Source organism: Onychostoma macrolepis, chromosome 25, assembly GCF_012432095.1.
Source record: "Onychostoma macrolepis isolate SWU-2019 chromosome 25, ASM1243209v1, whole genome shotgun sequence".
Taxonomy (NCBI): Eukaryota; Metazoa; Chordata; class Actinopteri; order Cypriniformes; family Cyprinidae; genus Onychostoma; species Onychostoma macrolepis.
In genome coordinates this window covers 844,388-916,476 of record NC_081179.1, presented here as the reverse complement: position 1 = coordinate 916,476, position 72,089 = coordinate 844,388, and the positions used below count along the sequence as shown (strand labels likewise).

The 72,089-nt window shown below is 36.8% G+C and overlaps 3 protein-coding genes across 6 annotated transcripts; 2 read left to right on the top strand and 1 right to left on the bottom strand.

Annotated features, from left to right (window-relative positions):
* Positions 1 to 17,769: 17,769 nt before the first annotated feature.
* LOC131534707 (verrucotoxin subunit beta-like) lies at positions 17,770 to 59,173 on the top strand. The gene is made up of 15 exons (XM_058767737.1): positions 17,770 to 17,821; positions 17,983 to 18,031; positions 18,399 to 18,493; positions 51,232 to 52,913; positions 53,017 to 53,038; positions 55,236 to 55,332; positions 55,408 to 55,541; positions 55,628 to 55,695; positions 56,167 to 56,280; positions 56,436 to 56,522; positions 56,806 to 56,895; positions 57,316 to 57,447; positions 58,691 to 58,776; positions 58,863 to 58,903; positions 59,041 to 59,173. Exons 3-15 carry the CDS (start codon positions 18,400 to 18,402, stop codon positions 59,055 to 59,057), a joined length of 2,664 nt encoding a protein of 887 aa, XP_058623720.1. The 5' UTR covers positions 17,770 to 17,821; positions 17,983 to 18,031; position 18,399; the 3' UTR covers positions 59,058 to 59,173.
* Positions 23,987 to 30,043, top strand: LOC131534708 (protein NLRC3-like). 3 transcript variants are annotated; one of them, XM_058767739.1, is made up of 7 exons: positions 23,987 to 24,046; positions 24,893 to 24,979; positions 25,635 to 25,757; positions 26,175 to 26,253; positions 26,922 to 26,973; positions 27,127 to 27,175; positions 27,511 to 30,043. In XM_058767739.1, the coding sequence occupies exons 1-7, from the start codon at positions 24,022 to 24,024 to the stop codon at positions 28,746 to 28,748; spliced, it is 1,653 nt and encodes a 550-aa protein (XP_058623722.1). In that variant the 5' UTR covers positions 23,987 to 24,021; the 3' UTR covers positions 28,749 to 30,043. The 3 variants fall into 3 exon arrangements, with proteins under 3 accessions (XP_058623722.1, XP_058623721.1, XP_058623723.1); XM_058767738.1 differs by having other exon boundaries at positions 25,593 to 25,757; XM_058767740.1 differs by having other exon boundaries at positions 24,037 to 24,143.
* LOC131534709 (putative surface protein SACOL0050) lies at positions 40,452 to 50,803 on the bottom strand. 2 transcript variants are annotated; one of them, XM_058767741.1, is made up of 3 exons: positions 50,738 to 50,803; positions 44,663 to 44,746; positions 40,452 to 43,737 (listed from the first exon to the last, which is right to left on the bottom strand). In XM_058767741.1, exon 3 carries the CDS (start codon positions 42,699 to 42,701, stop codon positions 41,784 to 41,786), a length of 918 nt encoding a protein of 305 aa, XP_058623724.1. In that variant the 5' UTR covers positions 42,702 to 43,737; positions 44,663 to 44,746; positions 50,738 to 50,803; the 3' UTR covers positions 40,452 to 41,783. Both variants share the same exon structure in this region, with proteins under 2 accessions (XP_058623724.1, XP_058623725.1).
* Positions 59,174 to 72,089: the final 12,916 nt, after the last annotated feature.

Here is a 72,089-nt window from a genome sequence, read left to right as displayed (position 1 = left end):
AACATGATCTCTAAGAAACATTAATTAATGCTGTCACGTAACAAATCTGTTTCAAATATAAAATTAAATGAATTGCTAATTACTACATTGAAATAAAAATATAAAGCCTGTACACATACTAGAAGTCATGAATATAAATAATTGGGAATCAATTAAAAACAATTAAAATAAAACAAAACATTTTTTATCTATTATAACATTTATGTAGTTTTGTTCGCTTGGATGTTTCCTTATAAAAGTCCAGAAATGTTTGTGAAAAATGAAAAAGTTTTTCGTCAGGTGTCTTTTTTAATGATATGATGTCATTATGTTTGAAGAACGAGCCCCTGTTTGGAGAGTTAACCTATAAGTTATGAACACAGTGACATTAACTGACTAAAATCACTCATAATTAGTTAATTACAATTACATTATGTATAGTGCTTTTGCTTGTTCTAACTATTTTGTCAAGTACACTATTGTGAAAAAGAAGTGTGCTTATTGAATGTGTACTTGAAATCTACTTCAAGTCTTAAAAGTATATTTTTAGAAGTATATTTATTTTGGTTTATTGACTAACATACCGAACTGGGGCCATTATCTCATAATTTTCTTGCAGTTATACACACGTTACGTCCAGTTTGTCTGAGCCGTGCATCAATTTGAGCTTTGATGCATCGCAGGAGATGAAGAGCACTTCTCAAATCTCAACATGCTTTTATCAGCCACAATTCATTTAAACACAGTCAGTTATGTCTTGAGATGGATCTAAACTTTTATTAATCCTGTCACTATAACAAACCCATTTCAAAATTAAATGAATTGCTTATTACAATACTCTTGACATTGACAAATACAAATTCTAGAAATGGTGAAAAATTGGAAATTATTTTTAAAAAATAATGTATTTATGTATTATAACTTTTATGTCATTTTGCTCACTAGGTGTTTCCTTGATCGGTCCCATTTTATATAAGGTGGCCTTAACTACTATGTACTTACATTTAAATTAATAATTTGATACAATGCACTTATTGTGTACATGCATATTGTTTTTACATTGTACTTATATATTTAAAAATACCTATATGTAATTACATCTGTAAATAATTCCTGTAATTACATTTATACTTACACTGTTGACCCATCCCTTACACCTTAACCCACCCTTAAACCTACCCAGACCACCAAACCTGTCCCTAACCTTACTGTCACGAATCCGATCTATGAACTTCCGTTCACTCACCACCAGAGGTCACTCGCTCACCACATTGACTCTCACAGCACACATCACACTGGACTCAATTTCCCATCATCCATTGCACTGATTGCACACACAGCTGATTGCACTGATCACACACCCTACTTAAGCCATGGACTTTCTTTCCCTCACGGCCGAGTATTGTATGCACTTATCCCTCTCCTAGCGATAGCTACTCTACGGAGCCCACTTAGTTGTCTTAGTCTTGCCTGTTTTCCCGTGTTTGTTTCTAGCCCGTGTTCCCTGGATTAACCCTTGCCTTGCCGTTTGGACACTGTTTGCACCTCTCTTGGATTATAGCTCATGTACCTGGATTATCTCTCTGCCTTGCCCCGTTGGATACTGTTCGCCGATCGCCGACCCACGCTTGCCCTAGGATTACTCTTCGTCTTGTCCCTGCCATACCTGTTTGCCATTGTTTCGACCCTGCCTGTATTTATGACCATGCCTTTAAATAAAAGCTTGCACATGGATCCGCACGTCTCACGTCTCGTCAGCCACATTACACTTACACGTATCCCCCTCAATAGCAGCAAAAGTGTTTTGTAATACAGTATGAATACAAAAAGTATATTGTACTTATTCTTTGGTGTAAGTACATAGTAGTTAAGGTCACCTAATATAAAGTGTGACCCCTTGATCTTAATGATTTTATGTCATTACGCCGCTGTATCACTGCCAGCTAATCACTGCACTGCTCATCATGGTTTCTAGTATCGATATATCTATCTGCACTTTATAATGAACATGACAACACAAGTAAACTCAGACGACTTCATCCAGATATTTTAATCAAATCCGTTCACTTGTTTGAAGAAGCGAACTATAGTCAGAGATCAGTGATCAGGTCAGAAGATCCAGTATCTGTCAGATCAGATGTATTAAACTAGGAACACAGAACGGACCCCTGGATCTTTCAATAATCTTAAACCTTATATTTTAAGACAGTTTGAAGAAATGTTTTTTTTATTGTTAATCATTATAGTAACATATAAAACATTACATATTGCATTTCATTAAAAGGTTTGAGTTGTACTTCCACAAAATGTATTATTAAATATTGTTTAAATTAGTTTTTAACATGACATATTTAAACATATCTAAACAAAAGCATTGCAAGTACAAATTTGATTTGATTTGTCTTGACTTAATTTTGTCTTAAATTAAAACTTATTTTTCAAACCTCAGAATGTGTTGGGAATGTTAAATTTAATTTAATTAGAACTGATATAATAATTATAGTTGAATTAATTAGAATACTGTAAGCACTACAAAAGCTACAGATAGAGTCACATCTGAACTTTTTCAGCTTGAGAAATCAAGCACATTTGTCTGTCAATATCAATGAATCACTAACAATAACTAATAACTAACTTGTAGAGTTGGCTTTAAACATATTTACATACATTAATGAAAGAGCAGAGCACAGGGCATGATTTTACTCCAGTGAAGTTTTTCTCTATTACAGACAGTTCATATAAGACACACTGACCCTAATGTTCAGAATCATCTGATAGACGATCATAACACTGATTTCACATTTCCATGTGTGGGGATCTACACAGGCAGACACATAACACAGCTGTATCACATTCACCCAATACCTGGGATCACATGATGTTCTGGGAGGTCACATGACTAATCAGGAAGTGATAAGTGTTTGCTGGCTGCAAGTCAGACTCTCTTTTGTGTTGATGCTAGGCACTGTTGTGTGAGTTGGGCTCCCTTTTCATGCAGGTATGATTTGTCATGGTAGAGCATGTTTAATCACTGCCATTTCCTTTTAATACTTATTTCATTTTTTATTAGGGTAATTCTAGAAGCACTTGTCTACTCTTCACGGAGGACACAGGCTTCTGCATGGAGGGTTAACATTTATGCGATCATCTCCAGTGTGACCCGAGCTGCTGGGCTGCACTGGTAAATGCCTCTATGTATACCTTCCATTGGATGTTTTATACCTGCATTGGGACATGTTTTAATGCTTTTCTCTGTCTGTGGCAACGGAACATTTACCTTTTTTTTTTTTTTTTTTGTGCTGTGTCAATGTGCTGTGGGACAGTTGAGCATATTGAAAAGTAGGCCTATATTTTCTAGTTATGGTTGAGTTGGCTATGCTATGCTGTTTAATGAGGTTGGCAACTAACATGTTTGGTTTCTATTGAAAGGGGACCAGGCCAGCCACTGTTTTTCTGTGATTAATATATTTTTCTTAATTGTTTTCTGTTGTTTGTTTTGTTTGATTATTTGTTTGGTTATCTGTGATTTTGCCCTTGGGCCTACCACTCATGTGCCGCATTCATAGTATTATTGTGTATTGTTTTCTTGACTAATTGTGGCCATTACTGCTGGTGGTTCTCCTCCTTAACTATGTTCTCTGCGTAGGCTATCCCTGTACAAGGCCGGATCCACACTGATGCTTTGCCCTTTTTCGTCGGGGAACCACACTGGGAGAGACACTGTATCGGTGTGTACTTGTAGCTACGACACGGTGTGATATTTTGTAGTGGTACCTAAAGATATTAAGTGTGTAGTGCTTGCTGTGTTGCATGCTTCGACTGGTGTGGGGTTGCTGTCTCCTGTTTCTGTCTCCCCAGGGGCCTCCTGAACAGGGGTTTTGCATTGGCTGATCCGACCTTTCTAGATTAAGGGAAAAAAAAGGTCATTTATCGCAGTATTTTTAAGATCCGTTCTTAATAACCTTTTACATTTTGTTGTGTACTAAAGTGTAATAAATTTTGGTGATACATTTATATATCTGCCTCTTGTTGACTGTCCCTGTGTGGGGAAAAACTGAGTTAGCCACACTGTATTCAGAGAAAGATTTGTGGTTCCTCCTGCCTATCATCAGGGAGTGGCGTAGTCAGACCAAAAAAAGAAGGTACTGCTTGGCAGGTACCACATTTTGGCGTAGTCGGCAGGGTTTAAAAATGAGGCATTGACTGTTATCTTGCTTGCATGGTTTTTGTTTGTGTATCTTTTTTGATTGTTAAAATAGAAACAGTGGCTGGCTCTGGACAACAGAGGACTACAACTGGACGGCCAAGACACCACGATGGGAACCAGAGGCCAGTGACTACTACTTCTCAACTGAAGTGTTTTTGTTTTTCATGTCTTTGGCATTGTTCTATGTTCTCTTCTGTGATAGTGAGGCTGTTAAACTGGTAAAATGAGTGAGGTGGAGGAACATGTGCCTGAGGAACTTTTGACTCTTCGGGAGGAAGTGCAAAGGTTACGAGTGGCTAATGAACAACTTCAGAGAGGAAGAGGTGCCAGCGCAAGTACCTCTGGTAATGGCACTACTGCTGGTGGGATAACCCCTAGTGGCGATTTGGGCTCGCCAAATTTTCCTGGTCCACAACCTAGACCTGAACATTTTGTTTATATTCAGAGAGAAAGGAAGTGCCCCCATTTCTCTGGCTCAAAATCTAAATCTAAAACGGATATATTGATTTATGATTGGATAGAAAATATTGAGTCATGCGTGAGGGATAGGAATATGAGCGCTAGAGAGAAGGCCCTCTTCCTTTATGATCATTTGGAAGGAGAAGCAAAAGCTGAAATTAGATTTCGCCCTTTGGCTGAGCGGGAGAATCTGGACACAATCCTAAAAATCTTAAAAGAGGTTTATGGTTCCTCCTCCTCCTTTGTCAGCCTGCAAAGACAATTCTTTGACAGAAAACAGAAAGATGGGGAGACTTTGAAAGAATTTTCTCACTCTCTGTGGGCTTTAATTGAAGAAATCAAGCGTGCTTACCCTAATAGGTTGATAGACCCAGATATATTAGTTCGAGATCAGTTTATGGAGCATGTACGTGATGTTTCATTAAGACGGGAGCTAAAGAGCATTGTGCGACAAAATCCGGCCGTTGCTTTTATAGCACTGCGGCATGAAGCAATTAGATGGATGGAGGAGGGTGAGCGCCCCTCCGGACAAACTCGAGCCGGGCTTTACCACGGTGGGGTGGATCTAAATGTTGAAGGGGCTTGTCATGCAGTGGGGGTGGGAAAAGGGTCAGAAGTTTCTGTTCTGCAGGAACAATTTAACCAACAGCAGTTACAGATTAATAAAATCCTTCAGAGTCTAAGATAGAATCTGTGTTAAACCAGTCTACTTCTCGTCCCCATAACCCCAATTACCAGTTTACCCCTGAAGGTCAACCCATCTGTCTCCGGTGTCGTAAGCCTGGGCACATCCGCCGTCAGTGTCGACAGGGACAGAGACCGCGAACAGCCAGTCTACCTAGTGTGCAGCCCGAGGAAAATTCTGCACTTACAGGACAGTCAGGTATGCATCATATTGATCCTAGCATTGTGATGAACAATCCTAGTCCCTCTAATCCGGTATTGCCCCCCTCAAATGAGTCAATCTCACTTGTAGGTAAATGCCCTGTTGTGGAGGTAAAGATGGGGGGTGTTAAAGTAAAGTGTTTATTGGACACTGGTTCTATGGTGACGACAATTACGGAGTCTCTTTTTAAGGAAGTCTTACAACATTGGGGTGCACCTAGGCTCAAATCATGTGGGTGGTTGGTTTTAAAAGCTGCAAATGGCTTAGACATCCCCTATGTTGGATATTTAGAGTTGGACATCCAGGTACTGGGTAGAACCCTTCCGGGACGAGGGGTTTTGGTAGTGCAGGATGCCCCTCGTACCTTACAACAACATTCTATTCCTGGGTTGTTAGGAATGAATGTCATTGCTCAGTGTTATAGGGAGTTATTTGCACAACAGGGTGAAGATTTATTTGCTTTATGTGCTGTTCAAGCAGAGGCCTGTTGGGAATCTGCTCTCCGCTACTGTCGTCGCCAAGATGTGTGCCATTTAACTCATGAGGGTCGGGTGCGGGTCCTAGAAAGGGGTGGGGAGTTCATACCAGCTGGGTCACTTAAGTTTATAAAGGTCACCTGCCCAAAAGTCCCACATACACCATCTGCCACAATGCTTTTGGAACCTGGAGGCTCAGATCTCGCCCCAGGTTTGCTTTTGTCCCCGTCGTTACTCAGTGTTACCAATGGTGTGACATATGTTCCTGTAGTTAATGTCGGAGCCACTGGTGCTACAGTTCACTCAAAGCAGGTGCTGGGGATGTTACACTCAGTGGTTGACATTCAGACAGAGCAGCTGAGGTTTGAGGGGGAGAATGGTGAGGTTGCCGTAGTTAATACACATACTGCTGAGGGGCCACCTGCCTCCATCTCAGAAGTCCTTGCCGCTTTACGCTGGCCAGAGCTTTCACCTGAAGAGGAGAGCCAAGCAAAACGGCTGTTAGAGAAGTATAGCGATGTCTTTGCTAAATATGAGGGAGATCTGGGTTGCACCGATGAAATAGTACATGAGATACCTCTTTTAGATGACACACCAGTCCGACAAAGATATAGGCGAATACCCCCTACACAGTGGCAGGCTGTGAAAGACCATATTAAACAGCTTATGGATAGCAAAGTGATCAGGGAGAGTAGCAGCCCTTACACATCACCCATTGTCCTGGTGCAAAAGAAAACTAGAGAGCTACGGATGTGTGTTGATTACCGCCAACTTAATGCCAAGACAAGAAAGTATGCATACCCATTACCTCATATTGAGTTGTCTTTGGACGCCTTGTCAGGTGCTCAGTGGTTTTCAACTCTGGACTTGGCTAGTGGCTATAATCAAGTCGCTGTTGTGGAGAGAGATAAGCCAAAGACTGCATTCTGTACCCCATTTGGCCTTTTTGAATTTGAAAGGATGCCATTTGGATTATGCAATGCTCCCGGGAACTTTTCAGAGGCTCATGGAGCGAATATTTGGTGATCAGGGCTTTCATTCCGTTCTTTTATATCTGGATGTCGTCATTTTCTCTTCTTCTGTGGTCCAGCACTTGCAGAGATTGGAGATGGTCCTCAGCCGGCTCCAACAGAAAGGGCTTAAGGCAAAGCTGAGTAAGTGCCACTTTTTCAGGAGGGAGGTGCAGTACTTGGGACATCGTGTGTCCAAAGAAGGTGTGGCCACTGATCCGGAAAAGAGATCTGCTGTGAGTAATTGGAGGAGACCTTGTGATGTGACTGAAGTCCGATCATTTCTTGGATTTTGCAGCTATTATTGTCGTTTCGTCAAGGGGTTTGCCCAGTTAGCGGCTCCACTTCAACTAGTGGCAGACGTGATTAAAGCTGCAAAGATGAGTAGGACCAGGCCAGCTGCAGTCCTACCCAGTATGTGGACTGAACAATGTGAGAGAAGTTTCACCGAGTTGAAGAGGATGTTTACAAGTGCTCCCATTTTAGCATTCGCCGATTTCACCAAGCCTTCTGTCTTGGAGATAGATGCTAGTCACCAAGGACTAGGTGCAGTCCTATCCCAGGAGAAGGAGGCCAGTGTCATATGCTAGTCGCTCATTGCGTGGTTCGGAGCGTAACATGGAGAATTACAGCTCCATGAAGCTGGAGTTCTTGGCACTAAAATGGGCAGTCTCAGAAAAATTCAGAGAGTATTTATTTGGCAGCAAATGTGCCGTTTATACGGACAATAACCCTTTGAGTCATTTTCAGACCCTGAAGCTGGGGGCCACTGAACAAAGATGGGTTGCCCAGTTGGCAGCTTTCGACTTCACCGTACATTACCGACCAGGTAAAAATAATGCAAATGCTGACTCTCTTTCTCGCCAATATAGCACTCAAGCAGAGACCACAGTCCTGGAGACTGACCAGCTGAGAGTTGGATCTTGCCAGCTGCTCATCCCTGACAGAGTTGGGGGAGCCATGTCTCATCAAACTGGAGTCCTTCCAAGTCGATCCAATACTGAACTAGCAGCGCTGCAGGGGGTGGACCCTGTTTTGAAAGACTTTCTGTCTCTTTGGAGACTAGGAAGGCCTCCTAGCAAGGAACAGCGGGCTAAACTTACCAAGGGTGTACAGCATCTCCTCCGGCAGTGGGATCGTATCCTGGAGAAGGACGGGCTGCTGTACCGGAAGACAATTGCCCCTTATGAAGAGCCATACACCCAGTTACTCCTGCCCCAGTGCCTCCACCAGGAGCTTCTCCGGGGTCTCCATGATCAACATGGACATCAGGGAGTACGGCGGACTACTGACCTGGTGAGGTAACGGTGTTACTGGCCAGGGATCGGAGCGGAAATTGAGAAGTACTGTCAGAACTGCCAACGCTGTGTGCTGTCTAAAGCCGTCCAGCCTAGAGTAAAGACTTACCAGGGGGTTCTGCTGGCCAGTCAGCCATTGGAGGTACTTGCTATAGACTTTACTCTGCTTGAGTCTGCAACAGATGGCAGGGAAAATGTCCTGGTCATGACAGATGTTTTCTCAAAGTACACACAGGCAATCCCAACTAAAGACCAAAGTGCCAGCACAGTGGCGAAGGTCTTAGTTGACTGTTGCTTCCATCGCTTTGGAGTGCCTCAACGGATACATTCCGACCAAGGGAGAAACTTTGAGAGTGCACTCATCGCACAGTTGTGTCAGCTATATGGGATTGAAAAGTCTAGAACAACAGCATACCATCCCCAAGGGAATGGTCAATGCGAGAGGTTTAACCGGACCCTTCATGACCTCCTCCGATCACTCACCACGGAAAAGAAAAGGGCGTGGCCAAAGTACATTTCCCAGTTGGTGTGGGCATACAACACCTCTACCCACCGCTCTACTGGTCATTCCCCTTATTCTTTGATGTTTGGCGTGTCACCTCGACTCCCCATGGATTTCCTCTTGGGGGTTACTGACATCGAGGAAACAAGCTGTTGGGATGAATGGGTCTTACAGCATCAGGAACAGCTTCAGGTAACCCGTGAACTGGCCCGCAAGAACATGGAGGCAGCAGATTACCGGCAGCGAAACCATAACCAACAGGTGTGTGATAAGGGTTTTACAGAGGGTCAATTGGTCTACTTAAAAGATCACCGTTGCCAAGGTCGCCGCAAGATTCAGGATGTCTGGTCACCAGCACTGTACAAAGTTGTCAGGGCACCGACTGACCCTGGTGGGCCGTACACAGTAACGTTGGCTGATGGAACTGGTAATGTCCATAGAACAGAGATTAGAGCATCACAGCTAGAGACTATACCATCAGTACCAAAGGTCCCCCAGCCATTCACAAAATCTACCTGCCCAGAAGGTAACTTGACAGACAACAACGAGGATGTCCTTACCTGGATAGAAGATGTAAGACCTATTCCAACCACGGTTGTCACTCCAGATCTGTCACCAACGGCTCCCAACGAATTGTCCGAAGCACCAGTTGAAGAGGATGAGGGTTGGGACGATGATGATGAGGAGGGGAACCCCCAACTTCAAGGTAAATCACCAGTCCTTAGACGCACCAGTCGGGCAACGGCTGGAAGACACCAGAATCCTTACAATCTGCCAAGGTCCACAGTATCCAGTGCCAATGTGGGGATGGTAGGGGCTGCTGCATTCCTTGGGGTTGAGATTTGATCGTCGGGGGCGACGACACCTTTTGGGAGGAGTGAGTGTGGGGATCTACACAGGCAGACACATAACACAGCTGTATCACATTCACCCAATACCTGGGATCACATGATGTTCTGGGAGGTCACATGACTAATCAGGAAGTTATAAGTGTTTGCTGGCTGCAAGTCAGACTCTCTTTTGTGTTGATGCTAGGCACTGTTGTGTGAGTTGGGCTCCCTTTTCATGCAGGTATGATTTGTCATGGTAGAGCATGTTTAATCACTGCCATTTCCTTTTAATACTTATTTCATTTTTTATTAGGGTAATTCTAGAAGCACTTGTCTACTCTTCACGGAGGACACAGGCTTCTGCATGGAGGGTTAACATTTATGCGATCATCTCCAGTGTGACCCGAGCTGCTGGGCTGCACTGGTAAATGCCTCTATGTATACCTTCCATTGGATGTTTTATACCTGCATTGGGACATGTTTTAATGCTTTTCTCTGTCTGTGGCAACGGAACATTTACCTTTTTTTTTTTTTTTTGTGCTGTGTCAATGTGCTGTGGGACAGTTGAGCATATTGAAAAGTAGGCCTATATTTTCTAGTTATGGTTGAGTTGGCTATGCTATGCTGTTTAATGAGGTTGGCAACTAACATGTTTGGTTTCTATTGAAAGGGGACCAGGCCAGCCACTGTTTTTCTGTGATTAATATATTTTTCTTAATTGTTTTCTGTTGTTTGTTTTGTTTGATTATTTGTTTGGTTATCTGTGATTTTGCCCTTGGGCTTACCACTCATGTGCCGCATTCATAGTATTATTGTGTATTGTTTTCTTGACTAATTGTGGCCATTACTGCTGGTGGTTCACCTCCTTAACTATGTTCTCTGCGTAGGCTATCCCTGTACAAGGCCGGATCCACACTGATGCTTTGCCCCTTTTCGTCGGGGAACCACACTGGGAGAGACACTGTATTGGTGTGTACTTGTAGCTACGACACGGTGTGATATTGTGTAGTGGTACCTAAAGATATTAAGTGTGTAGTGCTTGCTGTGTTGCATGCTTCGACTGGTGTGGGGTTGCTGTCTCCTGTTTCTGTCTCCCCAGGGGCCTCCTGAACAGGGGTTTTGCTTTGGCTGATCCGACCTTTCTAGATTGAGGGAAAACTCCACCAGTCATTTATTGCAGTATTTTTAAGATCCGTTCTTAACCTTTTACATTTTGTTGTGTAATAAATTTTGGTGATACATTTATATATCTGCCTCTTGTTGACTGTCCCTGTGTGGGGAAAAACTGAGTTAGCCACACTGTATTCAGAGAAAGATTTGTGGTTCCTCCTGCCTATCATCAGGGAGTGGCGTAGTCAGACCAAAAAAAAGAAGGTACTGCTTGGCAGGTACCACACATGTTAGACAATCAGTTCAAGAGTCAGAATGGCTTCCAGATCCGCTACATGTAGGATTCATATACTCACAAAGAAAAACCCATGGCGACTATTTATGACGCTTTTCAGAAAACCACCATTAGAGAGATAAAGGAAAAAATAAAGAAGGAAATTCTCTGGAAAATCTCAGCTATGCACTGCTGATAGAGTATGTTGCGTGTGGGGAATAATATCCAAAGGAATTTGTGGATTCAACAAGTGAAACCCCATCAGCAACATGTATGTCATGATATCAGTCACCACAGAAACAAATGTCAACTTATTTATATGCACAATTTCAGTAGTATTGCCATAAGGCTTTATCGTTATGTAAATATCAACTGCTGATTTTGCCTGTGTACATTTACAATTACAAGTGTTTGTTTGTTTGAGTTTCTGAGAGCTAAACATCTACTGAACCAGGAACATCACTTTAAATATGAGTAACGATTTACCGGAATTACTTTTTATCTGAAGCAATAAAAAAATCAAGGACAAAAAGCAGTAAATCAGGACACTATAAAAGACCACAAGAGGCTGTGGGGCTGGCAGAGCAAGAGCTGGACGCAAACATCTGTGAAGAATGAAGGGTTTATTATGTGCACTGCTATTGTTGGAAAGCTTTGTGTTTGTGGTACAGCAGCAGGTAGATGGAGGACGTGTTGAGAATGAGATCAGTCAAGAGGACAGAAGACAGAATCCACCTCAAACAGACTCTCTGAGAGCTGAAGCTTTGACTGACAGCCAACAATGCTGCTATCTGTGCTTCCCTGACATCCACGCGGCACTGAGAGAACTGACCGCCACCGTCACAGAGCAGAAAGCCAACATCAGAGATTTAGAGACACGACTGAGAGAAGAGCTGAACAAGAAAGCTGATGGTATCTTACCAGAACATCCACTCTTTTATCAATGATCCATGTGTGATACACTGCATAGTGTAAAACTGAGTGTATACCGTGTTATCTGTCTATTAACATAAGCATTATAAACATCATTTAACACAATGATTATTCCTTCACAGAAATTTCAGCTCTTACTCAGAGTCAAGTGGAGGAGTTGAAAAGGAATTTAGAGGTGAATGTGTGTTTGAACTATGTCTCGGTGTAAAACAGTAATATATCACACAATATAAGAGACAGGGAGCGCATTACCAGCTGCACTGATGCAGTCTGAGAGTTAGTGTACAATTGAGTGTATTCTGTGTAAACTGTGTTATCTATCTATTATGATAATCATAATGATAATCATTTAACACAATGATTATTCCTTCACAGAAATTTCAGCTCTTACTCAGAGTCAAGTGGAGGAGTTGAAAAGGAATTTAGAGGTGAATGTGTGTTTGAATTGTTAAAATATTCTCAGTGTAATACAGTAATAAATCACAATATTGCTTATGTTTTTCAATTACAGACAGAGAGATAGCTTTTTCATCTGGACTGCTGCAATCTAGCCATGGAGATATTGGTCCTTTTACCACAGATATCACAATAATCTACAGGAACGTCTTCACAAACATAGGGAACGCCTACAGCCCAATTACAGGTAATTATTAATGAAATAGAGCCACAAATCTCAGTTATAATGAGATTTTTTCTGCTTTGTTCAAATCTCTCTGCAACTGTGTAACATGAGTAAGAGAATGAAATGATCTGTTGTGTTTCAAAACTGTTACACTGAGCTAAAGAACCTATCATACAGCAAGCAGCTGATTCTTTATCTCTTTTTGTTTGATTTAGGTATTTTCACAGCCCCACTGAAATTCGCTGTCTTTAGTTTTGGTCAGTCGTATCCATCAACTGTCACCATTATGAAGAATGGACAGAAGATGGTTGTAGCACATGCTAATCAGGCTCAGGGTGTGTTAAACTCCTCAAAAGGAGTTGTGTTGATCCTGGAGGTTGGAGATGTTGTCTATGTGAGACTTTGGGCTAACACCAGGATTCAGGATAATGGTCTTAATCACAACGCTTTCAGTGGTTACCTACTGTTTCCGTTAGGATAGGAGCTTTGCAGAATGTGATTCCAATCATTCTGAACACATTCATGAGTATGTAGTACTTTCTGTTGTTTGACTTGAATTATTCACCTGAATTATTACATTGTTATTTTACTTCTCTTTTTTGCTTCTCTTTTTGCAGCACGTTTCTGTTTTTGGTTGTGTTGTGAGTATTTGCAGCACGTGTGTTATCAAATTGATGGTTTTCTTAATTTTCAGGTGTTGTTTTTTCTTTTTTTTCTCATTTGCAGCGCGTTGAGCTCTCTCGGCCACCTTATATTCAGTTATATTATTGATCTGACTGCATTAACACTATTATAGGAGACCTGAAATGAGCAGGTCAATGACATCATTGTTTTCTCCAGAGCTACCGTATAGATGAAATTAACCAAATTACTGCTGAACAATGACAAAATTGACATTAACAATGCATAATTCCTGATACCACTGTAAAGCTGCTTTGAAACAATCTGTACTGTAAAAAGTGCTTTATAAATAAAGGTGACTTGACGTTAATAAACCCAGCTGTTCTAAAATAATGTGCAAGTGTTTTCTGACAAAGAGCGTGCCTAAACTGGACTTGAGGCTGGATCTCTGCAAGTTTAAGACAAATCACAGCGTGTCGCTGTGCCAAAACACTGTATGTACAGTAGCCTCAGGTTATGGTCAGGAGATATGAAAAATTGCTATTTTTGCTGTCTTCTGAATGGTTTTTTTAATTAATTTTTTTAAATGGAAAAATCTCCTTTTTTTTTTTAATTCAGTGCAGCATATAAACTTGAGCAATATCCCATTTTTCCATTATTTTGATTAATTTAGCCTATTTTAATGAAACTTGTCAGTAACGCTTTAGATTATAGCCCGTAATTTACAGCGTAAGTAAACAGATTTCACCGCGTAAAGTTTTTGTAATTATAGTGTACCTATACAGTACCTCTGTGTAGGTGTAAGGGAATAATATGCTAAGTTTGGGGAATTAAGGGCTAACAACCTGGAAAATTACGTATATATGTATGTATGTATATGTATGTATATGTATATATGTATATATATATATATATATATATATATATATACATACTGTAAGTATTTTGAAACCATTTTATGGTATGTATGACCTATTATGCTAAACGACAATCTTATGTTTGGGAGTGAATTAGCAAGAAGATACACTTTTGAAAATAATACATTGGTAGTCTATTATATTATAGGCCTAGGTATTTTTTAACCACAGGGTACATATTCTATTAAAGGATAGATAACGGAGAACAACAAAACTAAAAAGATGGAAATCTAGTGAAATGAGTTAATGAGTTACTGCTATGATTTATAATTCACCATGTGGTCTACTTACCTTATGAAAGTGTATTGTATTCATCGATCTCAGCTGAGTCACACAGCAACTCTCAAACACCACTGTAACTTCTTCTGATGTTCAGTTTGCATGACTTTATCAGATTTGACTATTTAACAAAGGTAAATCTCATACCATGGTCTCTGGTACAAAGCTTATGTTTAAATTAAAATATAATAATATAAAAATAACGTGTAATGGTGGCACTTGCACAGATTGGATCAAATATCTGGGTTTATGGCTGGATCCTGAACTTTCTTTTAAAGCTCACATTGATTATATACTTTGTAAGATTAAGTTTGGAACTGGTGTACTGTATTGATCAAAAAAATAGTTTTTCTTTTAATGTTCAGAAAAAAAAAAAAACTTGCTTTGCAACTTATATTACTGTTTTTTGACTATGCTGGTGTAGTTTATCAGAATACAACTAAAAGTATTTGCCTCTTACTACAGCCTATAATAAATAGTGCAGATTTGTTATTGGATGTTCATATGATACACACCACTGTATTATGCATGATTTACTTGGTTTCCTCTCAATATCAGAAGGCATATTCACTGGTTGCAATTGAATTTCAAATGTATACATTTTAATTATCCTAATTATTTGCGCCAGTATTTGATATTTTCACTGTGTCGCTTGGATTTATAAAAGATAGACACAATATAGATTGGTGGTCATAACTAATTTTAATAATATTAAACCTGCAGGGGTATGTGCCATCACTAATTGACGTTTCATAGCATTGTTATGTAGCATGAAAATGCCACAAACCATTATAAAGTGACAGCTATGATTCAGAAAAGCCTCTATGAAAACTGTCAGAAGTGTGCTGGAGCTCGACACTGGCTCTTCACAATACAGAGTCATGTAGATACTGTAGGTGCAGTGTAATATCATATCTACAGTAAGCCCAAAACATTCAGCTGTCTCCAGAACAAATTAATTTTCACACTGCTAGAAAATGGTTTCTTATTGGGTAATTCTACAAAATTATATAAAATCTTTTATTTGTTTAAATATTAAATCCATAGATGGGAACACATACCACATATTAAACTGTATCTATATTAAACTGAATTGTTAGTTATTGTAAATGAATCCCCAGTGTTAGTCAATGGTAGCATATACAATATTTGTCAGCAAGCTCAAACAGAAAAGAGATTGAACAAATGTAAAAGTTAAAGCAATGGCTTTTCTCTTTAATGGATAGCTGCATCTGCAGAACTCATTTCAGTCAAACTTCACTGTATTCACTACCAAATATTCTCCAGACTTTGAACAAGTCGTAATGTGTCGTAAGTGAAGCGGCTCCTATAGAAATCTACAAGTGCCGCTGACCATTTGGACTCTTTCAGTCCTTCTCTCTTCTTCTCCAGCAGCGACCCTTTTCTTTCCAGCTCATCAGATCTGCTTTGGTCGCTGCCTCTTTCGCGCTCTTCTTGCTCCAGTCGCTCTCCTCCGGGAACATCTCCTCCAGATCTTCAGCTGGACTGTGAATCTAACAGAGAGAAAGATGAAGAAGAAAGACGTGAGCTGCTTTCTCGTCTCAATCATTTCAGTCACAGATGATAAAATCTGGCGAATCATCATGTGTTCAGGAGGGTTGTTAATGGAAATATGGCACCGTGTCTTCAGCAAAGGGCTGATTTGGTTCTTCCATGTTGAAAATGTCAGCATTTGCTGATTAGGTATGTTTCGGAACATGGCTGCTGGTTTGAGCTGGTTTAAGCTGGTCCTTAACTGGTCCTAAGCAACTAGCTCCTGCTCATGATCAGCCAAGGACCAGTTCAAACCAGCAGCCGTGCTTCGAAACATACCTAACCAGTATATGCTGGTGTTTTCAACAGCATATAATAACAATGCATTTTATTTGTAATGTGCTTTTCTTAAACCCAGTGCATGACAATTAAAACAAAAACAACAAGAACAAAACAACAGTTAATTGAAAACAACTTTAATTCAATGCATCTTAACCAGCTTTTTAAAAAGTGTCCCAAAGTTGAAGCATTTCTGATGGTAGAAGGAAACACAGTCCATAGCTTGGGGGCTTTGAATGAAGGAGCTCTTTCTCCATGACATGAAGGTTGATGAAGTAAAAGAGAGAGAGCAGCATGGACTCCGTCAGCCAAGTGTAAAAGTTGTGCCACATAGATGCTAGCACCCCGCTAGCAGTTAGCTCAGTAACAGTCTAGTAGCCTAGTTTAGCTCCAGACATCCCCACGTTCTGTTGAACAACCACCAGTTGTTACAATATTCATTACACACAGTACAGTTAAGCAATATCAGAGGAAGAAGAATGTTGATTATCAGTTATCAAATGTGATTTTTAATTTCATAGCATTCAGGTTAAAAAGTTAATATTTAGTGACTAACATATTTTTGAACACAGTGTTTTTGCTCTGTATCGGCAATGACGTTATATTTAAAACATCAGTGCCATAACATTGCATTACAAGCAATTGCTTTAAGTGCATTCATGCCACCCCTGATCTGCATTAAACAGTCTGTGTAAATGCATCTAATGCCACTTCGGATGCATCTTCTATGTCACTTCTGCATTGCAAGCACGGATTGTGTTGATACTGATTTCATTTTCTTGGTAACAGCCCTAGAGTGTCTTATGTATCAAATGTATCAAAGAATTTAATAATGTATGGACATGGAAAACAATGTTGGGGGAAACAATCCAGAAAAAGTACAAAAAATCAGACAGCAAAGTCAATGTAGGTTTTAGTCCAATGCAATAACATTGACTATCACGTTCAGAATGAAGTGATTCTGGTGTCTACATGTAAACATCTCTAACATCTGTGTATTTAACACCTACTGTATTTTTGACACGTACTTTTTGCCATTCATATTACAATCAATGACCAAAAATAGTCCTCAAATTTACATATGAAAACATGATGATATAACAATTTGTTGAACAGATATGCAACAACAGAACAAAATACATTAAAAAAATCGAGTTTTTATTTTATTTTATTAGGCTATTATTATTATTTATTTATTGCAGAACTTGTAAAAACGTAAAAGAACAGGGAAAAAATAATGGATGTATTCTTACAAAGAACAGTCCTAAAAAAAAAAAAGAGTTTGCACATATCAAGTTATATTAAATAATATAATTCGTTTGCAAAAAAATAAAGCAAAAGCCGCGTCACTACGGCAAACGTGTGTGATGGGACACTCGCGAAGCTCAGACGCACATTAACGAAAAAAAAGTGAAAGCGGAGGTAAAACAGACACGAGAGGAGAAAACACACGGAAACAGCTCGAAGACGGATTATTTACTTTCCTCTTGAATGTGCAGAATGTCATTAAACTCAAGTGTGTGTTGATTAATGAACTCCAGGATTTCCAGCGGTGTGAATCAATCCTGATACAGCTTCACAAACGGTAATGAGATGCCTTCATTTAGCAAATTCTTCTCATTTTTCTAATAATAATGTGATGAATGTCAAACTGAATAATATGATAACTTATGTGATATCTTTCAAAAGAAGTAAACGTGTGGTAAATGCAGCTAAAGGGCTCTGGCTCTGTTTCTAACCTGACAGATTCCTGATGAGAAGTTCTTCATCTACACGACACAGAAAAATATTAAAGGTGCGACAGATATATTACTTATAATAAAAGATCTGAACTGTGCTAAAACTGAAGTCTTGTTGCTCCACAATAGGTTATTGGGTTCTTTCTGGCAACAGACAAGTGGGAAATTTTTATGGCATAACTTATATAAGAACAACTTTCTGTAGATGTATAGCATAAAACAGGCCTGTCTATGAAACCTCCAAATGTTGACTTTCAAACCCAAGCAGGATTCACTAAATGTGTTTTAGAACAGGATATAATCAATCAGGCTGATAATGATTTAATTTTCTTATTTTTGAGTAAATCCCGTTTAGCCGTTGTAGTCTGAAAAGCACCACTAAAGCAGTGTGTGAGATGAGTAAGTGGTGTGTGGTGTGTTCAGTATGGCTGCAGCAGGAGTGATTGAAACAGCAGCTCTAGGGAGACCCTTCCAGCTGGGGATGCTGTACGACTGCAGGAAAGATGCTCTCATACCAGGTACCACAACATTACTGCAGCACTTCATCTCAGACCAGGTCTCATCAACGTTTTCAGACTCCTGAAGCATGAAAAATCAAAACCTTTCATAATGAAAATGTTGGCAAAATATTGAAACAACTGAATTTGGTATTTCCAAATTCATAGGTATTTCCAAGAAAAAAACATCGTCTTATATTCGGGTCAATACGGTATATACTTTTGACGCATTCTAGGATTGTCTTGTTTGTGGCCTTGTTTCCAACTTCTTGAGTGTCCAAATTTCACATACATACATGGAGATCTGGAAAAGGATTGTTTATTGCAATTTTTATTCAAATCTTTGTCATCGCGTCTTAACTTCATTGCAGTCACTGATGCTCATTTCACTGGATCTGGTTATTGTTTCATAACTTTATGTGTGAATTGATCTAAAGTGGAATCATTCAAACTTCTTATACACATAAATATTGATTACACTGAATTAAAAGTATAGTTCACCCAAAAATTAAAATGAAATTACTTACCCTCATGTCGTTCCAAACCCCTAAGACCTTCATTAATCTTCAGAACACAAATTAAGATGTTTTGGATGAAATCTGAGAGCTTTCTGATCCTCCGTAGACAGCAAGGGTCCTACCACGTTCAAGGCCCAGAAAGGTACCAAAAACATCAACAATGTAGTCCATGTGACATCAGTGGTTCAAATGCAATTTTATGAAGTTATGAGAATACTTTTTGTCCGCAAAGAAAACAAATATAGCAAATTTATTAAAAATGTTCTTCTCTCACACGTCAGTTTTGGAGGCGCCTTCACGAGAGCACCACGATGCATGCGTGAGGCACTGCTGATGTGAGCCGGGATCCTCAGTTAGACAGCGTGACAGATGTCGTCTCATCGACTGAATATTCCAAACTTGCCAGCTGTGGCATGGCTATTTCCCAGATGATGCAGCACACGCTCTCCAGTTCTGTAGGCATCACTTGGCATTGACGACAAGAAATTTGTATAAAACTTAAGCAACAAAACTTACGCCTTTGTAACGGAAGCAAGCTAGTAAAGAGTTGTGTGTGTAAACCTCACTCCCCTGATCTCAAAAGAGGTGTGCTGGTGACAGGCTGTTGTCTTTAGCATTCACGTTAGTGTGCCCGCCTCCCATGCTGTAATCTTCGGTTAGAATCCTGCTCTGAGTGGGTCAGAGAACCACAGGGAACCTTTCATTTATTTATTTATTTATATTTACATTCAGCTCACCATGAGCAAATGATAACCTTTAACAACCATTGTTTAAAATCCAATGAATAATTTGTGAGGCAGAGAGGCTCTTGAATTTCAAAAGCACTTTTGATTGGTTTAAATTAATGGCGCATATCTAGCGTTTTTCCATGGGTGCTCGAGCCCCAGAGCACCCACGTGATCGGCGACTATGCTGTTTCTGGACATGGTACTTATAAAAAATAGTTCTATCATGACAACTCTCGGAGGGATTGGCATGGTAATGTACATGGCAATGTTAATGTATCTGGTCTTTATGGATTAGATCTGCTGCTGCTGCTGCTGCTGCTGCTGCTGCTGTGGCAGAACAAGTACTGAGACTTGCTAGTGGTAATACATCCAAAACAAGCTGCTGTAAGAAAAACTGCTGCTGCACATATAACATATATGAATAGCCCCCCAACAAAGCAAGAGACACAGAATGGACAACACAATTACAAGCAGGATAGACAAGACACCCCCCTAGAGCAGATCTATCGCCAAGACATATGTACAGCTGCTGCTCCGAAGAGCCATGTGAACCGCATGTATTACTATCTATGTGTGTGCCTGGGCTACCACGCCGACCAGACTAACTCTAATCAGACGTGCACTATTTGTAATATTCACAAGTGTTAACAAGAATATGCATTGCAAACTGATAGATAAGACCCCAGCACCCACCTAATATCACAAATTAGTCATTGATAACTGTCATTAATATAACAATATCTATAATAGTATAGAGGCATTAGTATTAATAAGCGCATGCTTTGAGTTACTATCGGCGTGTCCTCTTAGCGATTGCATGCTCTAGTCTAGACTGTGTTTGCTTCAGCTGAAGAAATGTTGATGCGTAATTGCTGCTGCTAATATGCTTGATATTTCGCTACCGCTTCAGGCCGCCATGTTTGCATCATCTCAAAGTTCCTGCCTCCCGCGTGCAATTAGTTCAGGGCAATATTAGCCATTATTGTTGTGCATTGTTCTGCACTTCGAATTTCTACCGGAATTAGTAGGCCATACGGAAATCTTTGGCATACTCGTTTCAACATCCTATGCTTTGGGACACACTTATTCTAATCTCACATACTATTTAGGATGGATAGTATGAACATTGGGATGCAGGGTTTTTGGTACCTTTCTGGGCCTTGAACGTGGTAGGACCCTTGCTGTCTATGGAAGATCAGAAAGTGCTCAGATTTCATCTAAAATATCTTAAATTGTGTTCGGAAGACTAACTAAGGTCTTAGGGGTTTGGAATGACAAGAGGGTGGGTAATTAATGACATAATTTTCATTGTTGGATGAACTATCCCTTTAAACACTTTTTCCTATTGCAGGAATCACGCTGTGGGATCCAGAAAAGCTCCAGCAGAGTTTACGAACCCGTCCCCAAATTAACACTGATTTCAAAGTCACGGCTTCAGACTCCATTGAGGAGAAGTCCAGCTTACTGGACATCGACGGATCTCTGAAACTCAGTCTTTTAGGTGGACTGGTCAATGTGACAGGAGCAGCCAAATATCTCAATGACACCAAGAAGTCTTTCAGACAGCAGAGACTGACTCTGCATTATCACTCAACCAGCAGGTTTGAAGAACTGACCATGAACCACTTGGCACCTGAAAATATAGTTCATCAGGATGTGTTTGATAATGATGCAGCGACACACGTGGTGACAGCAGTGCTGTATGGAGCAGACGCCTGCTTCGTGTTTGACAGAGAAGTGTCAGCAGATGAGGAAATAAACAAAGTAGAAGGAGAAGCAAAAGTGGCCCTTGAGAAACTCAAATACATTTCAGGAGATGCGAACGTCAGTCTGAAGATGAGTGACGCCCAGAAGAATGCAGTCCAGAAATTCACATGCACGTTTTATGGTGATTTCCAGTTACAGTTTAACCCAACCTCTTTTGAAGATGCACTGAAGGTTTTCACTGATCTTCCAAAACTGCTGGGAGAAAACAAAGAGCTGGCGGTTCCTGTGAGAGTTTGGCTTTATCCTCTGGACAAACTTCACTCTAGAGCTTCAAAACTTCAGAAGGACATCGCCATCAATCTAATCCAAGAAACTGAATCGGTGATTGAGAGTCTAAACACAGCTGAGATGAGATGCAGTGATCTTCTGAAAGACTCACCTGCTTCAACTTTTACTGTATTTTATAAAAGAATTCTGCAAATGAAGCAAAACTGCTATAAGTACAAACTGAGGCTCATGAAGAGACTCGGCTCTCTGCTGCCAAACATCCGTGGAGACGTGATTAAGGAAACAGCATTGAATGAACATGAGGAATCTCCTTTCAGTGTAAATGACCTGGCAGAATGGCTGAAAGAGAGAGAAAGAGAGTCTGACATCATTAAACCAGTCCTCAGACAGCTGAAAGATGCTAAGGCACAGGTGGAAGTCAACCTAGATGCTGTCTTGATGGATCTCGAAGTTGGAAATCTGGTCTGTTTCACATTCACATCATTGGACTGGACAGACGTGCTGCTGCTTCAACAAAAGGCCTATTTGAGTCCTTCAGCAAAAGGAAAATATGATGAGTACTGTCTTGATACAAAGCAAAAGTCTTGGCTCAGTCCTGAGATCCAAAAGACCATGAAGAGCAACTTGAAGACATTTAAGAACCTGATCGATTCAAAAGATCGTAAACCAGCCAAATTCATTGTGTCCTCGAGAGAAATGGAGAATAATCCAGGTTCCTGTATTCTGCTGTATGAAAGTGAATGTGATGAAGCTGTTTGCTTTATTCCTCCATCTAAACCAGTCTGTCCAGTCACTGAAGAGGTCACAGAAAACACTGTGGTTCTGAAGGTTCCTCCAGCGTGTCCTGATACAGTGGAGCTCAGATTACTGTATAAACCGAAGCAGGACTCAGTCTGGTCATCTAAACCTGTGATGAAGGATCAACACACAGTTACTCTGATTAATCTGAGAGCAGAGACTGAGTATGAGATCAGATGTGCAGCGCTGGGGAAACTCAACTACACCGTATACAGTGACGTCACTAAAGTTTTCACAGAGGTATGATGATCTTTCAACAAAAATCAGTTGAGAATGTGTACCTTATCTTGGATATTTGCAACATGTTAATTTGTATCAAATGGTTCTTTTAGGGAAGGAGCGGTATCAGTACTGGTGAGTCATATATTTCCTACCTATAAGTAGTTGTTAAACATGGTTAATTTAAGCTTGGAAGTGAACTTAAAGCTGTAACATGTAGTGGCAGTAGTGAAGCGCACGATGAAAAAGATTCCAAAAAAAGCCTTTAATGACAAATCCACACAATAAACAGGAGACCAACGGAGAGAAGCACAACCGCATAGCAATTACAAGAACGGACAAAGGAACAAATGAAAACACAGAGCTTGAATACAAACTCAGTAATCAGGGAGAACAGAAACACATGTGTAGGATTAATTAACAACCAAGGAGACTAATAGTGTGTTCAAGACTAATGTAAGTAGGAGGTGGGAATATCCGAGTTGAAATGTCCCACCTCCGACCTCAGTGTGTTCCTGTCAATCACACCGAAAGATGACGCTATGACTCAACAAAAACATTTGGTGTTCTGTCCATCATATCAAAATCTTAATTTTAAAAAAATTAAAGCAGTTCAAAAAGGTTCAGGCTCTCCCAAAATCGATTTATTGTCATTCGTTAACTATGTAACGTTAAAGACGTTAGCACAATATAGCTGTCTGTCTAGATTAGAAGTTATTGAACAAGCAAAAAAGTGAAAACAGGCATTCGCTGATACACAAATAACTCTTATAGTATATTTATTGTATATTGCACATTCGAACAATTTGTGCAGCAAAACACATAAAAGTTTCACATAAATCAGCTCCACACTATACTCGTTGGTTGCAGACACCTTGGAAATTCCGTCAAATGACGCATCTCGCTGAAGTCGAGGTTGATTGATCTGCCGGATGTCCGACTTGGAGCGGCATTCCAGATGTTATTTTCAAGTAGGAGGTGGGAACAATCCGAATTAGGAGGAGATGCCTGGAACTAGGGTTGGGTATCGTTTGTTTTTTTTTTCGATACCGGTGCCAAATCGATACTTTTAAAACGGTACCGGTGCCTAAACGGTGCCTGAACCGATACTTAAAAATAATAAAAAATAAAAATTACCAATTAATAATTGGATTGGCCATTAGAACTAAACACACGATGTCTTTTTTATTCATACTGGATGCCAGAGGGCGCACTCGCACAAAAAAACCACATATCCAGTCACAGAAGTAGCAGAACTCATGAAGCTCCAGGAGATCCCCAATATGGACAAATGCATTGCTATGGATGTAACGGAGGTAAACAAGATATAAACGTTTTGATTGATAAAACAAATACAATAAACACTCGACTACGACAATATATAGTTTATCTGTGTTATTCAAGCCATCTCAGGTATTTTCATAATTAAGTATATTTATAATTCATTGCCAATCGATGTATTAGTAGCTTATGGAACATATTTTCTGCCTCATTCTGTGACAAGAAGCTACATCAGATCACAAAAGGAAGCATTTAACTGGTGTTGTGGACTAAAAAGGTTATAATGTTCTCTTTTGTTGGACAACAGGTTTAAAAACGTGAATACAAGATCATTTTAGCTTTTGGCATTTTAATTTAAGAATGTTTAGCTTAGCTAGTTAATGGAGGGCTACCTGCTGCCGTCAGAGCAAGAGTAATTACTGCATTCACGCGCTCCTCGGATGCTCTCATTTCTCGAGTTTTTAAGTCGGAATGTGAAAACAGCACGCTCGCGTTACTACAAAGATTTGTTGGACTTGTATTATTAGAGCTTTCCGTGAGTTCACGTGCATTTTCTCAGTCAGGAAATTACAATTTCACGTGCGGTGCCGGTGATGATGCTTCTTACGTTCGTTTTGGAGAAACAAAGGACAAATATTTCAATCGATCGCTCAGGCATGGCACCGAAATCTCTGTTCTGATTCGGTTCTAGTACATACCAGTTACATAGGTACCGGTGCCTTATTGGTACCGGGTTTCGGTACCCAACCCTACCTGGAACACACCATAACTAAGGAACTTAGGCAGGCAAATGGAAACAGGCAGAAAACAAACCAAAACAGAACATGCCTGTGAGAAAAGTGAGATGTATTTACAAAGATAGATGTATTTGTGTGTTGCAGGCATTAACTTTGAAGGAGACGGTCACTCGACTATCTTTACCAGCACTGAGGGTCGTTCGTCTCCAGCAGTTTCTGAATCTTCTCAGTGTATGTGCCTATTTTTCCTAAAAAATGTCATTTTGAGGGTGAGATTACAGTTCTAGATCAATAAACTTATGTTGCAGACATAATTTCAGTGGCTTACTCATTCATTGTAAACATATGTCATGTATGTCATGTCCCTTTCCAATGTCTTTGCACATGTCAAAACACCACCATTTATCTGCATGTTAAGGCTTTGCATGATATTAGATGTAACTTTGCACAGACAAGTTCAGTGCGACAAGTCCTATGTCAATAGAGCTTAAACCAAACCAAAAATAATATTTTACTCATTGTTCCAAACCTGTATTACTTACTTTCTTCTGTGGAATATAGAAAATATTTGAAGAGCATTGGAAATCAATAACATTGGACATTGACATTCATTGCATGATATGAACGCTATTATGAGTGTTATTTCCAAATAACACTGAGGCATTTTTCTAAATATCTTTGTATTTCAAAGAAGAAAGTAAGTCATACAGGTTTTAATGACATGAGGGTGAGTAAATGAAGTCTGTTTATTTGCAGATCAAATATTAAAAACAATGACACTACATAGAAAAAGTGATAATTGGTTAAGAATATTGGCCAAACTGTCTTCTGTGTCTATCTCTAGTTTCGAAACCAACTGCAAAGCTCACAAAACATGCATTTCCAGGTTCTTGGAGGAGATCACCTGATGACCAAAACAGGCAATTTATACATGACTGGATGACTAACACCAGAGCAACGGACTCTCAAAAGCACACGAGCAACACTTCAGTCAGTGACTCTGGAATAGGTGAGAATGGTGGGACGCAAAAGGGGTATGAGACACATGCAATAAGGGATAAGGGATGCACTGCCCTTAAAAAAATAAGGGATGCACTACCCTTTACTGTATGTGGCTCAAAAATCATTTTAATGCATATCCTATTATTTCCAAAATAGCTTCTTATAATAGCAACTTTAAACCATAGTTTTTAATGTAGAATTGTTCAATAATGAAACCATTCCTAAACAGAAATATCTCTGACCACCTGTGCACTGTTAAAGACAAACATTAACATGCATTCAATTGCATTGCATTGCATGCCAATCAAATAATACTTAAACTTTTTTATATTTTATATCCCATGAACACATTTAAAAAAAAAAAAGAAAAACAAGACAAAAAAAAAAAAAAACGTTTTTATCTTCTTGTGCCCATTTGAAACAGAAGAATCTTCTACAAGACCAGATGAGAAGACCAGTGATCCTGCATGGAGACCACACACACATGCAAGTAAAGGCATAAGGTGGGAGAGTCCTGTTATATTTTACAGTTATATGTGTAAACATCCTGAAGACAGCCCTGTTTCACCAAATTAGGCATGCTTCCATAATTTGCTATTTATGTTCATCAAGTTTTATGAAGCTTTTGTGAAAGGCTTAAAATACACAGGTACATTTTGAAAGGGTGAATATGTGAGAATTTATAGACCAGATGCAGATCAGCGAAGAGATATTGAGGCGGCAAGAAATAAACATGAGGGATCAGGAAAGTTGGGTGATGTTTCCCTTCTCATTGGAAGTGTTACAAATGTTGCTTTCATGTTTCTTTTTGCTGGTGCCTTTAGAAAATATCAAAACTGAGGTGTGACCTCATTGTATATGTGAAGCATTTAAAAACTGAAAAGGAATTTTAACAAAATAGTCAACATAATAGCAAACTATAAGGTTATCAGCTAATAGTCAAAGTTATGTAGCTCCTTCAAACAGAGAAACACAAAATGTGTCTATATGAAAGTGCTGTGTATGCTATATATATATATATGTATATGTATGTATGTATGTATGTATGTATCATGTATCATATGTATTCATGGATAACAAGTAGTATATTTTGTCATTATAAATACTAATGTGACTTAAGAGCTACACATACTGCTGGATTCATCATTACAGAAATTATATTTACTTGTAGAAAGAGCTGCCCACAGTCAAGGAATCATGAACAAGATCATACCACTAACAAGGTATTGTACAGCATGTGTTTTTAGAGAGCTGTGTTTTAATAATGATAATTTAAAGCCTACTCCTGGATTTAACCTTAAAATAAGATATTTGATTGCCATTTAGTCTCTCATAGTGGAGTTTCTGTGTCTGTTTGATTATATTGTTTATTGTAGCAGAAATCCATGATCAGTCCAGAGAGCAGCAGACAGAGTCGCTCCGCAGGTAACCAATAACATGTGATTTATGTTAATACATGTGAACTGAGGTTTTGTTCATCTGTAGAGAGTCTAAATTAATTATTGAATCTTATTTCTTATATTCATCCACTTTATGAAAACACAAACATATTTGTCTTATTACTGTTCCAGTCATTTATTCAAACTCTTGTAGTTTAGAAATGTCCATCTAGTTCAATGAGAGTTTGTGTTTTACAGTATGTTCCCTAAATACTAGAAAAATCCTTAATGCATACTCATTATATATGTAAATGAAATGTTAATGATACACATGTAACAGAAAAGCAAGTGAAAGTTATTGAATTGTGTTTGTCTCAATAGAATCAGTGTCCTCAACAAAGATGTTCAAACTGAGACTGAAGGAGGAGTTTCAGTATCTGAATGAAGAAATATATTCTGGAGAAAGACAAAAACTGAATGATGTCTTCATTGAACAGCACGTCACCGAGGACCCTGATTCTCACATCAGTGATGACAGACAGATCATGCGCAGAAACATGTTTGAAGGCCAGCATATCAGGAGCGTGTTGATGAAGGGAGATGCTGGAACTGGAAAAACCGTGACTGTGCAGAAGTTCATCCTGGACTGGGCTGAAGAGAAATCAAACACTCATATCGATTATATATTTCCAATACCTTTTCAGAAGCTGAGCATTATCAGAGAGACGCTGAAGAAGTGCAGCTTCATGGAGCTTCTGCAGCAATGCTTTGAAAACACTGAAGATCTGAAACCTGACTCTGACAGAATCATGCTGGTCTTTGATGGACTCAATGAGTTTAATCTTCCTCTGGATTTCCAAAACACAAAGAAGATTACTGATATACATGATCCAGCCTCAGTCTCTGATCTACTGACAAACCTGATCATGAGAAATCTGCTTCCTAACGCTCAGATCTGGATCACCAGCAGACCAGCGGCAGCCAATCAGATTCCTGATGGATTCATTGATCGTGTGACAGAGATCCAGGGCTTTAATGATCAGCAGAAGGAGGAATATTTCAGAAAGAGCATCAGTGATCAGAGAATGAGTGATAAAGTCATCCGTCACATCCAGACGTCACCCCGCATCAGCAGCATGTGTTATTTACCAGATTACTGCAGAATCATCGCAGCGATTCCTGAGAAGATGTTCAGAACAGACAGTGATGATTTCCCCAAGACTCTCACTCAGATGTACAGCAGACTCCTGTTAGCTCAGACTGAACTGATGCGAGAGAGAAGAGAGAGCATCGTAGCTCTGGGGAGAATAGCGTTTCATCTGCTGGAGAACAGAAACTCTCTCTTCTGTTATGAACACTTAAAGAAATGTGGCATTAGAGATGAAAGTGATCTGATACGCTCATCAATCATAAAGAAGACTGAAGACAAAAGCAAGCGTAAATTACTCTGTTTTGTGAATCACAGAACACAGGAGTTTCTGGCAGCTTTATATGTGACTGAAGTCATTAATGTGAATAATAAGCTCCAGCTCAGAGATCTGTCCAGTCTGAAGCTTGACTACGGAGAGCGGTGCTTCACAGACTGCTATGAACACCAGAAAGTGATGAAAACACTTTAGAAAGACAGATGGATCTCTTCTTCTGCTTTTTACTGGGTTTGTCGCTGGAGTCCAGTCAGAGAGCTTTAAAAGACCTCCTGAAACAGAGAAGAAGCTCTTCATCCAGTCAAGAGGCAGTTAAACACATCAAAACACTGATCATGAAGTCTTCTGTAGAAAATACAGACAAACGCCGTCTCCTGTTTGATGCTCTGAAAGAGCTGGATGAACGAGATTTAATCCAGGAAATAAAAACACAGCTGAAATCTGGACTCAGACTCTCTCCTGATCAGATGTTAGCTCTGATGAACTCAGAAGAACAGCAGATTCAGTCACAACGATCAGAGGATCTGAGGCTGATGAAGGGGAATCAAGGATTGAGTGATTCGTGCATCACTGGCCGGTCATTCATTTGAAACTCAGATCATTTCACAGTGATTTTATAGATAATAATTAGTTGTTTGGTGAGCACATTTTCTCCCTCTATAAGTAATAAACATGATTCCCGATGTCTTAAGGTCACAAGTTGAGAGCGAGACTGCCATTAAATCATTGATTGAGATTATATATGAAAAATTCAGTGTGATTACATCAAGGTGTGAAACGTGAACTTTTAAAGATTTTGGATTTTTGCTTTAAGATGTGACATTTGAACTTGTGTTAAATATCTGTGTACTTTTTTATTTTGTGTGTATCAAGATAAACTTCAAAAGATAACAAAATGTCAATCATTTTTATATACTGAATAATAGCATAAACTGAAGAAATTCAACATTGTGATGGATCAGAGCTCAAAGGATTGAAGTCTGTCACCATTTTACACATTTTGTGTTTTAGATGTAAAAACAATCCTCGTATTCATATGTTTAGCAGTCTTTTAAAACAATTATAAAAGCTGATAATAATAATAAAATTAAAGGCCGAGTCAAATTTCTTAACCTAGATTTAAGGTTAAGTGAACACTTGAGGAGCCAAATGAGGACAAACTATTTCAAGACCCTTGTACATGACATTTGTTTCCCAGCTGAATGATTTAAATCAGTCTGATTTGACTGTAAACTCAGTCCATCAGTTTGCTCATGAGTAATGATGATTAGCTGGTGTAAACACACTCACCTGTATCACCTGTGTGCGGTTTAACAAATGAAATCATCAGAAACACATGATCAGCGCTCAATATGATGTTGAACTCATGAATGACCAGCAGATGGAGCTGTTGCTCAGAATAAAAACACACACATGGTCACGTGACATCAGATAAAACACATCAGGGGCCTGTTTCATAAAACAAGTTTACCAAATAAACCAGGCTTATTTCAGTGAGTCTGACTTATTTTGAATCAAATCAACTGACAGTAAGTCAGACTAACTGAAATAAACCTGGTTTAATCTTGATAATCTTGATTTATGAAACAGGCCCCCGGTCTGAGAAACAATCCTGAATGAACATGAGAAAATACAACACTCAACATAATAGCAAACTATATGGTTATCAGCTAATAGTCAAAGTTATGTAACTCCTTCAAACAGAGAAACACAAAATGAATCTATATGAAAGTGATGTGCATGATATATAGATAGAGAGGTATATATATATATATATATATATGAATATGTTTTATATCATTATATTCATGTATTCATTTTATTACTACAATTCTCAATATTCATACATGGTAATAGGAAACGTTGGTCTACTCATTAACCTTGTCATGTTTGATGATTCTCAGTGTTAGTAGAGATCTGAATATCACTGTCTAAAGTTTTATATGCACACACACATTCTTTTTTTTAATCATCCACATGTTAAATGGAGCTGAAAACTTCTTGAATGATCTGAAAGTCAATGTTTACACATGCGACAGAGTTTTAAAACAGGTGTTTTCAAACATTTTCCTTCAGTGAAAAAATGTACTAGGAAATTGTCTTGTTTTTCATGTTCTGTCTGCATATTTACTTTACCTGTGAAACTGATCTTTCATAATATGTATGCATTATCATCTCACAAAACAGAATAGAACCATATCCATACCTTTCTCATTTAACTGACTTAAACTGCTCAGACTACTCTTATAAATTCATCAAAATAAATTAATCTAAACAGCCACAGGTGAAGAACATTACCTGTCACTATTTTTGTTCTTAGTTTGAAGAAAAGTTTCTTCTTTTGACAGTGAGTGTATTCCTATTCCAACAAACAGATGTCAGATCAATCAAATGTAAGCTGGCTAATACAGCCATACTAGCTCAAATGAGTTAAATGTGTGTTCCTCTTATCAGTTAAAATGTAGTCTGATGTCTATTATTTATTTTATTTTTTAATTCAGTGATTTTAACTTTTGATTTAGTGTTTTTAATGCTTTAAAGAGCCATTTTAGATTGCAATGTTTTAATGTTCTAATAACCATAAAAGGTGCAGCTGTCATAAATGGTCATAAATGGCTGCATGGCTAGAAACTTCTGATCAACTAAACGCACAAGTAGCAACTATGTTAAAATGTCATTAGCCTATTTTGGGCACAATACATTAAATACAGTTGGTTGTAGCCTATTTTTTATTTATTTGATTATTTAAGGTGTATTTTCTGTATACTTTTATTTTTGGACTAATGATAAAGTCAACTAATTGTATGTGCGTTCCTATTGGTCAGTGTTAGAGGAGCTCAGCTTAGCCGGACAGTTAGCCTGCTCCTGACCAGGGGTGCGTTTCCCAAAAGCATCGTTAGCCAACTATGGTCGCAAGTTCCGTCGTTATCAGCATAGTTCAACGATTCGGTGTTTCCCGAAACCATGGTTCAAACGAACTTCGCAATCAGCGTCACAAACTTACGTGGTTGGAACTGCAGCTCTCGACCTGTGGTTAGAAGCATAGTTTCTTGTTAATAATATATACGGGCTTAAATAATATGCTCTTGGGCACAACAAGCAAGCTAACATGCAATACTATCTGTATCTTCCATTCTATCTAAATATAAAATGCATTTTAATTATGTATTTTTGCGCGTCCTTTGTAATCACCATTTTTTAAAAGTGCGCATGTGCATAAATGCCTAAGAAAACCCCGGAGTATGACATATGAGGGAACCTGCGATTAATCAAACATCAAATAAAGCACAATGACAGGGAACAAAAAATAGTAAATTAGTCAGTAGGTGCCATGCTCAATACAGCAGCATTTTAGAGAGCTCTAATCAGTTAAATAGCAGAAGTTATTCCTCCAACACATGCGTGTGACGTCTTAACAATGGTCCTATGTTGCTGAACCAATGTGGATCAAACGACGGAGATGCGACCATGTTCGGGAAACAGTCGTGACTAGCTAGTTCATTTCCAAAACAATGCATCGTACTATGGTGGTTAATCAGCGAGTTATGTCGTTGTTCGGGAAACGCACCCCAGGTTAGTTTGCCAGCATAAGTTGCCACAGTGACTGAGCTTGAGCTATGGTAATTTTGCTTTCAGAAACCAAATCAAGTCAGAATTACTGATATAAGCCTGGTTTATTTGGTAAACTTGTTTTATGGAACAGGCCCCAGGAATTGAACTTGAGACCAATGGGTTAAAACATTGTACTGACATTAAAATAAGTGATTCATTTTAACTGCAAAGCATTCCCAAAATATTTTTAAATATATTTCCAAAATTATTTGAAAAATAGGTAAGTGTTTTTGAAATAATGGTATCTGAAGATCTAAAGGATTTTTTTAGCCACAATTGTTTTGCATATTTGTTTATTTAGCCATATGGAGCCTATCGACCTTGCCAGTGAAAATAGGCAAAATCAGCCTATTTACATTTCTTTGGCATCATCGTCTCACATCACTTTTTTTTTTTGCTTTTTTTTTTTTTTTAATTGAATGGTGTTTCTTGACAAAAGTGTTTTTGCTAATTAAAGATGTAGTATTTATTATGTTGATTTGAGATTTTTCAATAACCAGTTTTGCCCTTGCATATCCAACAAGATGCAATAATACATTTTCAGTTGAATTGCAAATGTTTAAGACATTAATGTTTCATTAATTTACAGAATAAATAATCATTTAAAGAGGTTGTAAATTAAAAGGTCAAAATAATAATACAGAGATAAAATAAAAATGTATTGTGTTTATTATACACTTCAGTTGTTTTGAATAATAACACTTGCAGTCAAACAGAAACTTTGTTTTGTAGAGTTCTGTTGAGTCCAGCTGAGGACCTCAGAGTCAAAGAGTCATGGTGAAACAGAACTGTGCACAAACTCCAAATCTGACATGAAAACACCAGTAAAGCAAAAACAGAATAACAGACTGAAGTTTCACAATATCAGCTGATTTTTAATAAACAGTTGTATTTAATAAAATTGAAGCTCTGTTGTTTTGCCTTTTATGATATTGTACTGTTGTTCATATATTTTATTGTGCTTTAAGCTCGAAATCTATATTCCGTTATGCCTGCCTTGGAGCAACACCATCAATACAAGCCAAAAAAAACTTTTTAGTTGCTAAACAGTCATTTGCTGGCTTTAGATAGAAAAAGCAGAATTATTTTTCACAACTGCAGCATGTCACAATTTTACACTTCTCTCCAGTGTGCTGAATCAACACCTGACAATTTGGACAGACATAAAATGATGGACATTGAATGTTTTCAACTTTTTTTCAGTGTGATCATTGGACAGTATCTCAGGATATCTAGTTCAGTTTGGGTACAATTATCATCGTCACACCAGTCAGCACGTGGACGGTGTCCTTTCCATTCTCTGTCACACTGCCAGCAGAACTCAGACTCTTCCAGTCCTCGCTGAGCATAATATACATTGTACACAGAGATTAGAAGAGTCTGCCCTTTCACTGTAGGTGCCACAACCAAGACACTGCATACACAAACATGAGAAAGACAGTGTGATGGAGAAAATAATAAAAACAAACAGTTCAGCCGTAGTTTTATTGATGAAGCAACAGTGTGGCATATGCAGCAGTATGTGAGGATCAGTGTTGGGGAAAGTTACTTTTAAAAGTAATGCATTACAATATTGTGTTACTCTCTAAAAAGTAACTAATTGCATTACTTAGTTACTTGTTATGGAAAGTAATGCGTTACATTAATTTTGCACCACTTTTTTCTCTCTGGGCTGGCCTGGGCTTGCTTGCTTGTTTTTTGTTTCGTCTGATCATGAGGGCATTGATGCTGCTGCGCTAATGCACGCATCTACTTGACTTGCAGTACCTTAAAGGCCTGGGTATTCTTCATTTTTAAGCTCTGCTCCGTCTTACGTAAACTGGGATCGCAAGCTTTTCAAAGCCATACTACTTTGTATTTGTGTTACATATAATATCCATGTATATAATATCCTTTATTTACAGTGCTGTGAAAATCTTTTTGCCCCCTTCCTTTTTATTTATTTATTTATTTTTTTTGCATATTTGTATATGTATCAAACTTAAAAGATTCAGATCATCAAACAAATTGCAATATTACACAAATATAATGCAAGTAAATACAAAATGCAGTTTTTAAATGATGATTTTATTTATTAAGGGAAAAAAGCTGTCCAAACCTACCTGGCCCTACGTGAAAAAATAATTGCCCCCTCCTATTAAATCATGAAAGAACTGTGATTAACCACATTATTTTAGAAAGCTGAGTTAAATTTCACGAGCCAAACCCAGGCCTGATTACTGCCAGACCTGCTGAATCAAGAAATCACTTAAATAGAACCTGTCTGACAAAGTGAAGCATGCTTAAAGAGCAAACAGGGTTATCTTTGTGTAATATTAAAATTAGTTTGTTGATCTGAATCATTGAAGTGGGATAAATATGCAAAAAATAAAAAACAGGAAGGGGACAAAAACTTTTTCACACCACTGTGTATATGTATATATGTATGTGTATATGTATATATACTGTATATATGTGTGTGTGTGTATATATATATATTACAGCATGTCAGTTATATAATCACTTGCGGTAATCTCTTTACAGTTTTTTTTTTTCAATTGCTGACAAGCATTTACCAATACTTAAAGTACTTTTTTTCTAAACTCTTAACACAGCAACACACCTACATCACACAATTAGCCAAATAGTTAATAATCTGGCCAAAACCACATTTTGTTAAATAAATACAAACTCTCATTTTATACATTTTTCTACTAACTCTATCAAAAAACAGCAAACCCGATTCAAAATCGAGTCATTCGGTCAAACTAGTTTCTTTCCAACAGAAGCATATAGTCAATCATAGCACCGTGACTGTCAAAATACTAACAGTTGATGGCTTTACAAAAACTGCATTACTTTTCATGTTTCAGTTCTACCTGCATATAATAGACTATATAAAAATCCATAGTTTTTTTGTAATTTAGCCTTCAGTTTACCTTCAGCTGAAACCTATTTTACATTTTTAAGTGTTGAATGTGTTTGTTCTTGGCAACATACTATCTAAAACTGAATGAGTCGTTTCTTTATAGAATGTACAATAGACAAAAATAAGGTCCCCTATGCAGATTCAGTTGGAACCTTGATTGAAATTGCTTTCCAGTGGGTGAGGGGTGTATGTGGCTGGTAGCTGATGCCAGGGATCAATAAAAATTACAACATACATGGCCTTTGGTTAATATGCAAGCTTGTTTCCATCACAGAATAAAAAAGTAAAAACAGTAACTGTGACCTTTTTATCTCACAATTCGGACTTCTATTATTGGAATTGCGAGTTTGCATCTTGCAGTTCAGACTTTATCAGAATTTTGAGAGACTGTAAATTCACAATTGCAAGAAAGAAAAAAGCCAGAATTCTGAGATAAAGTCACAATCACTCTTTACCCTTTATCATCCATGGCAGAAATAAGCATTTATAGGTTCCACGTGTGGGAAAAACAAACAAACAAACAAACTAACATAAAAATGCACAGTCCAACACACATTCTCACTCCTCTCCCTTCCTCTTCTCCCTTTTTCTGATCCAACTACTGCAAAACACAGAATAAATTAGAATCTATGCACAGTCCGTTTCTGTGTCATCCTGGGCCACATGCTCTTCTCTTCATTATCCGCATCGACTCGAAATACAGTGAGACAAACAACTCAAAGGTGGAGGAATATTCTCAGCCAGAGAATTATGATATTCACTGAAAAGCTTAGAAATGTGCATGAGGAGGATGCAATATGTATTTATATGCATTACTATATTTTTGACTAATTGTTGACTTTCAGTGTTCAAACCTTTTAATGTTTTATATTTTTTATTTTTGCCCATTTTACCTGTATATAAAAAAAGCCTGCTTAATTATGCACATTTGAATATAAGATGTTTTTCACTTCCAGCCATCGTTAACAATTACATATCACTCATAAATGATTATATACAAATTAATAGTAGTTATTAAGATTGATGTGGTTTGGAATTGGTGAAGTGTGTTTGTAAATTAAATCTGGTAATACTGAGTTAAATATGCACACGCTGTACTGTACACTTGGGTGAAAAGAGCATATAGCCATGGAAGATGAGAAATGCTGGCTGGGAGATGTTTAGCATAATATGTAGTGATGGATGAATTAAATCATGTGCTTTACATGTTGAAGGAGAGAAATGCAGCTCAAGAATAAGCAGCACAATACAGAGGTGAAGGTCACCGAGAAGATAAAAGCATTTTAGAAAGGTGAAAGCATCTCACACGTTCATGGATCTAATGAACTACAAGAAAACACAAGCCCAAGTCAGAATGTGTCAGAAAACAGTTGACTTGCTCTTGAGTTGATTTCATGCTGTGATCAGAGCAGTGCGGATGATCATCAACAGACACGAGAAGAGCATTCAGAGTCTACATACAGTTCCATCCGGTTTATACACTGAAAATATGGAAGAAGAATGACTAATATGCTACTTGAAAACAAGCCCTTGTAAGGCAGTCACTGAAAAATACAACATAAGTCTTCACTCAAAATAAAATGTCAAAATATGGGTGAGATAATATTCCAAACCGTAAAATTGTCATTCAGTGTAATGGGCTAGACTTTGATTTTACCATTACTTCTTTTAATAATGAATGAATGAGGCATTTATATAGCGCTTTATTGTGTATTGCAATACACCCAAAGTGCTTTACAATCATGTGGGGGTCTCTCCTCAACCACCACCATAATAAACATATAAAATACCAAGTTAAAAAAAAACATTTTGTTTCCTTGGCAAGTCTTTTTTTTTTTTTTTTTAAATAACCTGGGGACTTTTGTTCTGAATATGCAGTTTGTTTGAGGTCATTCAGTGTAACTCCATTCTGAAATCATATGAAAACTGATCATCACTGGACAGTCTGTGAAATCATCAAAAGGCCTGAAGAGCGAATGCTGCTGCAGTAAATTCAGTTTATGGCTCTTAATTATTTCACCATTTCAAGTTTCAAAAACACATGACATTCAGTCAAATGCCAGAATACTAGCAGCTAAAAAATAAGGGTTACACTTTACTTTAAGGTGTTCTTGTTACAGTATAATTATACATTTAAGTACTGAGTAATATTAATGAAGTACATGTACTTACTATATGGTTAGGGTTAGGATTATTATTTGCAAGTAATTCTGCATAATTTATTGTTATTATAATAGTAAGTAAATGTGTAACAAGGACACCTTAAAATGAAGTGTTACCAAAATAAGTACTAGTAGCAGTAAAATAGATGCTAGTGCATTTAAATAAATAAATAAAACGGTTTGCGATAGATGGACTCATAAATGAACAGCAGATGGAGATGTTACTCAGAGAAACACAGATGATCATGTGACTTCAGTAAGTGCAGAGAAAGATGAGAAACATGTTACTGACTCATGATACAGGACTTATTTGTAAGTGTTACACATTATTCATATGAATAACATGCATATAAGTTTAATAATCGATGATTACAATGGCATTAAATTATGAAATATATAATATAAAATATATAAATAATTTCAAATTATTTATTTTCCTTACATTTAAATTTTAATACCAGTGCTGTGTGTATAAACCAAATGTTCATTTTCACAAGTGCATTTATTGAATAGAATTTAAATAAATTAGTTAGGGTTATTAACTATAAATACAGAAAATGAAATTGTTTTTGGCACCAATGTGTTTTTTCCCTCATTGAAAATGAAAGTATCATATTCAAAGTCTGTGCTGTTGTGCCAGTCAGGACATTTGCTTACGTACTGTATAGTTTCCTTGCGTGAGACTGAACCACAAGCGTTTGTTCCAGACATTGACATGATTCATGCTGTAATTAATTCCTCAAAACCAGTTTGTTGAGCATCTGTTAATAATGTTAACAGGAATGTGGACATATGAGTTTTTTTCTTGAGTACTGAAACCATGAAAAGATTCACGAAGTGTTTTCGAGTTCTGCAGAGGTGTTTTTGTCATGTTGATGCTTAATCTTTCAGGAATTTTGTTAAATCAATGTAACAATCATGGATAGTCAAGACAGCGACAAATATAGGCTCATTAAAGCTCATTAATTATTAGGCTCTTTTTTTTTAACTTTTTTTTTTTCTCATATTCTTTTTTATGCACTTTTTACTGGACAGATATATTCAAAACAAAGCAACAATACATATTCAACTACATAAGCTTTCACATCCTACTGGGCAGAAAAACACAACAACAAAAAACAATCATCTGAGGAGATCTTAATCTCTTTACTCAATATTGCATAGTTTGTAATATTAGCATATCTGTAGTGGTTTATGTTTTAACAGAAAATAATCACAATGTTTATAAATAGAGTCATTCATTGGCTGGCCACAAGCCTTCTGTCAACTCAAGATGCATTTCATCATTCATAATGAAACTCTGTCACAGTGAAATTCATTCACAAGCATAATTAGATTGATCACAAATATGTAAGCCTACACGTGAACAGGCCCCAGACTTGTCCAAGAACTTACAGTGGAGTAACATCTAACAGCAAGAACTGATAAGATACTCACGGCCACTTTTGATATTGAACCTAACTCTGTTCAGGGATTCATTATTTAATTTCTGTTTGTCAAATGTCTGAGAAACTTGCTCAGTTTGTGTCTCAGTTGTTGTATGTGCTATTGTCCTACACCAAACCTACATCTAACCCTACCCCTTACAGGAAACTTTGTGTATTTTTACTTTCTCAAAAAAAAAACCTCACTGTGTGACTTTCTCCTTGTAATACCTGTCATACCCATGTCATTATACAAATGTATGTGCTCATTTGTCACAAAAACGCACGCACGCACACACACACACACACACACACACTTTTTCACATACCGTAGAACCCAGTCTTCTTAATCATCTTTGTTGTATTGTTTAAAGAAGAGATGAGCCTTACGACAGTCACGCTGTTTCATCTTCTCCAATAAGAGTTGATTCTGGTAAATCACATGATTCTCAAGACAAAACCGGTTCTCCATCTGTACAGAGAGCCATTCTCATTGAATCATTGAAAAAGTAACGATGACGAACCAGGAAACACAGTTTCACATTTACATCATGATTTTCTAAGCCCTCCACTCCACTGAACTCCACTGAATACGTCCTTTAGCTTTTGTTCAGTTGTTAATGAAGTCATTGTCATCACTTGATCAATAAAATACATTTTACATACCAAATTATTGTGTATTCCAATTCCATTGCTCATTTTCTGTCTTAAAATCCTGAATAAATTATCTAAATTAATGTTTAATGCCTAATGCTATAAAAATACTCTGTGAACAAAATGAAAACATACAAAACCTATATATAGGCCCAAATATTCTATTAACAGGTAAAACCTTTATTGAGCGTTTTGTGTCAAGTAATGCAAGTGAACATTGCAGTAATATTGCGAAATGTTGGACAACTAATCATCTTGTTTCCTTGTGCAATATTAACGCAGGGAGCTTATAAAATCATATCACACCAAAGTCATAATTCCTGTCTGCAGTAAACATAGTGGGGAGCAAGTAACACACAACAAATCTGGCCAGAAGACAAATAAATAAATAAATAGAGAAAGAAGGAGAACAACAACAGCAAATGTCAGTATTTGAGGTGTGCAATAATAACTAAAAGAAATAGAAGAGATAAGGATCCTAGTTAAAGATTTTGTTTGTGCATTGTGCCATTTTAGTCTCATTATTATTAGCAGCATTTTCAACAATATTTTTAAATTTTTCAAGAGCTGTTCACTTGGTGTAAGCTTGGCCCGTTTTCTCACCTCACCATAAAAGCACTTTACATAGATGACATTTAAAGTGTTTTTCTCGCTGAAATAAATGCACAAGATCATCGATATCATCTTGACTATCGGGAACTGGAAGTCTTGTGGGCTTTTCTAACAACTTACTCTTTCACCTGTGTTTTGCAGAGGTCTGCTGATGTGTCAGCACTCGTAACATGACCACAGGATAATACAGCCCTTGAAACTTTGGGTTCATCATCAAATGGATCTGAAAGATTTAAGTCTAACTTTTATCTTGAATGAATTAAATATGGCTGTGTCTCTCTACAAATGTGTATAGTTTGTAAAGTAATTAAGATCAAATATACAAGCACAAAATGATGCATCTTGCGTTAAACTGATATCTGCATAACTTACCAAGATGACTGCAGCTCCTCACTAATTCAGTTCCTTTATCTTCTAGGCTGTATTTATTTATGTCAACAGACCTCTATTGGAATTATAAAAAGTCTATTTAACTGGTTTTTGTTTTTGTTTTCCCATAAAAAACAACACACTATTTATGGTTTTATAATTTCTTAATGTTCAGTGTTTACAATGCAGGAGCAAAAACATATACAGTACATATTTAACCTACCTTTTATCCCACAGATTGAATTTCCTTTTCTAATGGTTTCCCCCACCACAAGTATTAAAGACAATGTTTTATGGAATGTGTACATTATGTCACTCCATGTTACACTTTTTTCAAGCTTGTAGAGCCATCTGTAAAGATGCCAGCAGATGTGGATACAGGAAATTTTCAAATTTTATTTACGCTTTGTCTTCAGTAGTCACATCTCTCACTCACACTGGGTTTCAGTTTTAATGACTTCTCCAATGTATGCATTTAGAATTATAATAAAACCAATATCACATCAACTTAACCAAAGAAAAGGCCCTTTTAAAGGAAAAAAATGTCTGGAATGTAAAACTCAAGTCACAGAGTAGATTTAATTTGTCAAATAATTGTGCAATGTTTAGTTCTCTTGAGTTAACTCTCACAACTGTGGACACACAAACAGTGTTTTTTTTTTTCTCAACCTGGAAAAACTACAGTCCACATATCCCTTTCACTTGGTGGATTGATGTCTGTTTACTATGATCAGTGCTGGAAGTGGAAAAGAGCAGGTGGCCAAACTCCTCTTGTGTTCACATTGGCAGTATATAAATACAGGCTATTATGACTGAGCACCTGTGGCTGCATCACAATAACAATACAGTCACACCGTCTCCCGGGTGTTTCTGGAAAACACATCTCGGTTTCCTCTTCTCCAATAAGAAATGATTCTGGTAAATCACATGATTCTCAAGGCAAACCTGGTTCTCCATCTGTACAGAGAGCCAGTTTACCATTGAATCATTGAAAATGGAACGACTGAACTTTACTGAATACATCTTTGAGCTTTTGTTCAGTTGTTAATTAAAGAAGTCATTGTCATCACTTGATCAATAAAATACATCTACCAAATTATTGTGTATTCCAACTCTATTGCTTACTTTCTGTCTTAAAATCCTGAACACATTATCTAAATGAATTTTAATGCCTAATGCTACAAAAATACTAAAACATACTGAACCAATATAAAGGCCCAAATATTGTATTAACAGGTAAAACTTTTTTTGAGCACTTTGTGTCAAGTAATTTACATTTTAAAACATATTGAAATAGAAAACTGTTATTTTAAATAGTAAAAATGTTTCAGAATATTACTGCTTTTGCTGTATTTGGGATCAAATAAATACAGGTTTGGTGAGCAGAAGAGAATGCTTTAAAAACAATAAAAATCTTACTGTTCAAAAACTTTTGATTGGTAGTGTACACACTTTCCTTGTGCAATATTAACACAGGGACCTTTAAAAATTATATCACACCAGAGTGCTGTGAGTCATAATTTCTTCCTGTAGTAAACCTATTGGGGAGCAAGTAAGACACAACAAATTTGGCCAGAAGAACAAGAAGACAAATAAGAGTAAGAAGAAGAAGAACAACAGCAAATATCAGTAAGTGAGGTGGGCAATAATAACTAATAATAAAAAGGATAAGAAAAACAAGAAGAGATAAAGATGGGATCCCGATATAATATTTCATGAGTGTTCTTCTAGTAGAGACTCGATCTGCACTAGAAGGAAGTAGTTTCAAATGGTTGTCATTATCAGCATCATTTGACTGCATTTCGAGTGTACATTGATCTGGCACGGTTTGCGAGGTGTTTGCTTCAGTCTCAGAGTCAGAATCACTGTTTTTCCGGAGAACTTCCCGATCTTGCTGGTCTTTCCCTTTTTCACACTCACTTTCACTGGACAGACGTTCCATCTCACCAGATGAATTGTTTGGTGTTGGTTGATTGTGATCAGCATCAATTGACTTCATATCTCTATCTGATACAGGTTCTACTGGCACGGTTTGTGAGGTGTTTCCTTCAGTCTCAGGGTTAGAATCACTGTTTTTCCAGAGAACTTCCCGATCTTGCTGGTCTTTCCCTTTTTCACACTCACTTTCACTGGACTGACGTTCCATCTCACCAGATGAATTGTTTGGTGTTGGTTGATTGTGATCAGCATCAATTGACTTCATATCTCTATCTGGTACAGGTTCATCTGGCACGGTTTGTGAGGTGTTTGCTTCAGTCTCAGGGTTAGAATCACTGTTTTTCCGGAGAACTTCCCGATCTTGCTGGTCTTTCCCTTTTTCACACTCACTTTCACTGGACTGACGTTCCATCTCACCAGATGAATTGTTTGGTGTTGGTTGATTGTGATCAGCATCAATTGACTTCATATCTCTATCTGGTACAGGTTCATCTGGCACGGTTTGCAGGTGTTTGCTTCAGTCTCAGAGTCAGAATCACTGTTTTTCCGGAGAACTTCCCGATCTTGCTGGTCTTTCCCTTTTTCACACTCACTTTCACTGGACTGACGTTCCATCTCACCAGATGAATTGTTTGGTGTTGGTTGATTGTAATCAGCATCAATTGACTTCATATCTCTATCTGGTACAGGTTCATCTGGCACGGTTTGCGAGGTGTTTGCTTCAGTCTCAGGGTTAGAATCTCTGTTTTTCCAGAGAACTTCCCGATCTTGCTGGTCTTTCCCTTTTTCACACTCACTTTCACTGGACTGACGTTCCATCTCACCAGATGAATTGTTTGGTGTTGGTTGATTGTGATCAGCATCAATTGACTTCATATCTCTATCTGGTACAGGTTCATCTGGCACGGTTTGCGAGGTGTTTGCTTCAGTCTCAGAGTCAGAATCACTGTTTTTCCGGAGAACTTCCCGATCTTGCTGGTCTTTCCTTTTTCACACTCACTTTCACTGGACTGACGTTCCATCTCACCAGATGAATTGTTTGGTGTTGGTTGATTGTGATCAGCATCAATTGACTTCATATCTCTATCTGGTACAGGTTCATCTGGCACGGTTTGCGAGGTGTTTGCTTCAGTCTCAGGGTTAGAATCTCTGTTTTTCCAGAGAACTTCCCGATCTTGCTGGTCTTTCCCTTTTTCACACTCACTTTCACTGGACTGACGTTCCATCTCACCAGATGAATTGTTTGGTGTTGGTTGATTGTAATCAGCATCAATTGACTTCATATCTCTATCTGGTACAGGTTCTACTGGCATGGTTTGTGAGGTGTTTGCTTCAGTCTCAGAGTCAGAATCACTGTTATTCGGGTGATTTTGCTCATTACTCACTGTAGACTGAGAGTCATGCTCACTGCATTGTCTAATTTTCAGAGTGTTCATTATTTTTCTCTTTTCTCTGGACTTTCTGTCTCCTGACCACAAAGAAAGTGTCCCTTTTACGTTTTGAGCCTGAAAAAAGAATAACAAAGCATCATGTTCAATGCTCTTCACAAAAATGGCATTTGCATTAAGAAATGTACTGAAGCCCTGACACAAGTGTGAAAACATCTTCATGGAACAGTTTATTTTATTCGGGTCAGAGTAGATACGCTGTGAAAAAGAAGCTTTTATTATGATATTTAAAGGGACTAAATATCATAATCGTCAATTACGATCAAAATATCAGATCGTCGATTTGATTGCACAGATACTATTTAAACTAAACTGAGCCAGACAATGACATCTCTGAATTCAATAATGAAATGCCTTTAACTGAAAATTGAGTGTTTAATCTTATCATTATACATTACTGACACTCTATCCTCCAATTTGATACTGTTAAGTGCTTTGACACAATCTGTATTGTTAAACGCGCTATATAAATAAAGGTGACTCAGTGTTAGAGCATTGTGTTAGCAGCGCAAAATGTTTTGGGTTCAATTCCCAGGGAACACACATACTGAAAAAAATAAATAAAAATGTATAGCCTGAATGCACTGTAAGTCGCTTTGGATAAAAGTGTCTGCTAAATGCATAAATGTAAATGTAAACTGTAGCCAGGAACTTATCACTCATGCACACGTAACGTACAAGAGGTACGTACATGATTCAAGTCCCCAATATACTCAGTTAAATTGTTATTTATTCTTTGATTGGAAGTAAAAAGAAGCTGGAAGTACATACTGCTAACAAACATTTTGACTGTGCAAAATTAGATATGTGTGGCATGATTTCCTCTTAATAACAAACTAAACAGACAACAAACATGACAGCGGTGAGAAAACAGCCGTTAAGAAAGCATCTGATCATAGCAATGTGGATATGTTTGCACAAGTTCTGCAGTTCACCAGCATCATGTTGACAGATGAGGAGAAAGATGAGAAAATCACATCACCTGCACTGAAAGAAACGTCCGGTCCTGTGTCTTCAGGGCTATTACAGATCTGAGTGCTGTTTTTATGAGGACTTTCAGATTCACCTGGCATGAATAAAAAAAGAACAAGAGTTTAAAAAGTTTATAAGAATATAGCAGATGCTTCCGTTTCAATCTATTCAAAAGTTTTTCCAATTTCCCCCAGCAACTCTTCTACAATTTCTGGGTTTTGTGGGGTGTACGGTATTACTGCTGGCTTTGCTTTTCCTCTGGACAACCATTAGAGAACTGAGATGGCAATGGGTTGTGGGAAAGGAGACTTTTTTGACCTTCATGAAGAATTACCTCTTAATTTCCTCTTAATTTTGTTTTTAGCTCTTAGAGATTGTCTTCATATCTATATCTTTTTATTTATTTTTAATTATTTATTTATTTATTCTTTTTTTCTTATATGTAGCATCAAATCCCATGTCACACATGCAAGTTTATTACACGCAATATTTTACTTAAATAAATCCAATACAGCCTGCATCACCTAAACTATATATTTTCAGCTTGTAAACATTTACAGTAGATTACATATTTATAATATAATGCAGTGTCACAAACAAAGAGACTTCCCTGATAGCACACGTACATCAAGGAGACGTCTATTTGACATCTGCATTTACATCTGCAAGACGTATTTTTTAGGGTGTTTGCTCATCTGCAATACGTCTATAGGACGTCTCCTTTTAGATGTCAAATAGACGTCATTAGATGTCTTTAAGATGTTTATGATTTAGAATGTATGTAAAACTGACATCTTATAGATGTCTGTCAGATGTTTGTAGACAGCAGATGCTTTCCAGATCAACAGATCTTTAACAGACATCTTGCAGACGTACGTGTGCTATCTGGGTTACTATACAGTAGTTCTAATAGTTTAAATGCATGTGTTAATTAGCACAATGGAACTTCCAGTTGTCTGCTTTAATTAATCATTAGTTATAATGATTTGATAAGATATCATAATGTTATGACTTTACTTGTTGAGGAACATGACAAAAGGTCATTGCACACTGAGTCCGAAATTTCCGCACGTTAAAAAATAAATACGACCTCACGTTGTGTCAATCACTTTTACACACTGCCTCCTAAAGTTTCATCCATCATAAAAAAATTTGGATCAGGTTCGATTATCTGCATTTTCGCATCCGTAGCAAGCATTTTGATAGGCAACTTTTGACTTTTGCTAAGATGGCGGCAGGCAGGTGTGGAGTGATAATATCGCTGTTCAGTCTCTCACTATTGTATACTCTCTTTAATCGTTTGAAAGAAGGGGACGAATTTTCTGTTAATATGGAGAGAGAAGAAAAACAAATAAGTGGATACAAACATTTCGGTTTTGGGAAGAGTGTTGTTTTTTCGCTGATTTACCGCCCGTGGAGAAACTGTTCAAGGAAACAACGACGCAGCGGAAAAATGAGAAGGCATATGGCAAATGACTGGGTGATTATAATGATGTGTCTCCTTTTGTCAGGAGATATTCATCAATGTCCCGGGCCTGTATCGAGTGATTTTGAAGGTGTTATTTCAGGTGATTCTGATGTGAGAGCCCGAGTTTCGACTGTCGAGCAACGTCGAATTTCGGAAATTGCCATGGAATGGACTGGAGTTCTATAGCGGATTGTTGGAGAGATTTGCTTCCTTGTTTTGAAACACGAGATGAAATTCGAATGGAGAATGGTGGGGTGGATGTGTTTTCTACATCTGAGGAAGGTGGCAGGACCTCGAGGACAACGAGGCCCAGAGTCGGGTCTGTTGAGGAAGTCGCGCAGCTTTCACGGGATCGAAGGACTTCGGAGATCAATGAAATGAGGGACATCGGTTCTTTGAAGGGATTGCACATGGTTCATCTCAACGTTAGGAGTCTGCTTCCAAAGATAAGTGATGTGCGGCATTTATGTCAGGAATCCAATGTGTCTCTGTTTGGTTGCAGTGAAACATGGTTGGATGACTCAATATTGGACGCAGAAATATATATAGCAAATTATTGTTTGTTAAGAAGCGATAGGAATCGCAAGGGTGGTGGAGTATGTGCATATATTAGATCAGATGTCATGTTTATGGAGAGAAAAGACTTGGATAGTGTTGCTATTGAAGCTGTTTGGCTGGATATTTTTTTTACCTAAGAGTAAACCGATTTTAGTGGGTATTTGCTATCGTCCACCTGATCAAAATGATTTTTATGAGAGACTTGATGAGATTTTAAGTGCTTCTAATTTTAATATTGGTCAAGAGTTAATAATTATAGGGGATTTAAATACGGATATGCAAAAACATGATACTTCAATATATAAACATTTTAATTTATTTTGTGAATCATATGTGTTGAAACAGATTATTGTGGATCCTACTAGAATTACGCCTAAAACTGAAACCGTCATTGACATTGTATTGGTATCTGACAATTGTAAGATTTGTAGAAGTGGTGTTTCGGATGCTGGTATTAATGATCATTGTATAGTATATGTAATCAGGAAATCTAAGAGAGATGTCATAAAGCAACATAATACAGTAAAATTGAGATCTTTTAAAAAATACAGTCCACAAGACTTTATGGAAGAACTTAATAAGGTTGATTGGACTGCTGTGTTACTATGTGAGGATGTGGATATGGCCTGGGATAGGTTTAAGATGATTTTTTTTTAGAGGTTTTGAGTAAGGTTGCACCTTATAAGGAAATAAGAATTAAGCAAAGGACTGAACCTTGGATGAAGGATAGTATTTTAAAGGCAATTAAGGAGCGTAATGATAGTTTTAAGGTTTTTAAAAGGGATAGAAATAATGATAACTTTGAAGCATTTCAACGTAAAAGGAATGAGGTAAGAGATAAGGTAAAAGAGGCTAAGAAAACTTTTTTTAAGGATAAGATTAGTGAATTAAAACAGGATTCTAAAAAATTATGGAGAGTATTAAATGAATTTGGGTATCAGGAAAAGACTAAGACAAAATGTTCTAAAATTAGCCTTAATGTTGATGGAAGGTTGATATCCGACCAGTTAAAGGTAGCAAATAATTTTAATAGATTTTTTACTACGGTTGCAGAAAAATTGGTAAATGAACTACCAGCACAAATTGGTATATTTAATGATAAGTTAGTTGAGTATTATGCTAAATGTGGTATTATGCCGGGAGGTTTTTTGTTCACTAAAGTAAAGAAGAGTAACATTTTTAAGAAATTAATAAATCTTAAAAGTAGTAAAGCAACACGGTTAGATTCTATTCCAGTGAAGTTTTTAAAGGATTCAGCCAATTTTATTTCTCCTATGGTTACCCATATTATAAATCTTTCAATTTGTCAAGGTAAGGTTCCTGATGAGTTTAAACAAGCAAGAGTTATTCCTCTTTTTAAAAAAGGTAGTAGGTCTGAGTGTAATAATTATAGGCCGGTGTCAATTCTGAGTGTTTTATCAAAAGTGATGGAAAAGATTATTTTTGAGCAGATTGAAGACTATCTTCTTAAACATAATATATTGTATGAGTTTCAATCTGGTTTTAGGAGAAAACACTCTACTGAGACAACTATTTTATATTTAACAGATTATATAAGGAAAGAGATGGATAAAGGGAAGTTAAGTGGGATGGTACTGTTAGATCTGCAAAAAGCGTTTGATACAGTTGATCACAGTATTCTGCTTTTAAAAGTAAAAGCGATGGGTTTCAGTAATATGGCCTGTAAATGGATTAAGTCTTACCTTGAAAATAGGTATCAAATAGTAGATTTAAATGGGGTGTTTTCGGATTGTTTGACTATTTCATATGGGGTTCCGCAAGGGAGTGTATTAGGTCCTTTACTTTTTATATTATATATTAATGATTTAAAAATGGCCTGTTCAAATAAACTTTTATTATATGCAGATGATGCAGCAATAATTGTGTCTCATGAGAGGAAGGAAGATATTGAAATAGAATTAAGTAGAGAGATTCAAGGGGTCTCCAAGTGGTTTTGTCATAATAAACTGTCTTTACATTTTACATTTGGCTCGGCTGTTAAATTGAAAAAAAGTTTTGGACTAGAGGTAAAGGTTGGAGATCAAATTATTATACCTAAACGAGAAGTAAAATATTTGGGTTGTGTGTTGGATAGTAATTTGACAGGAGAAAAGATGGCTGTTTTAGCTCACTCTAAAGTTTGTAATCGAATAAAATTTTTAGCAAGACAGGCTTTTTTAGATACTGAAACTTTAAAAATGTTGGCTGGTGCATTAGTGCAGTCACACTTTGATTATGTTTCAGTTTTTTGGTATAGCGGCATTTCAAAGAAATTAAAAAATAAATTGCAGACTGCTCAAAATAAGTTGTGTAGGGTTATTTTGAAAGTACATCCACTGATGCATTTGCGAGATGAACATTATAGGAAAATTAGTTTTTTAAAAGTCGAAAAAAGAGTAACTTTTTTAAAACTAGTGATGGTGTTTAAGATATTAAAGAAAATGGTTCCAAAGTATCTGTTAGATTATTATGTATTTGTAAGAGAGGTTCACTGTCATTCTACAAGGGCGAGTAGTAATGATATTTATCCTTGTAGGTTTAGGAGTGAAATGGGAAAAAAAGTCTTTTTTATATACTAGCTCGGTTGCGTGGAATAAATTACCTGGGTGTATCCAAGAGATACAAGTTGATAGCAGTTTTAGAAGGGAAGGTAAAAAATGGTTATTTTATCATTGATGTTTTGGAGTTTATATGGTGAGTTTCTGAACTTGATGTGGATTGCATTCCATTTATGATTTGTTCATCCATTTTTTTAATTTAGTCTTTTTGGACTTTTTTTGTATTATGTTTTACATTTTGTCAAATAATAAACAAACAAACAAACAAACAAACAAACAAAGGATAAGGAATACGAAAAAACTGAAAAACGCACGTGAAAATTTCGGACTCAGTGTGCAATGGCATTAACTAACTAATTCAAATTCCATAACCACATGACATATTACTTAACAATTAGTTAATAGTTCTGTGCCTCAACAAGTAAATTCATAACATAATCTAATGATTAATTAAACTTTGGTAATTAATATATAAATTTACATCATTAGTTAATATAATATGTTATTAGGGAACTAATACATTATGGCACCTTTAATTAGTAATACTTTATTGATTACTTAATCTATGAATCATATATAAATGTTAATTTGTTGCTGATACAGTAATCATTAATAAATGATTTAGTTCTTCTTGAGTTATACATTAACTTGTGATTATCTGTGCATTAATTAAGCATGAATTAATGCATAGTTGTGTACCCAACCATATTTTTAAGTGTTACCATATTTTGTTCTAATTTTAAAAGTTAAATTAGTGACAGAAAGTTTGGTAGTCCAGTGAGTTTACCATGAGCATGTTAGAGCTTTTTGCTATAAGTCTTTTGGATACTTATATTTTGAAATAATTAGACATTTGGCCTTGTCAATAAAATATTTGGGTGTATAGTTTATATAAAAAGTCTACACACCCCTGTTAAAACAGTGTTCTTTGTTTGTTTTTTTTGTGTGATTAAAAACGAAAAAAGTTTGCACTTTTAAAGTGCACCTTTTCTGCATTTTGCAATACTTCATGTACTGTGTAATGTCGCTGTTTGTGAATGTTAAAGGTCTGCAAAGTTTCAAAGATCAAAGTGCAGATAAATGAAGTGTTCAAAACAAAAGAAGTGATTCTGAACTGACTGAAACGACTCATCAGTAATTCCAGATGTACTTCCTGAATGAACCTAGGTTTGTAACACATTTGTAACACATGCCAGTCTATGGTCTTCATTGGCTGCTGTGAACAACATCTACTTTGACCCTCAAACATTGGAAGAGATTGGTTCATGTGTCGACATGTTGAGAAAAATGCTGTCATAATCTTGACTATTTCCCAAGTATGTTCAACTAATTCAATTTTATTAAATTTATTTCAGGATGATGCATGATAACAGCATGTTAGAATACTATTACTACTGAAGAAAAAGTCAGATAAGTAAGATGATAGTGAGATAAGTATGATTATATGCTCTTATGATTTCAGCCTCAGTAGTGTTTAGAAACCATTTCAATATAAACTCACATTTTTTGTACAAAAGTAAGTATGCTTCATCACTGTATATGTCCAAATCACATGTCAAATACATCTGAAAAATAAGAGAATAGACAATACAGTAAAAGGATAAAAACAACACAATCCTTACCACAAATATTAAAATATTTATGAATACAGTAGAACATAAAGCATTTCGCAATTTAATCATGCAATTACATTTCCCAGTGTAAACAATTATCAGATACTGATACTTAAAATATCTGGGAAATGACAAGAATCTTTCAAACCAAATCTGAGTTTGACACAAAAGAGACTGATCATGCTCAACTGTCACAATACTGTTGAGAAAGTGGCACTAATAAACCCATGTACCATATAAGCTCATTTATTTCATTTTGAAATATTAAAAACATCAGAAATCATGAGTTTTACAGCAGAAAAGTCATATAAAAATCACACTGATCAGTGTTGTGTCTATAGACATAAATTTTACTACTAAACCCTTCTTATTTCTATCACAGGAATCACGCTGTGGGATCCAGAAAAGCTCCATCAAAGCATTCGAACCCGTCCCCAAATTAACACCGATTTCAAAGTCACGGCTTCAGACTCCATTGAGGAGAAGTCCAGCTTACTGAACATCGACGGATCTCTGAAACTCAGTCTTTTAGGTGGACTGGTCAATGTGACAGGAGCAGCAAAATATCTCAATGACACCAAGAAGTCTTTCAGACAGCAGAGACTGACGCTGCATTATCACTCAACCAGCAGGTTTGAAGAACTGACCATGAACCACTTGGCCTCTGAAAATATAGCTTATCATGATGTGTTTGAAAATGATGCAGCGACACACGTGGTGACAGCAGTGCTGTATGGAGCAGACGCCTGCTTCGTGTTTGACAGAGAAGTGTCAGCAGATGAGAACAAAATTACAGTAGAAGGAGAAGCAAAAGTGGCCCTTGAGAAACTCAAATTCATTTCAGTAGATGTGAACGTCAGTCTGAAGATGAATGACGCCCAGAAGAATGCAGTCCAGAAATTCACATGCACGTTTTATGGTGATTTCCAGTTACCGTCTAACCCGACCTCTTTTGAAGATGCTCTGAAGGTTTTCACTGATCTTCCAAAACTGCTGGGAGAAAAGAAAGAGCTGGCGGTTCCTCTGAGAGTCTGGCTTTATCCTCTGGACAAACTTCACTCTAGAGCTTCAAAACTTCAGAAGGACATCAGCATGGATCTAATCACGGCGACTGAATCAGTGATTGACAGTTTAAACACTGCTGAGATGAGATGCAGTGATCTTCTGAAAGACTCACCTGCTCTGACTTTTACTGAATTTCAGAATAAAATTCTGCAAATGAAGCAAAACTGCTATAAGTACAAACTGAAGCTCATGAAGAGACTCGGCTCTTTGCTGCCGAACATCCGTGGAGACGTGATGAAGGAAACAGCACTGAATGATCTTCTACAAGAACATGATGGATCTCCATTCAGAGGACGAGACCTGGCAGAATGGCTGAAAGAGAGAGAAAGAGAGTCTGAGATCATTAAACCAGTCCTCAGACAGCTCAAAGATGCTGGTGCACAGGTGAAAGTCAACATAGATGCCATCTGGATGGATTTGGGGGTTGGAAATCTGGTCAGTTACACATTCACATCATTGGACTGGACAGATGTGCTTCTTCCTAAACAAATATCCTATCTGAGTCCTTCAACAAATGGAGAAACTGATGAGAACTGCCCTGATTCAAAGCAAAAGTCTTGGCTCAGTCCTGAAGTCATGAAGAGCATGAAGAGCAATTTAAGTTTGTTTAGGAAATTGATTGATTCAAATGACTGTAAATCAGACATGTTCATTGTGTCCTCGAGAGAAATTAAGAATAATCCAGGCTCCTGTATTCTGCTGTATGAAAGTGAATGTGATGAAGCTGTTTGCTTTATTCCTCCATCTAAACCAGTCTGTCCAGTCACTGAAGAGGTCACAGAAAACACTGTGGTTCTGAAGGTTCCTGATACGCTGGAGATCAGATTACTGTATAAACCGAAGCAGGACTCAGTCTGGACATCTGAAACGGTGATGAAGGATCAAAACACAGTTATTCTGACTGATCTGAGAGCAGGAACTGAATATGAGATGAAATGTGCAGCGCTGGGGAAACTCAACTACACCACAGACAGTGACATAATCATAGTCACTACAGAGGTAAATCAGCTGAACAAAAATTAATAGATCACTTCTCATCTTAGACATAATTTGCCTCATAATTTGTCTGATATTGTTAAAGAGTATCAAATGCTTCTTTCAGGGAAGGAACAGATCGGTTATGGGTAAGTCTTTTTTAATTTATCGATTCACACTCAAAAATAAAATCATTTATTTCATTAATCATATGGGAGAAAAAGGTTCTAAATCAATAATCAACATTGAAATCCACAAAAGGACTTATTCTGTCTAAAAGAGAAGGCTGATCCAGACCGGGCTAAAACGCCTCATTCAAACACGCCCCACATGTCTACGTCACGATGTGGAAATATCTGCATAATGCCGCCCAAATGTTCACGCAAAGAAAGAAGGCGTGGTTTCAGTAACTGCAGTAGTGTTGATGCAGCCGTGTCAGTTAGACGCTGTGTGTTTCTGTGCGAAAGCAAAAGCACTTTATTTGTCCTTCTGAAAGATGCATTTAGGAATCATTGGTTAAGATTTGTTTACAACAGAACAGCACAACCCAAATGTTCAAATTTGTGCAATGCATTTTATGGACGACAGTTTTGTGAACCTAGGAGAGTACAAGGCTGGCTGTGAACAAAGGCAATTTCTAAAAAAAAATGGGTCAATTCTGACTTTTCTATGACAATCTGGCGCTTCTGATTCAGCGACTGTAAGTATGTTTTGTTATTAGTTCAGAGAGGCGGGGCATAGAGGAACTACAATAATGAACTACAATAATGTACAGTATTTGAAAAAGAATGTGTTTTTTGAACATTAAAGCATGTCAACATATTCTGTTACACCAAATACACAAAATAATGAGCTTTAAAATAACATCATATGACCCCTTTAATTGAACATCCTGTCATTAAGTCATGTGGATTTAAAAACCTTAAAACTTTAAACTTAAATTGACACTTAAAAATAGGGATGCAACAAACGGTTATTTTGATAATCGATTAATCTAGCGATTATTAGAACGAATAATCGTTGATTATTTCACTGATTAATCAGTAGACTTTGATTGATTATTCAGCTTTTGCAATTAGTTAAAATATTAAGGTATACATATTCTAACATAAAGGTCACTTCAGCTTTAGAAAAGCATATAATTTAATTACAATTATTATACAATTAATTGGTAACACTTTACAATAAGGTTAATTAGTTAACATGAACTAAGAATGAACAATACTTCTACAGCATTTATTAATCTTGGTTAATATTAATTTCAGCATTTACTAATGCATTTATAAAAATCACAAGTTGTGTTTTTTAACATTGGTAAATGCACTGTGAACTAACATGAACAAACAATGAATAACTGTATTTTTATCAACCAACATTAACAAAGATTAATACATGAATGTAATAAATGTATTGTTCATTGTTCATTCATGTTAATTAATACATTACAATAAGGTATCATTTGTTAACATTAGTTAAAGTGTTACAAATTCATTATACAAATAGATGTATTTGACACACAAAATGAGACACTCTCTCACCATTTAATTAGCTACATGGAAAAGTAACACATCATTCTGCCTAACATCTCCTTTTATAAGTGATAAGAATCTAAATAAAGGTAAGTGATGAGATGCTTTGGATAAACTATTTTATTCAAAACATAATGTCTTAAAATAGCCTATCGTATGATAACCAAAAAAAGTCCTGAGCTAGATCAAGCTTTGATCTCTGTAAAACAAACTATCACTTTAATTAAATATGTTTTCCCCCACTAATAAAAACATTTTATCATTAGCTAGCTCCACACTGGAGAGCTGCTTTATTTCAGAAAATCAAGTAATTCTAACTGAAAGCGACACTGACTCTGGTTTTTCATGTTTAATACCATAAAGCTGCTTGAATTAAAGCCATCTATTGCATAAAGTACTATATAAATAAACATGATGTGACCGGACTTTACTGGAGTACTGAACTGCAGAGATCCACATCGTTGTAATCACATGCATTTTTAACTGCTGTCAGTTTTTGTTGTGTTACTGAGAGGAAAGTGCGCAATATATATTTACATATTCATCAAACGCCGCTCAGGTTCGGGTGTGTCTTCTTCTCTTGAATTGCATCCAGGAGATCTGAATTAGTCTTGCGCTACAGCGCCACACTGGTCAAACCGCAGTATTGCAGGCTCTTACATTAGGTCATATGAGATCAAACGATTACTCAACAACAAAAATATTTGTCGACAATTTTTTATTGTCGACGTTGTCGACTAATTGTTTCAGCCCTACTGAAAAAGCTCTGACAGAGCTAGAGCCATATAGACTACTAACATTATGTTTCTTGTTTAAGCATACTGCGGCTTGATGAATCAAGGAGCCACCAGCTACTTGAACGCAGTTCTGCAAACCCTCTACATGACGCAGGAGTACAGGGAAGGTGTTATGAGGTAAAGAAATCACTTCCACTAACTCTGCTTTGTTGTGATTATCACAGTGAACATGTGATATTGTTTAATATTTAGGCTAGAGAGAACCAGAGATGATTCCTCTGTTGGCGACTTCATTGAAGAGCTGAAGTCACTGTTTAATAAATTAGACAAAGAGTCTCGTCCAGTTTCAACAGCTGGGATCTCAAGGAGCCTCGGCATCACTGATGGTTGGTGTCTGAAAGACTTTTTTGTGATTTCCAGCAGATAATGAATGTTATTTAGCAGTTTTATTATGTTTGTTATATGCTTCCAGTTTATAAACACGAAGATGCAGCAGAGTATCTGGATTTGATTCTGAGCAAGACTCCTGAACCCTCTGAGGTGAATTTTCTCTTTATTCTGACACCTTTGACTGCTGAATGTTTACAGTGGTTTCTTATTATGACTGTTTTTAAGAAATGTTTGCTTTTAGTAAGTTATTGGATGGCATTAACTAACTGTGCATACATCAGTTTCTGATTCACATTACACAAAGCCATTTGACCGATAGAGGATCTGAATGAAAACACATGTCTGCTGTGTTTAAGAGTCTGAGGTGATTTTGTGAATTTGTTTGAGAAGCATGACATGGCAATGAGGTGCAGAGATTAAACATTAACGATTTCAATTTAACCATTTGTTCAGAATTAAAACAATTAAACACATAAGAGTCTAAAGAATAGTATGATGCGGATAATGATCACTTTAAAGCTGTCCTGATGATATAATTAATATAGCTGTTAAACCAACTGACCTGGCAAATCCTGACTTGACAATTCAGGTTATTAATAAAGTCTTGTCTTCACACTGTAGATTTTTAAGGGCACTATGAAGAAAACTGGTAGATGTGATTCATGCAACCAAAGGATATCAGAACAGAGTAATTTCTTCACAATGAGTATCTATCTTAGAGAGTCAAATCGTGTGGTGAGTACATTGCTAATTATTTCTGATTAGTTTCATAATATTCCTCCTGCATTGTGGAATGACTGAATTTTGGAAAATTGTCTCAGATCATATTCAGACCAATGGCTAAAAATGGCTGTCTGCATTCACCATGATTGTCTTCTTTGAACGTTTAGGGCTTTGCTTTGGAGGCACACATTGATCAACTGCGTGAATCTACTGTAAGCTGCAGTCGCTGTTCAGATAGAAAAACCAAGACAAACGCAAGTATCTTCTCCATCAAGTCTGGTGTGTTTGCAGTGTTCAGTTCAGCTGAGATTTACTGTGGAGCTGTAGATGAATTAGACAGCAATATTTAAACTCCATAAAAACATAAATGAGAAATGTCCCCTTCAAAGTTCTGCACAGGAGTTATTTGTACTGCATTGTTCACTAAAATCACTGAGTTTATACAAGCCTCTAATCATGAATGATTATTTATCCACACAAATAAAACAAAATATATAAATACATTATGGAGAAATTATAACCTTGTTGTCCCTTCAGAGAAGTGATGTTGACTTTCCACAAATACTGATTCTACGATTGAGGAGCGTCCAAAATTACGACAACCTGAGAATTCCTGCCCATACTGAGGTAATTCAGTATTACAGTGATTGAGTGTCTGTAACAGCAGTGCATATTTGCTGAATGTTGATGATAAATGTTCAGGTATTATAGTGTTGATATTTTTATAATTAATCAGGACAGTTTAATGAGGAGAGAACGGGAGCTTAAACACTCGTGTCCACAGGACTTCAGTGTCAATGAAAGAACTCCAGCTTATAACAATCATTCACTGAACACGAAATAACTGTAAAAACAACAGATAACAGTATATTTAATCAAGATCATTAAAAAAATGACAAACATATCAGTGATGGTGATTTGCATATCCAGAATACTTGTTATTGATGTTTTGCACACATGTAGACAATCACACTCTCTCTATGACTATTAAATGTATTTGGTAATGTTTAATTCACATGATGAACATGATTCCTCTGTTCCTGACAGGTTTCCTCCCACAGCTATGACCTGTATGCCATAATAAACCTTTATGGTACGTTGAAGGATGGACACTATAATACTAACATCAAATCTGATGATGGAAACTGGTATCGATGTGATGACAGCCATGTATTTCAGGTACATATAGACATGAAAATATGGTTACAAACATGGTTTAAAATTGACTGACTTTCTATATGCCTTTATAAGTCTTAAAGGGGTCATGACATGAGAAGTCAAATTTGCCTTGATCTATTGGCATATAAGAGGCCTTTGTACCATTAAAACATCCTGCTAGTTTCATAGCTTAAGACGCCATCCTCACTATAAACAAAGCATTAATTTAATCAAGCTCCAAAAACGGCTCGTTTTGGATCCAGTGGAATAATGTGACATCACCTAGCACCAGTCGTTTACATAAACACTGCCTCCAGAGCAAGACATCAGCATAGGCCCCGCCCACCGGTGTTCAGTCGCTAACGGCTGACACTTGATTAAGTTGAATGCGAGTGTCGCGTCACATCAAAAGCAAATAGAAATGACAATCACTGCACTATCTTGTCTAGATGATACAGATACAGATACACGTTCACTTTCTGATTCTGTCTGTCGTCAGGACAAATGAGTGAAAGAGCGTTCGCTTTGACGCGTTTGGTTTAAACAGCTACAGTAGTTTGTGTCTTTGTACAGATATCAGAAGGATCCCAGCATAAGGAACAAGTGGATAGTTTATTTTTAATGGCGTCTTGGATCGTGTTTGAGGATTTTGTTTTGTAAATGAGGCTCAGTGTCATGTAGAGGTCACAAAGAAACATTTGCTGAAAGATGAAGCGGTACTTGATCTGACTACAGCTGCATCACATTGTAAGTAAATTATTCCATAATGCTTTGTCTGGAAATGACCATTTTATTTTTGATCATGTTGTCAAAACACTCACATGCAATAGCGAGGGGCGTTGGTACTGTTTCCTATGCAGTGACGTTAGCCAATCATAACAGCGGCTGATTACTAACAAGCCTTAAAGGACACGCCCCTTTTTCTGAGAGAGGTTCAGAATGAGGGTTGAAAATAATCATTGTTCCACATATTTATTTATTTAGTTAGTTCATATTAACATTATAAGTAAACATCAAGGAACATATTAAAATAAAAAAAATAATTTAAAAAATCCATGTCATGACCCCTTTAAAGATTTGCAAGAACTGTTGTTCAGGTTTAAAATTTGCTGATTCCTAAGTTTAATGAAATAAAAAAAGTAGTCACATACATATAAATGGTACGTCTTTTTGTGATGCAAGGGTGAAAATATAAGTGTATTATGTAATACATCATGCATTGTGTCTCACAAAAATATATTTCTTTTGAACTTTTTTCCCAAAGATTCCTGAGACAATGTTTTCAGTAAGGGACCCATTCTATTTTATTCGGAAGATGCTTTGGAAATCATCTGATATTCACTCAAAAAGGTACCAGACATGTGCTATATACACAACTGTATTTATGATATTGTAAATTGTAAATTAGATTGTAAAGTGCAGCTTTATTTTCGCAGTTCATTACAGTCACCGGCATATCTACTCTTCTACAAACGCAGTAAGTATATGATTACTACTAAAGCCTGTAAAATATAAGAGGTATTTATCTTTTATTCTATTTTCATTTAAAGTCTAGAGAATTTCCCCAAATCAAGAGACATTTTAATCTTTTTTTTTGCATTCTGCTTTAAACAGGAATTGCCAGTGAATGATCAGAGAGTGAAACAGCTTCTGAGACGCAGATGAAAATCTAAACATACACAATAAGCAGAACTGAACGTGCTTTAAAGGCCAGTGTATGACTATAAAGGTGGTTTTTTGTTGGGGGTCACTCTGCTCAAAAGCTGATGATTTGAAACCATTGTGTCATATTAGAGAAATATTCATAATGAAGGCACATTGGTCTCCTGCAGCAAGATTACGAAATATTGCTCTATATATTATACTAGCTTGAAATCAAAATTGATGTTATTCTCTTACTTGAATATAGTAAGAACTGCTTGATAGGCATCATATAACTGACAAATATTAATAAAGCTATATAATGATTAAGTGTTTATAAAGTCAGTCTCATTATCTACTGACACACATGTAGAATATTGTCTTCTAAGTAGAATCTAGTCCATCATTATATCAGAAGTCAGTATTGTGACCACGTAAGATAAAATGTCACATAAATATTTGCATGTTACATGAAATAAGAAACACTGACTGTGGTCAAAACATTATCTTTCAACTGTGTTTGCAGGTCCATTTTATAGCAATATACCAATATCCTGCATTAAGCATTTTTAATTACAATTTGGAAGTCAATGAAAAATGGTTTGATGATCAATATTCTTCAAAGTTCATTCTTTTGTTTTCTGCAGAAGAAAGCAAGTCATAATACTATATGAATAAAACATGTTGCATCTGTAATTCTAGAATCAAATGTTCATTTCTGCTCAAAACAGATTAAAAGGAGGAAATATTGTTCTAGATTTCAACAGCAGTGTCCTGAACTGAATAACTCCATTTGAGCACTTTATTGAGCAAAGCAGATGTGGGAGAAACACATAATGTGCAGTTTCTAGACTCAAACAGGACATTTAAAATAAAAAACACTATAAAACAAAATGAATCTGGTTTAAAATACACAGAATAAAAAGGAGACAGCAGGACAATTAACCAATGAAAACAATCAGGAAAAGATCACATGGCAAGATTATGATCACAAGCAACAACAAAATTAAAGACACGACTGATAAACCTGAAACATCAAATCTAAACAGATGTGACAACAACATTACTAATAAACAATATATTCATGGCATTTTCCCAATCTTCTGTTCAGATCTGTAAAACAAGAAGTCTTGAAATTAATCACATCTACTGCTGCCTTCAGCTTTAAGGGTCATGTGACCCACAACACAATCAATACAGACAGTCTGTTCCTGGCTTAATTCATCTGAGATGATTTGACACATGGAGAGTCATGATCATCAGCTGTACCGGTAAACATTTTGAAGTGCATGGATGGAAACCTACACTCTGAGAAAAATGGTGCTAAATAGCTGTAAAAGTGGTTCATTGGTAATCACAGGTGAACCACTTTAAGTGCTATATAGCATGTATCTTTTAACGGTGCTATATGGCTCCTTTGTCAAACGGTGCTATGTAGAACCATAAGAGGAACCCCATTCTCCTCCGTAGATTTTACATGTGTTAGTCCACTCTCATATGTTTGCTATGAATGGGAATTCACTACAATGGCAAAAGCTGTTTTGAATCACTTTTATGCTTTTCTGAGGTCAAAAAGACTGTTGTGTGGGCCCTAAAATGTTTCCTTATGGGGGGTCTTGGGGGCAAAAAGGTTGAAACCATGTTATCTTCAGGAAATGCGCTGTATTTTAGTATTGTTTGTTAATCCTTATCCCAACTAAACTAAAGTGAAAAAGTGAAAGTGACATCCCATACTCAGAATTTGTGCCCTGCATTTAACCCATCCAAGTGCACACACACGGAGCAGTTGTGTGTTTGGTTCTTGTTCAAGGGTCTCTCCTCAGTCGTGGTATTAAAGGTGGAAGAGAGCGATGGTTATTCCCCTCACCGACAATTCCTGCCGGACCTGAAACTCAAACCCACAACCTTTGGGTTACAAATCCAACTCTCTAACCATTAGGCCACGACTTCCTTAAGAGTCTACCTAAGACACTACGACAGAGTTAGAGAACCTTTAAAGAAGCATATAGGTGGTTTGTATGGCTGTGTTGCTATGAGTTATAATTGATGTCTTTTTTCTCTCTTAAGCACCATTTCAACCTCATGGGAGAATGCGCAGGTCTGAATCAAAGATAGACTTACCTCCCAATATGTAGATATATTATACTCACTTGGAGTTGATATTTCACGTATTACTGGTCGAAGGAAGCATCAGGATATTGACTGGTGTCAGAAACACTGAGAAGGATGGAAGCATCTGCTAATTGACTAAATGAAAGAGTCCATGTAGAAGGGGCCGCCTTTTCACAGCATGTTGACTTTATTTAATAAAGTTTATGGAAGACCGGAAACAGAATAAAGAATAAATGGATAAAGAAAGCATCCCTGAACAGGACTCAGAGTACTGATGCACAATGGCCCTGGCCTTTGAAAATTCATTACTGAAATGATTATTGTCTGTCTATGATATTTGTGGAGCCTATAAAAACAGTGACTTACTTCCAATGGAAGTGTGTTTAACATTTACAATAACCTTTAATTTGTGTCCAGAGTCTTTATAAATATAATGTAAATATGCTTTTTTTGTACTTGAGATTTTCTCATTTTTTGGTGTAGCTGCAAACTGAATGTACAGCGAACATATGTTCAGAATTAAAGAGCACACAATGTGATGCTTATTTAATATTTCTATGACAAAATCAAAAGCATAATGTCAGAATAAAAATGTTTTCATTTAAAAGGTGAAATTACAGACGAGAATGTACATTACAGAAAATCATATAATGTTCACTGCATGTATATGACTGAATGATGTAAGTTACACCTGATATTCTGCTCTGTGTTCATTGCTGATCTGTGGAGCTGCAAAATAAATCGAATACAGAATTAAAAAGTGTGTTTTGTTATTCAGTGGCATTGTATAGAAAACCATCTGTTTCAAGAGTGGCATGTAGACTTTTATATAGTATCACCTGTAGATAAAGACCAGTGAATTAAACTGCACTTTATAATCATTTATACATAAATATTGTATTTGTATTGGTATTTAAAATTAAATTTACAGAATCGGAATCAGCTTTATGGCCAGGTATGTTTACACATACGAGGAATTTGTTTTTGTGACAGAAGCTTCCACACTGCAACAGAACAAAAACACAGATAATAAAAGAATAAAAATAGAACAAGTACATAAGCAATAACAATATACAAATTGACAATTTTATGTACAGGTATTTTATGTGCAAATTTGAAATGTAGACATTTTACATGTAAGAACATAAATCTGAAAAGACAAGAAGAAACGGAAATATTTGATGAGAGTCATTGATGCTGCTGAAAATGTAGCGCTAAAATGAGTTATTTTTGTGATTCAGGATTTATGGTTTCAAACCAGTGATTTGGAGCATTATAAATCTTTCAATTTTTTTATGCATCAAACAATAAAAAAAAAGACAGAACAGATAGAACATCTACAGGGAAAAAAAAAAACAAATACATTAAATAAAGGCAAATATCTGAAATAAATTTAAGAAAAGATTTAAGAAATGCAATAATTTAAGTTAAGAAATGTTAAAAAGAAGGCTGCAAATCAGACAATTTTTGGTTATGGACAAAAACAATTCTCAAAGAAAAGTAAAAAAAAAAAAAAAAACTATGTAATTCGCTGATGTAATAGTTTCACCTTTATAGTAGCAAATTATATATTTTAACTGAAAGGAACTGGAACTGAAAGAATCAATGTGTTTACCTATGAAGATAAGTATTCCAAAAGATCCGAGTTATTACACATTGAAAAAATAAATTAATTAATGAATAAATGATTTTATATTTGTATATTTTGTTATATATACAGTGGAGATCAAAATTAGAGAACAACCTAAAATGTCAGGGTCACTTGAAGTTGTACTAACAGGAGTAAGGGCAGTTCATTAAGCAGATCATAAATTAATTGTATTCTGAAGCACAGTTTAAAAATCTTAAGCAAGATATTTGAAAAAGAGCTCTGATCTAAATTATGTTGATGATTTGACAGGATCCAGGATCGTTAGCTTCTTAAAGCTCATCCTGCGGTTGCTGTTATAGGAACAGGTCCAGGATCAGGGTTATATCATATAAACCGGATTAGATTGCAGTGTTTTAAACAGACGTGACTCTGAAAGTCTGTCCGTCACTGTTACGTTGGTCGACCGTTGGCTTGGTGTGTCCCGGCCGTTAAGCCTCAGTTGTGCACAATGTAGTGATGGGCTCTTTCGAATCACTGCTTCGTGAAGCTTCGACACTTTTGTGAATCAGTTATTTCGAAACAGTGGTTCGGAGCACGTATCAAACTGCCAAACAACATTATTTCAGTAAACGAGGCTTGAAAGTTTCAAAATTTCAATGGTTTGCGGTTGGGGAGGATCTCTGTAAACCTGTGAATCATGTGAGTTCATTGATCGCCCTCCAGCAAGAACCATTGTGTCTATGGTTTTACCTGATCTCGGATTGTAGACATTTGTGTAATTAAAAGAATGAGAAGTAGTTAATAGTCTCTTACTGGCCTCTATATAAGATCTGTCCATAAAACAAGCAAAGCAAGGCCTGCAAATTAATATAAATTAAAGAAAAACATATATATTATACAGACACTTCATATTTAATGGTATTTTATTATTTCCATTGCATTTAATGTATTATACTTTCAATAAAACATTTGCGATGTTTTTTTTTTTTTATCTGTTTTTATACATGTTTTAGCCTGAGTTTGTGTTGCATTTAACACACTTCTGACCAGCAGGCGTCTCAGTGTGTGGTGTCTCGAGCGCTTCGAATCACTGAATCATTTTGCGAGACACTTTGTTCAATTGATTCGAAGCTTCTCAAAAAGGTTTGTTTCTCCCATCATCAGCGATTCAGTGGTCAGAGTCAGAAAGTGATTCAGTGAGTCGAGGCTGTAATGTGATTGGTTTACGAGACTCTGATCCACGTTTCTCTTTCTCCAATGGCAGAGCTTTGATCTCCTTATTTAAGAAGATCTGGAGGAATTACAGCGTCGTTCAGGTGAGTCTCTGAGAGAATCTGCTGCTTTCCCATTGTGAAGAAATTCATGTTTTATTAGGCTGCTCATTCAGCTTTATGATTGCATGTGCGTAAGCGTGACTTAAATTCATGTGAAATTGGGGCAAATAATGAATAATGTTCGTTCAGTGTCTGTGTTTAAAAATGTTGTTAATCTTTTGGTCTTTTAAGGAGGAGAAACACCATCGGCTCCATCTTCCATCGACTTTCTCGTGATCTAATTTAGAGTTTCTCTGTATTCAATCTTCTGCTCCTCAGGAACACGTTACAGTTACAGTCAATGCTAGGACTGATTTTAAAACTCTAATTTTAACACAGAAGTGCAGCAGCGTATCTTTGTGATCCTATCAGTCCTTCCAGTCCACCTCACTCTCTCCATGCTGCTCTCTCTCTTTTACTTCATCAGCCTTCATGTCGTGGAGAAAGAGCTTCATTAAAAGCCCCAAAGCTATGGACTGTTTCCTCCTACCATCAGAAATGCTTTAACATGCTGGTTAAGACATTTATTTATTTAAGGTTGTTTTTAATTAAAGGGATACTCCACCCCAAATTGAAAATTGTCATTAGTCATTTACCCCCATGTCGTTCCAAACCCGTCAAAGCTTCGTTCGTCCTCGGAACACAATTTTAAGATATTTTGGATGACAACCAGGAGGCTTGTGACTGTCCCATTGACTGCCAAGTAAACACTGTTACACTGTCAAGGCACAGAAAAGTATAAAAAAATTTTTTTTAAAAAAACATCGCCAAAATAGTCCATCTGCCATCAGTGGTTCAATCTGAATTTTATGAAGCGGCGAGAATATTTTTTTGTACGCAAAGAAAATAAAAATAACAATTTTACAACAATTCATCTCCTCTCTGTGTCAGGGTATAGCGCCATTTTGGAGAGCATCCGATGGACGCAAAGTGCGTACACTATATATTGTTGCGGACAACTAGTGATGTATAAAGCTATGTAATATATGAAAAGACACTTGTTCTTTGCTTTGTTTTATTTTAAATAAGAAGGTGTGACATTAAAATATTAAAATGCACATAAACACACACAAAACTCAAGTACGTATGGAGGGAGGGGTTCTAGCTGACCAATCACAGCGCTTGCGTTCTGCGTAGAATTGACATGCTGTTAGAATTTTGGAGAGGTGCACGTCAGGTTAAACAATAACCCAACCCTAACCTCACCGCTGGGTACAGAGTATGCTGAATGTTTAACATTATAGATAGATAGAATGCACATTTCATTGTTATTTATGTGAATGAGAGATGCCTTAAATACTGGTTTAAAGGAAATCTTTTATATATAGCAAGGATTTACCCAGTATTTACATATGCTAATTTATAAGACAAAAAATATGGCCAAAAAATGAAGGACAAGCTGAGCAATAATGCATATCTGCTTATGGAAATGGAATATATTTTAAGCATTTTTGTGCATTCGCTCAAAACACTGATAATACTATAATAAAACACTGCATTTACACTCTAAAAAATGCTGCGTTAAATACGACCGAGCGCTGGGTAAAATATGAACGAACCCAGTGATTGTGTTGTTTTGACCCAGCAGTTGGGTTACTGCCCAGAAAGTTGGGTTAAACATTTTGGTTGAAAACAACTCGATCGCTGGGTTTGTCAGTATTTAACCCAACATTTTTTAGAGTGTAGATACTTTCAGAATTCATCAATTTAAGATTATTAATGAAAAGCAACGATTATGCTTTCTTCACTTAATTCATGTGACAGGAGATAATAAAAGAGAGAAAAGCACATTATTACGTGCAGTAATCATTAAGTACAGCTCATTAAGTAGCCCGAATTGATCATCATGCTTGTATCATCATACACATTTCTACAGTAAGGACTAGATTATATTAGTTACATTTAGATGTTCTTTTGTGTGTCTTGCACCAGGTTTTGTTTTTTTGTCATTTAAACTGTAAGTGATTATGTCTTCTTAGCATTTGATGCCATCATCACAGCTGGGGCCGGCTGCATCTAATTTTTTTTCCACAAGGCTGGTCATAACTTTTTTAATTCAGTTATGAAAAGGTAGATTGGTCTTATTTGTATTGGAAAAGTGAGACTGATTACCCCTTGGCCACTGCTAGTTGGTCAAACGAGAACCGGTCAAGAAGGGTCTGGCTGCAGACTCTCGGACACCTGCGCTTCCACTAGTGACGTCACTTGCAATCTTTTTTATTTGATTCTGTTAATTAATAATTTTTTAATTGAATCACTCAACAACAGTAGCCAGGTGGTGAAGACAAGAAAAAATAAACTAAATTACAATGTCACTTGCAATTGCGACTTGCACTTTCCTCTACCAGCGACGTCACTTGCAATCGACACAAATCTTGTATGTTGCTAATGGAGACGAGACGCTGTGGTGGTTAAACGATTAAAATTAATTAGTACCATATTGTACAGGATCCTGCAACTCATCTGTAGGAGAAAAAGACAAGACCCGCAAATCTGTGACCACAGAACAGCAGAATATGAACGCAATGTGCAAAGTCTCTCGTTAAGCGCTTTCCTTAATCATTAAGTACAGCTTATATTGGGGTCTGTCTCCTTCAGGTTCTCCTTCAGAAATGATGAAACTCAATTTGTAACGTTGTTTCAGAGCATTGAAATAGAGACATTACTGGGATCTGGTTATATATGTCTCTCCTGAAGAAGAATCCTGTCTGAATTGATCTGCTTTAATGATAATCATATAGAAATGATGCTGCTTCTTCTGTCTAACTATCAGTGTGTTTCAGCCGAACCCTTCGCTCCAGCTGGTCTCTCTTCAGAAGGCCTCGGGATGCTGTTAGCTGAACGTGTTTGGGAAGACCAATCAGAAAGCAGCACAGGCGGGACATGTGATGTCATATCCTCAGAGAAGTTCATGACATCTAGACCAAATAACGTACTGTTTATTATAAACATCTGCGTGTCTGTTTTCTGGGGTAAAATATGAAGAGTTTTTAACGGAAAAAAATATCACTGGTGTAACGAGTGTAAAATAAGCTTTATTATTTTCACTCAACATCCTCTTACGGTCCACTTGTATTAAAAACTATTAATGATTCTTTTATTTGGAGAATATTACTTTATTTCATTGCATTGTTTTTTATTTACTTTTACTGATATGAATAGGTCTGTATTTCATATAAGGGTGATAGACTATGGGCACTTTTATGTTCTTTGGTCATATTTTTAAAAATACATATAATTTTCTGACATATTCCTCTTTTTTTGTCAAACTAACAATAAAACCACCTTAAAAACTTTTTACTACCTTTCTATTATGATTTTTTTTTCATACTTTTCAACCTCCTTATAGGTGTCAAAATCACTGTTTTCTCCTTGTCGCACACCCAGACTTTTAAACTTCAACAATGAAAATACAGTTTAAAAATATGACTTATCTGGTAACTATTAATGTACCTGAATTAAGCACTAGTAAAATAATTAAAATACATTATAGTATTTAATGTGAAACCACTATAAATATTGCTTTTTATACAAAATATAGCTGTCGCACAGTATTGGTGTCATTGCACCACAACATTGTAATGTCTCTTTAAAAGGTTTGTGTGAAAGATTGTTTCGGTGGTTTCTGTGGAAATGTTCAGTGACATCAGAGCACATGTTGGACATGGAGGAAATTTTAATTTAAACAACAAATGAAGAAAAATCAAGGTAAATATTGCTTGATCAGTTAATATATTTATTCTACGTCATGAGATCATGCTCTACTTAATATAAAAATTCAAGTTATTTATTTTCTAATAAGCTCTTACCCAAACCAATATTAAATTTCAGAGTGTGCCAGGTGTACAGTTCAGCGTTTGGTCCTTGGGGCAGTTAATTTATCTCATTGACAAATGTATAATTATTGTACATTGTGGAAAAACTGGTAAAACTAGTTAGAAAAATGATGTTAGACAATTCTTGAGTGGCATAAGTTATTCTATATTTAAATAACAGCTGTATATTGGGATGTGGTGGAAATGACATTTGTTCATTGCAGGTCGGAAAAAATGTAAAATATTAACAATTTCTCTTGTAATCTAAGTTTGTCCTCTTACAGACCTTAAAACTAGACAAATTATTTAAACTTATGAGACCGTTACATGACTTTTGAACAAGGCTAAAAGTGCCCCTAGTTAAAGAAACGGTCACAACACAAAGGGACTCGGAGGCAAAGGCAAGTCGAAAAAGAGAATTGTGTTGTCCAACTAAACAGTCTGTTGTTCGCTAGCTGGATCAGGCATATGCAGAACTGGAAAATAATTCAGAAGAAAACTGGAACATAGAAGCAGACTTGACTTGTGCGAGAGGCAAACGAACCACTGGCCGCAGGCAACTGGGAGACTGGGCAGAGATCAGGTCAGACACTAGACAGGACAAGACTGTTCTTGACAAAACACAAAAGAGTAACAGTAATCATTAGAAAGAGAGCTCGCAGAATGGCTGTGAAGCACAATAATCTGACAAAGAAGTTTAGTAACACACAGAGAGAAATAGAGGAGCAAATCAACGTCAAAAGGAAACAGGTGCCGTCAGTGCAAGCGCTGATTGTGAACGCGGACAGCTGAGTCTAGGAAGCAGAGCAAGAAATAGAAAGGAAAAGAAAACTGGAATCAAACCCGGCTCATGACAGAAACGCCCATATTTGTGTTTATTTATGTAAAATATATCGACTAGTTTAAAGGCTATTTCAAAAATAGGCTTTTGAATGAGTTTCGTCTGAAGTCATACACTTAAATGGAGCAAATGTAATGCTTTTTACAGCAAGCCAGTCAGCCATGAAAGTGTCACATCCATGAAACCCAGCCCACTTAAACACATCAGTATTATAACTTATGCTCCCAAAATTATTTGATGCTGGGACCAACAGAGACAATAGTTTGACTATCGCCCTCTAAGATAGGGTTAAAGCAAGTGGTTAAACATATTCACCCCCAACTCTTCTTGGGAGCATACACAAAATTCATTGTAGTACCAAACACCATCACAAGAAAAGTTTATTTATTTATTTATTTGACTTTTGGGGAAAAAGCTAAAATATTTCAATAATGAAATAAATAATAGCATTAATAAAAAACATAACTAATAAAATGAATAATGAGTAAATAATAAATTACATGCTGTCAAATATCCTCTATATTTGGAAGAATTTCACCAGCTTGTCTAGCCCTCACCCTGCCAAACAATTGATGAATTGCTAATGCGATAAGAGCTTGCTTGGAGACCATTCAGGGCTTTGTAATCAATCAGCAAGATTTAAAAATGTATGCAATGTTTAACAGGGAGCCAATGCAGTGTTGACAGAACCAGCACAGAATTAGCAGGTCAATAGATGATGTCTTCAGATACTGAAAGTGTGCTTCTGGAAATGATCAGATGCAGTGGGAAATGTTCTATGCAGCTGGATGAATCGACTGATGTTTGTAGGCACGCTCGGCTCCTGACAAATGTTGGATTAGTAGAATGAATATTTTAACCATATTAAATATATTCATCATCTTTTGTGTCAAATTTTTAAATTGAGTTCATTGGGAATTATGAGAAACTATAGGCTGTTACTAATCGAATCAATAAAATCCACAGCAGAATCGCATTCAGATAATAAAGCAGGATTTAGATGTATTAACCTTGCAACTGCAAAAATAATGCTATGAGATTTGTGTTTTTAAAACATAATATTTATTTATTTTATGAAATGGCACTTTAAATATGAAGCTAAATCACCAGCAGGTGGGGAGTCGCTGTCTTCTTGAGCGAGTCATTGATTCAAACGATTCGTTCATACGGCTGATTCATTCAGGAGCGAATCCTGATTGATTATGAGACACAGCTGATCCGAGTTGAGCCTTTATCTTTCTCCAGTGTCAGAGATCTCCGTAATTAAGAAGATCTGAAGGCCTTATAGCTGGAAATGTTTATTGTGATTGTGGAAGCTGAGGAGAAGTCTGAAGACTGAACTTGTGACTGTCATTTTGTTAAATATTTTATTAAATCATGGAAATCCACATAAATATTGATAAATATGATGAACACGAACAAATCATAGAAAGAAAAAACACAACAATTCTCATACAGCTAAATCTCATGCAAATTTTTTTTTTTTCGGTCTGGTTTCAGAGTCGGCCTACTACAGTGAGAAACTTTGTGATTTATACAGTACGTGTCTTCAAGTAATGAGGTGTTAAACCTGTGAAACTGTAACAAACAATATTCAACATAAACTAGAATCCAAAACTGTGAGCTTGTTTTACGTTCTGTAGATTATCTCAGTATGAAATCTCAGTTCACTTGCATTTTCAGGCTAACAGCTGAAATGCGGGCTTAAGCTAAACCTATTTTTCAGTCCTTTAGGTTTGGTGAAATGTATGTTATAAAATTCAACAACAGGCATGACAACTTTGTAAACACTTAACAACTAATATTTAAGCTGAATACATGATATTTAGAAGGAAAAAATAAATATATATATATATATACTACAATATTTCAAGGGACTGTGATGTTGAACACAGTAACTTCATGCCGCACTGTTTTAATAAAAGTGGATCAGTTATGAAGACAATCATGACGACACACAGCTGCTGTTGTGCGTGTTTCCCCAGGATCATACCTTTTGGTCAGATAAATACCTAAAACGTGTGTCTGTGTGCTGGTGCAGTCCATCTAAAATGGTCAAAAACATGCACCTTTCAATGAATTAACTACATGACATCTGTGATTTATTTATTAAAGTCATGTTTAGAGACGCGTACAAAGAAAATAGTGTTTCCACACTGTCTTCAACTTGTAATGTGCAACTTCTAGTTCTAAATGAAATAGATGTACATGTAACAGAGAAACTGTAAGATCTGTGTGTCTCGTGGCCGCTTCGAAGACGGACCAGAAAAAGCTCTACAGTACATCACAATCTCGGTTTAAACAATCTCTTGTAGAAGGACTATGCTTTTATTTTCTTATAATGTATTTGTTCATATTTTCCTGCAAACACACGCGACATGATTGACCAGATTCTGAGAATAGTCTTCCTCTAAAAACAATGAAAAAGTATAGCGTGGTATCAGGTAGGCCATCAAAATCGGCATTAAAAACTTTAACAAATTTAGAAGAGAGGATTTCAGTATTAGGTATTTGTTATACTGATACATATTTCTGTTGTGCAAACATATTTCCTGTATAAACGACTATGTCTATAACCTTTTCAAAGGGAATGTAGTATAATGTCACGAGTACGACAAATAAAATGTGCACATCTGAACAAGAGCTCTAGATGTAGTGGCGTAAGAAAAAAGTAATTTAAAACACCATTTACAAAAATATACCCAGATGATCATGATCAATATACCTTTTCAAGACTGTGTACGACCTCAAACTTTACTGAATGTGTAGCTTTAAGCACAATGGTAAGATATGTCAATTCAGTCGTAAGTGTAAAACAGCACGCCTTAATTTTTGTGTCGATACTTAATGGGGTCTCACATCAAATAGATGAATAATCGTCCTAAAAAGAAATACCGACTTAGTCAAACACTCTCAAGAAATTTTCTTAATTTTCATTTATTTCTGTAAACACTGAATGCTGATGGCTCTCAGAGAGAAGGCCTCATCTACAGTACAGTCATAGTAGTGACATATACAGTCCAACAAACAAAATGTGAGCCGTGTCATCCATAATCCTGACCGTCTGACTTAGTAAAATGTCAGTCACAATAGATCAAGAGGAGGATTTCTGTATTCTGTATGTATTATAGCAATTTTTCTTAAATGATGTATACATTTTTGCATTTTGTAATTCAATGATTTTTAGTCAATTTGCTTTGCGCAAAGATAATTCCTATGTATAGATTATGTTTGAATTATTTCTATAACATTTACAAAAGCGTGGAACATCGTAGTTCTCAAAATATGTTTGCATTACATCAAATAAATATGACAGAAGTGGAGAAACAAAGATGTTTAGCACATGCACA

What these genes read in the sequence shown, in the direction of transcription:
- LOC131534708 (XM_058767738.1), top strand. Translation starts at nt 24,022, where the DNA reads ATGCATTGCTATGGATGTAACGGAG. An exon ending in TTGCTATGGATGTAACGGAG is followed by an intron (nt 24,047 to 24,892) that starts GTAAACAAGATA and finishes TGTGTGTTGCAG; the next exon opens with GCATTAACTTTGAAGGAGAC. An exon ending in CAGACAGAGTCGCTCCGCAG is followed by an intron (nt 27,176 to 27,510) that starts GTAACCAATAAC and finishes TTGTCTCAATAG; the next exon opens with AATCAGTGTCCTCAACAAAG.
- LOC131534709 (XM_058767741.1), bottom strand. Translation starts at nt 42,701, where the DNA reads ATGAAGTCAATTGATGCTGATCACAATCAACCAACACCAAACAATTCA.
- LOC131534707 (XM_058767737.1), top strand. Translation starts at nt 18,400, where the DNA reads ATGGCTGCAGCAGGAGTGATTGAAACAGCAGCTCTAGGGAGACCCTTC. An exon ending in AAGGAACAGATCGGTTATGG is followed by an intron (nt 53,039 to 55,235) that starts GTAAGTCTTTTT and finishes TTCTTGTTTAAG; the next exon opens with CATACTGCGGCTTGATGAAT. An exon ending in GAGCCTCGGCATCACTGATG is followed by an intron (nt 55,542 to 55,627) that starts GTTGGTGTCTGA and finishes ATATGCTTCCAG; the next exon opens with TTTATAAACACGAAGATGCA.